Genomic DNA, 71,929 nt, shown 5'->3' with positions numbered 1-71,929 from the left:
CTTGACATAGCAGAGGGCCTTTTCTTTAATTTTATCAAGAGACATAGGCATGACTGGCTGGCCAACATTTTTTGGTCCAACTTTAGAGACTCTCGCGAAGGTGGTAGCGAGCTACTTCTCAAAATGCTGCAGTCTGAGAAGGATTGTAGTATTGGTAGTCACCTGCATATGAGACATGGTCTGTTTTCAGGCTGATGAGACACAGCATGTAATCAGAGAAAAAAAATCTAATGAATTCTTTGATAGCAGTCCAAAATGTTGCTTGAAAAAGTCCTTGGATTGAAAAGCCTCCATCAAATGCAACTAGACACATACCATTTCCAGCCAGAGTAGAGATAATTGCTTATACAAGCTGTGGAGAGGAGTCATCTTAGCCACAAACATTGGGGCCCTATACAACATCCAGTTTGTGCTACTATTCATGAAAACCAGACACTGCAGCAAGATTTATGCCGTAAGGGACAAGATCAGGAAAATATCAAATCTCACCTGACAACTGAAAGTATATGAGATGTAATTATATGTTGTATTCTGTTGGAGAACTCACCCTGATTTTATTGGGAGAAGTTATGTTCCAATTGCTGCTAGTCAGTAGAAATTGCTTTTAAACAAACTTTGCTTGCTCTTGTTTACTGAGTAAATACTGCCAAGTCCTGCCAGCCACCCTGCTTCCAATACATTGACTGATAGTGGTGTCAATAGACAGTTCATAGAATAAAAAAAAAGAAAAGATCACTGCAAACTAGAGTCAAAATCTAGAAAAAAAAACTGACGAGTCTTCTGTGGAAAAATATTTCATCAGGCAGCCTACACAGAAATCAGCAATCTTAAAATTACACAAGAGAAAACTCAATTTGTAAAGAAATAAAGGCATTTCAATATTACTGCAATGGTTCAAATGATTATAAATAAAACGTATACCATAGATAATTGTTGATATTTCCGCTCTGGAATAACAGGCTGTTTCCACAATATATTGCTTCCCATATCAGGAGGAGGGGGTGTCATTGGCGATAAATCTTCCAAGGCGTCATCATAACTGAATGCCCTACGGTGCATCCCAATGGGTAGGGACAGCTTTCCCAGTAAGCTCGAAGGATGCTCGATAGCTGCAAAAGGCATGGTCAGTACATTTAATTTAAATTAGATCACATTCCTCGTGTTAATTGCCACAGCAACATTCAGTCGTCGATAATAACGCCAGGTTCAGGTGCACTTAAAAGTAAAATTTCAAGTTGTGCTGTTATAAACAATTTAGACTATTAAATTCGGCGCACGATATAATTTACATTGACTTAAAAACTCCATCTTAAAACGCAATCAACCCGCCACAGCAAATGGATGAAATTCAGAAAAGGTCTGCTGTGCCTTTAAAAGGGAAGAAAACGCAGCAGGAGAAACGAGTCTAAATTACCAGGAACGTTATGTTCATTCGAAGCCATCAGAGCGGTTTGACCACTGGCCACTCCGGGGGTAACACACAAGCAAGTGTTTGGATCGCTTCACCTGTTAAAACAAAATAAAAGCTTTTGGAAAAGGGATCAGACACCATCCTGCAGCAGTTGACGCCGCAGTGCGCCCCTCTGCCCTGCACTGACTAAGACATGATGCTCACGTCCCCGAGTGATGACACATACACACTCCGCTGTGTGAAAGGGGGGAACACCTACCGCAGTAACAGCAGCGCGGGGCACAGGCCGCCCCAGGCCTTCAGCCTCTTACACTGAAACATCGTGCAGCTTTCAGGTCCAGACCAGTTCACATGAATGGGTGGGGTATTCGGGATGAGAGTGGAAGAGGGTTTGCGTTGCCGGGTGGGTGTGTGTGCGCGCGCCACCACCCAGATTCTTCCCGAACGATTGAAAAACAACTTCCAGCTCGATTATACGGCGCAGCGCCTTTTATACTGTGACGCCATCCTCCCCCCCCCCCCCCGCCTCCAGCATCACCCCGGGCTGTGACGCACCGCTACCTCGAGCGCCAGACCATCCAATCAGAAGGGGAGCTGGGCACCAGCCTCCCGACTACAATGGAAAACACTTGACGTCATTCGGAGCACGCGTCTCCTCATTTGGAGGAAAAACAGAAAATACTGGAAAGGCTCCGAAGGTCTGGTAGCAGCATCTGTGGAGAGTAATGTTTCGGGTCCATCACATGCTTAGAACTGACGGCAGCAGGGAAAAAGATTTTTTTAAGTGGGTGTAAGGAGTGAACGATAGGTGGAGATAGAGAAGAACAGTTTGCAGATGACACCAAAGTTGGAGGTGTAGTGGACAGTGAAGAGGGTTACCTCAGATTACAACAGGATCTGGACCAGATGGGCCAATGGGCTGAGAAGTGGCAGATGGAGTTTAATTCAGATAAATGTGAGGTGCTGCATTTTGGGAAAGCAAATCTTAGCAGGACTTATACACTTAATGGTAAGGCTGAACAAAGAGACCTTGGAGTTCATAGCTCCTTGAAAGTGGAGTCGCAGGTAGATAGGATAATGAAGATGATGTTTGGCATGCTTTCCTTTATTGGTCAGAGTATTGAGTACAGGAGTTGGGAGGTCACGTTGTGGCTGTACAGGACATTGGTTAGGCCACTGTTGGAATATTGCATGCACTTTTGGTCTCCTTCCTATCGGAAGGATGTTGTGAAACTTGAAAGGGTTCAGAAGAGATTTACAAGGATGTTACCAGGGTTACGGGATTTGAGCTATAGGGAGAGGTTGAACAGGCTGGGGCTGTTTCCCCTGGAGCATCAGAGGCTGAGGGGTGATATTATGGAGGTTTATAAAATCATGAGGGGCATGGATAGGATAGATTTACAAAGTCTCTTTCCTGGAGAGAAGATAGGTTTACAGTGAGAGGGGAAAGATATAAAAGAGACTTAAGGGACAAATATTTAATGCAGAGGGTGGTACATGTATGGAATGAGCTGCCAGAGGAAGTGGTGGAGACTAGTACAATTGCAACATTTAAAAGGCATATGAATAGGATGGGTTCGGAGGGATATGGGCCGGATGCTGGTAGGTGGGTCTAGATTGGGTTGGGATATCTGGCCAGCACGGATGAGTTGGATGGAAGGGTCTGTTTCCCTACTGTACATCTCTATGACTCTATCCACTCCTGTGACTGTCCAACTGGTATAATGGTCAGCCTAGGAGAATGAATAACTAATAACAGGAGTATTAGTGGCTAACAATGTGTTATGTGTAATAACAGACCATGTTCTAATACGACCTGGTGTGTGAGGGTTGGGAGAAAGATATGGGAAAAGGTGCCTCAAGCCACAAAATTGTTGAACTCTGTATTGAGCCCAGAAGGCTGTAGAATCCCAAAAGGCAGTAAGTGAGGTGCTGGTCCTCCAGCTTGCGCTGAGCTTCACTGGAACACTGCTATAAGCCGGAGATAGATATGTTGGCTAGCGGACAAGGTGGTGTGTTAAAGTGGCATGCAACTAGAAACTCGGGGTCTATTTTATGGGCAGTATCCAGCGAAGTGGGCACTCAGTCTGCACTTCATTTCCCCAATGTAGAGGAGACCACATTGTGACTTCAGTAGGTTAGATTGAATGAAGTGCAGGTAAAGCACAGCTTCATCTGGAAGGTGTGTTTGGACCCTTGGATACTGAGGAAAGAAGTAAACAGTCAGGTTCTGCAGTTGCTGAAGAAATGCCATGATCTGGGCTGGGTGGGGTAGGGATGGGGGTTTTTGGGAGTGAAGGACAAGTAGACCAGGGTGTCCTGGAGGGAACAGTCCTTGCGGAAGGCTGACAAGGGAGGTGAGGGTGGCCTCTGGTGGTGGCATCCGACTGGAGTGGCAGGAAAGGGTGATCCTCAGACTGGATACTGGTGGGATGGTAAGCAAGGACAAATAGGTCCCTATCACTGCTGGGGGGAGAAGAGAGGGAGTGAGGGCCGAAGTGCGGCAGATGGATCAGACACAGAGGAGGGTCAGATCAACTACATGCTGGGGTAGACATTTTGGAGGCCCCTTTGTTGTAGTTGACATCATCATAGATATGTCCAGCATGGAAAAAGACCCTTCAGTCCAACCCGTCCATGAAGACCAGATATCCTAAATTAATAAAGTCCCATTTGCCAGCATTTGGCCCATATCCCTCTTAAACCCTTCCTATTCATTTACCCATCCAGATGCCTTTGAAATGTTGTAACCGTACCAGTCTCTAACACTTCCTCTGGCAGCTCATTCCATACATGCACCACCTTCTGTGTGAAAAATTGCCCCTAGGTCTCTTAAATCATTTCTCTCTCACCTTAAACCTACACCCTCTAGCTTTGGATTCCCCTGTGCCAGGAAAAAGACTTTGTCTATTTAGTCTATCCATGCCCCTCATGATTGTATAAACTCTATGAGGTCACCGCTCAGCACCAGGGAAAATAGCCCTAACCTATTCAGCCTCTCCGTATACCAAAAACCCTCTAATCCTGGTAACATCCTTGTAAATCTTTTCTGAAACCTTTCAAGTTTCACTACATTCAGGACCAGAATATCTCAGCAAGGGGCCCAGCAATCACTTCACTCGCTTCCTACAAAGTTCTAGGGTACACCCGATTAGGTCATGGAGATTTATCCACCTTTATGCATTTTAAGATATCCAGCAACTCCTCATCTGTAATATAGGCATTTTTCAAGATGTTACTATTTATTTCCCCACATTCTCTATCCTCCATATCCTTCTCCACAATAAACACTAATGCAAAGTACTCAGGAATTTAATCAAAGTACTCATTTGGTATTTCCCCATCTCGTGCAGTTCCACACCTAGGTGGCCTTGCTGATCTTTAAGGGGCCCTATTCTCTCTCTAGTTAGCCTTTGTCCTTAATGTATTTGTAGAATTCCTTTGGATTCTCCTTAACCCTATTTACCAAAGCTATCTCATGTTCCCTTTATGCCCTCTCGAGAATACTCCTAATGTCCTATTATACTCTTCTAGGGATTCACTCAATCTCTGCTGTCTATATCAGATGTATGTTTCCTTTTTCCTTGACCAAACTTCAATTTCTGTAGTCACCTTGCATTTCCTACACCTACCAGCCTTGCCCTTCACCCTAACAGGAACATACTTTCTCTGGACTCTCGTTACCTCATTTTTGAAGGCCTCATATTTCAGACTCTCTTTATCTGCAAACTTCCACCCCCAATCAATTTTTGAACGTTCTTACCTCAGTCCTCCAATTTAGAACTTGCAATTTTAGATCTGGTCCATCCTTTTCAGTCACTATTTTAAAACGAATAGAGCGGATGTGATGGAGATGGAGGAATTATGAGAATGGAATAGAATCTTTACAAAAAACAGGGTGAGAGCTTGTATAGTTAAGGTAACTAGGAGAGTCGGTTGGTTTGTAGTGAATACTGGTGGCTAGCCTATCCCCAGAAATAGAAACAGATGTTGAGGAAGGGAACGGAGGAGTCAGAGATGAACCACGTGAAAGAGAGAGAAAAGGGATGGAAATTGGAAGTAAAATTGATAAACTTTTCTGATTCCAGATGAAAGAAGGAAGGAGCATTGATAGTATCATCGATATACTGGAAACAGAGTTGTGGATGGGGGCCAGAATGGCACTGAAACAAGGAATGTTCTACGTGCCCAACTAAGACAGGCATAACTAGGGCCCAGTGTCGAGAGTGTAGTGTTGGGAAAGCACAGTTGGTCAGGCAGCATCCGAGGAGCAGGCAAATCAACATATCGGGCATAAACCCTTCATCAGGAATGATGCTGATTCTGCCCAACCAGCTGTGCTTTTACAGCACCACACTCTTGACTCTGATCTTCAGCATCTGCAGTCCTCACTTTCTTATAACTGGTGAACAAACTGAGAGAATTTTTTATTTTAAATAAAAGTGTTGTTCAGGGTAAGGATAAGCTCTGTCAGGCAGAGGAGAGTGGTGGTGGATGGGGACGGTTCAGGTCTTTTTACAAGGAAGAGGAGGAGAGCGGAGACTCTCCTGATGAGGATGGACATGTACAGGGTTTGCACATCCGTGGTAAAGAGGTGGCAGCTGGAGCCCACAAAGTGAAAATTCTAAAACTGACAATGCATCTGAAATTCCTCTGATGCAAGTGGGAAAGGATTGTAGAAGGGCAGAAAAAAAAATCAAGGTAGGAACAGATGAGTTCTGTGGTGCAGGAGCAGGCAGAAATAGTGGGTCTGCCCAGGCAGTCCTGTTTGTGGACTTTGGAAAGGAGGTAGAAGCAAGCTGTCCGGGTTGGGAGACCATCAGGCTGGAGGCAGTGCTGTGGTGTGGAGGAAAAACACCAGATGAAATGAGATTAGTGGCCGTAGTCGACACAATGGCCTCACGTTCCGTGGTGGGGTATTGGTCCAGGGAAATAGGTGGAGGTATCTGAGACCTGGCGCTCAGCCATCAGACATCATCAGCACAAGCCTTGTCAGCAGACTTTCTGCTGATTTAGAACTCTGCTGCAGAACTGTCAGAAATTTGAATAGTCCAGTCTCTTTTCTTAACTGTTACTTTAAAAAGAAAAGCCATTGTACTAAACAATAAGAAATGGTGATGGATTCATCAGCCTGTCTCCGAGTTGAATATGGCACTAACCAAAAAAAAAAGAGAAAGCAGAGTTTACATTTTGGATCATGTGACATTTTCTCAAAAAACTGATCCTCTCTCCCAGATAGAGGCACACCACCACACTTGTGGCCCACACCTGCATGTTTGCACTGTTCTCAAAGTGTTAGGGCCTGGATTGACCAATCTCGACCAGGGGATTAACTCTCAATAGCTTCACCATGCTGGAAGACTGGTAGTATTCAGCTGTGGCTTAGAGGTAAGCAGGAGAAGATTGCACAAAATATTTGCATGGGACTGTTCCAGAACATTTATAACAGGGTCCTGATCTTATCCTTATACTTCAGAGAATTGTTAGAACACAGAAGGAGGCCATTCAGCCCATTGTGCTATACTGGTTCTGTTACCGAGTTCCAGTTTCCTGGGTTTTCCCCGTATTCCTGCACATAGTTTCTAAATAATCATCCAATGCCCACTTGAATGCTTTAATTGACCCTGCCTCCACCATATTTCAAGACATGCATTTCATACTTTCAACTCCATTTCAACTAAAGGCCAATTTTTACTTCAAAGATTGCACAGTAGAAATACTGACCTAGACTTTACTTACCAGGGCTAATCATCCCATGCTGCTTCAGACCCCACTTGGTGAGCTTTTGTTTTTCGTGAAATGTGACCCTTGAATGTTTTCAAAACTCATTCGTTTTGTGCAACTTTTTTACTTGATGCTGAAGATCGAGAAAGGGGAAAAGAGCAGCTCCGCACTCTTCTTCACACTGAACTCCTCAAAGCCCTTAAACTATCATACCATACTACTGAGACTCTGGTCACTCTGCTCACCAGTTGCCACATAAAAATCAGGTAGATACTTAGTGGTTGATCTCACCAGTTCGGCAGCAGAGGCCTTGCTTTACTTTAGATTAGATTAGATTACATTAATTACAGTGTGGAAACAGGCCCTTCGGCCCAACAAGTCCACACCGACCCGCCGAAGCGCAACCCACCCATACCCCTACATTTACCCCTTACCTAACACTACGGGCAATTTAGCATGGCCAATTCACCTGACCTGCACATCTTTGGACTGTGGGAGGAAACCCATGCAGACACGGGGAGAACGTGCAAACTCCACACAGTCAGTCACCTGAGGCGGGAATTGAACCCGGGTCTCCGGCGCTGTGAGGCAGCAGTGCTAACCACTGTGCCGCCCACTACTTGCCTAATCCTGCCACCAAGACTAAGAGCTTTCAACTTAAAACAGTAACTGAGTAAAATACTAAATTTCAGGCATCAGTTCTAGATCTTTACACATGATTAACCTTTAACATTTAAAACTCTTATTCTCACTTGCATCAATTTTGTGTTACCACTCTGAACAAGAACACTCCAGGCTGGATGTCACTGTACCCACTGCTCCTGGTGACTTCTCAGTCTCCCTCCCGATGGCCTGAATCACATTTCCTTTCCCTCCAACCTTGACTGTCACAGCCCTCCATCCCAAACGAATGTATTCCTAAAACTCTCCCTTCTCCATCCCATAGATTCACCACCATGGCTCCAGGCCTCAAGCTGAGTGAAAAGCCCCTCACAATGCACTGCTTACTACTGTTTCAATCATTATGTTACTCTCCTGCATTTGGGAAGAGAAATGTCCTCTGATTGAAGGAGTAACTCCTTGTTGAAGCTTGCAGCTATACTGACCTGCATTTTAAACAATGGCTTGGCAAGTCAAATAGGACCCCTTAGGATGGCCATTTTGGAACAATTCCAATACCATCCTAATAAACCTAACATTTCAGAATGTAGGACTGGAGGAGGTTACAAAAATAAAGAAGACAATGGCATAGATAGTTATTAAAAAAATGGAAATGATTATCTTAAAATTGAGGCATCACTGAACTGTGAATAAACAAGGGTCAGTGAGTACACTGAATGGGACATGGTATGAGTCAGAATACAGGCAACTACTTATTTTGTACGAGCATAAATTTTTTAAAAACGGTAAGTTTACCAGTATGTTATTGGAATAGTTCAGTCTAGATGTAGCAAAGGTTTGAGTGAAGTTTTCAGCAGCAGGCAGGTTATAGCAAAGTTAGAGACAGGTGATGTGACAGATGCAATACTGGTACTGAAATGACCTGGAAATTCATCTCAAGGTCAAATTGGATGCCAAAGTTACAAGTGGTGTAGTTCATTCTCAGTTTCCATAGAGAGGAACGGGGTCAGTAGATAGAGAATAAGGTTTACAGTGAAGATATGTACATATGTGGGCCAAGTATGTTTACTATTTCCATGAAAGTCAGTTCATGGAATTACTAGATATGAACTTCTTTTAAAAACTGGAGATCAGTATTAAAAAAAAAAGACAGGTAATATGTAAAGATCATATGTAAAGCCCTGAAATATTTTGGGACTGAATCATAGAGATGTACAACATGGAAACAGACCCATCGACCCAACTCATTCATGCCGACCAGATATCCTAAATGAATCTAGTTCCATTTGCCAGCACTTGGCCCATATCCCTCTAAAGCCTTCCAATTCATGTACCCATCCAGACGCCTTTTAAAATGTTGTAATTGTACCAGCCTCCACCACTTCCTCTGGCAGCTCATTTCATTGAAAAGGTGTACAGTGTGTTGGCTTTTGTTGGTAGAGGGATTGAGTTTCGGAGCCAAGACGTCATGTTGCAGCTGTACAAAACTCTGCTGCGGCCACATTATAGGAAGAATGTGAAAGCACTGGAAGAGGTGCAGAGGAGATTTACCAGGATGTTGCCTGGTTTGGAGGGAAGGTCTTATGAGAAAAGGCTGAGGGACTTGAGGCTGTTTTCATTACAGAGAAGGAGGTTGAGAGTTGACATAATAGAGACATACAAGATCAGAGGATTAGATAGGGTGGACAGTGAGAGCCTTTTCCCTCGGGTGGTGATGCCTCGCAGAAGGGGACGTAGCTTTAAATTGAAGGGTGATAGCTATAGGATAGCTGTCTGATATAGGTTCTTTACTCAGAGTAGAAAGGACGTGGAATGCCCTGCCTGCAACACTAGTAGGCTCGCCAACTTTAAGGGCATTTAAGTGGTCATTGGATAAACATATGGATGATAATGGAATAGTATAGGTTATGTGAGCTTCAGATTGGCTTCACAGGTCAGCGCAACATCGAGGCCGAAGGGCCTGTACTGTGCTATAATGTTCTAAGTTCTTGTCCATTTACCCTATCCATGCCCCTCTATGATTTTATAAACCTCTAATGTTACCCCTCAGCTTCCGACGCTCCAGGGAAAACAGCCCCAGCCTATTCAGCCTCTCCCTGTAGCTCAAACCCTCCAACACTAGCAACATCCTTGTAAGTCTTTTCTGAACCCTTTCAAGTTTCACAACATACTTCTGACATGAAGGAGACAGAATTGCACTCAATATTCCAAAAGTGGCCTAACCAAGTCCTGTACACCTCCCAACTTCTGTACTTAATGTTCTGGCCAATAAAGGAAAGTATACTAAATGCCTTCTTCACTATCCTGTCTACCTGAGGCTCCACTTTCAAAGGAACTAAGAACCTGCACTCCAAGGTCTCTTTGTTTAGCAACACTTCCCAGGACTTTACCATTAATTGTATAAGTTGAAGAATGTGGTGCTGGAGAAGCAAATCTGGTCAGGCAGCATCCGAGGACCAGGAAAGTCGATGTTTCATGCATAAGGTCTTCATCAGGATTTCTGATGAAGTGCTTATGCTCATAACGTCAACTCTCATCCTCCCCAGATGCTAAGAGAAAGTGAGGACTGCAGATGTTGGAGATCAGAGTCGAGAGTGTGTTGCTGGAAAAGCACAGCAGGTCAGGCAGCATCCGAGGAGGAGGAGAATCAATGTTTCAGGCATAAGCTCTTCATCAGGAATGAGGCTTGTGGGACGGAGCTGAGAGATAAATTGGGGGATGGGGAGGTAGCTGAGAAAGCGATAGGTGGATGAAGGCAAGGGAGAAGGTGATAGGTCAGAGGGGGGAGTGATGGACAGGTCTGGATGATGGTGCCGAGTTAGAGGCTTGGGACTGGGATGATGGGGGGGGGAGGAGGAAAATGAGGAAGCTACCGAAATCCACATTTATCCTGTGTGGTTGCGGGGTCCCAAGGCGGAAAATGAGGCGTTCTTCCTCCAGGCGTCAGATGGCAACAGTTTGGTGGTGGAGGAGACCCTGGACCTGCATGTTCTTGACAGAGTAGGAGGGGGAGTCCCAGAGATGCTCTCTGAAACGATCTGCAAGAAGGCGTCCTGTCTCTCTGATGTAGAGGAGACTACATCAGGTGCAACAGACACAGTAGATGACATTGGTAGAGATACAGATACATTTCTGATGGATGTGGAAGGATCCCTTGGGGCCTTGGACAGATGTGAGGGGACTGGTGTGGGCACAGGTTTTACACTTCCTGCAGTGGCAGGGAAATGTACCAGGAGTGGGGCGTGGGCAGGTGGGAGCATGGACCTGACGAGGCAGTTGTGGAGGGAATGGTCTTTCCGGAATGCTGATAAGAGTGGGGAGGGAAATATATCTTTGATGGTGGGGTCCGTTTGGAGGTGGCAGAAGATGATGCAATGTATGCAGAAATTGGTGGGTGGAAGGTGAGGACCAGAGGGGTTCTGTCCTTGTTGTGTTGGGAGGGTGATGTTCAAAGGCCTTGGTGCATGAAGTGGAGGAGATACGCTGAAGGACATTATCAACCACGTGGGAAGGGAAGTTACGATAATGGAGGAAGGAGGCCATTTGGGACTTTGAGGTGGAATTGGTCATCCTGGGACAGGTGTGTTGGAGGCAGAGGAATGGGGAAGAAGGGATGGAGTTTTTAACAGGACATAGTGTGGGAGGTGGTGTAGTCTAGATAGCTGTGGGAGTCGGTGGGCTTGTATTAGATGTCTGTGGTTAGTTAATTGCCAAAAGATGGTGATGGAGAGGTCCAGGAAGGGAAGGGAAGGGAAGGTGTTGGTAAAGTTGATGAACTGTTCAACCTCCTCATGGGAGCACAAGGTTGAGCCAATACTGTCATCAATGTAGCGGAGGAACAGGTGGGGGGGGTAGGACAGGTGTAACTGCAGAAGATGGACTGTTCCACAGATCTGACAAATAGGTAGGCATAGCTGGGTCCCATGCAGGTGCTCACAACTACCCCTTTGGTGTGAAGGAAGTGGGATGATTGGAAAGAAGTTGTTGAGGGCGAGTCCAAGTGAATTTGAGGTTGGGGTGGAAGGTGTTGGTAAAGTTGATGAACTGTTCAATCCAGGTGAATTTGAGGTTGGGTTTTGAACTCCTCAGATGCTGCCTGACTGGCTGTGCTCTTCCAGCACCACACTCTTCAACTCTGATCACTAGCGTCTGCATTCCTCACTTTCTCCCATTAAGTCATACCCTGATTTTCCTTTACAAAATGGAGCACGTCACATTTATCTAAATTAAACTCCATTTGCCATTCTTCAGCCCATCTGATCAAGGTCTTGTTGTACTCTGAACTAACCTTCACTGTTCGGTACACCTCCAATTTTGGAATAATCTGCAGACTTCTAACTATAGCTCCTATGTTCACATCCAAATCATTTAATAAATGACGAAAAGCAGTGAACCCAGCACTGATCCTTGTGGCACACCACTGGACACAGGCCTCCAGTCTGAAAAGCAACCCTCCACTATAAAATAACTGAGGTAGGACCAAAATGAGCAAGAAAGGTTAAGTTCAAAATGTGAAGCAATGGTGTGAAATATTGATAAAAGCAACAGATAAATTGGGACACAGTACAGTTGCTGAAGACAATATTAACATAAGAGGGCTGCAGAGCACCTGATCAAACTCCTATCCCTAGTTAAGCCAAAAATCGCACTACTGATGTGCCCTTCTGAACTGCAGAGTCATCTGCAGAGCTATCAGATTTTGTGATATTGTATGGTACTGGATGGAACTGGAATTGAGGACTGTGACAGCATTTATAGGGCTGTCATTGCAGTGAAATTTTTAATTGAACCCAAGTGTTCTGGAAGACTTTTGTAAAGATCTTGAGCAAACAATATAATTGCTCCTTCAATGCGTGGACTGTCTGGATTGCACGGCTGGATTAGGTGGAAGAGATTGCTAGATCGCATGGGTGGTTATTTTTAGAATTGAGGACATTGCTATTGTTGGGTTGATTAAAATGTGTCAACTCAAAATGTAATAAACATAAAGACAGCACTGAGGCCACATACGATGCTGGTCCAAGCCACTCAATCCTCAATACAAGGACCTGATCTCTTTTCTCCCATGTGTGTAAAACTGCAGCTTCTTGACTGCCAAAGGGACGCCTTTCCTTAGTTAACATAAAAGCTGCATGCCTTATCAGCAGGTTGCTATGGTTCCTCAGACTTCAAGTCCTCTGTCGTTATCATTTAACATCATATCAATTTTGGGCTGGTCATTGGAATGTGAATGATAGTAAATTCTCATGCTGAAAACATCTAGCTTTATTTGTCTGTTTTGTTTCTAGCCCCTGATCAATTGAAAGAGAATAATGTAGAAGTGAATAGCCTGTCAGGATTTAAACATTCATGATAGAACCATATGCATGACCCAGTCTATCTAAATTAAATTTGTCTCTAGTTTTAGTTTCCTAATAAGTGGGGGCATATTCAAAATGTGAAAAAAAAAGTTAGAGAATAGCTATTGAACTGATATCTAGTTTAAGCATCTTTAGATATTGGTGCCAGCTTAGAAAGCTAATACTTTTTACTTTGGAAAAGCAGAACTTGAAGAGATATAGCTTAATGATACAAAATATCAAAGTATGAGTTTCAGTCTGAGTGGATAGACTATCTTAACCAAATAGATTAGGGAGGACCAAGGAAAAAACCTATAAGTTACGAAGAGACAGAACTGTTTTAGCTGCCAGGAGATTTTTATTTCACAGACAGTTGGTGGCATGTGCAGATTCAATTTTAGTGTTCAAAGGAAGCTGGATGAGTTTCCAAGGTACAAATTATCTCTACAGAAAATAGACAATAGGTGCAGAAGTAGGTCATTCTGCCCTTCGAGCCTGCACCACCATTCAATATGATCAATCAGTATCCTGTTCCTGCCTTATCTCCATAACCCTTGATTTCACTATCCTTGAGAGCTCTATCCAACTCTTTCTTAAATGAATCCAGAGACTGGGCCTCCACTGCCCTCTGGGGCAGAGCATTCCACATAGCCACCACTCTCTGAGTGAAGGAGTTTCTCCTCATCTCGGTCCTAAATGGTCTACCCCGTATTTTTAAGCTGTGTCCTCTGCGGAAACAACCTTCAGCGGAAACATGTTTCCTGCCTCCAGAGTGTCCAACCCTTTAATAATATCTTATATGTTTCAATCAGATCCCCTCTGTCTTCTAAAAGACAGGTTAATTTTGGGGAAGTTTGTCAGACAGCTACTTTGGCCTATTGAAAATGCTTGATCATCTTCCAGTGTTAGAGAAGAATAGTCTAGAGCTATTCCTAGCTTTTTCTCCTCTTGCAGGTGATTACATCATTCTGTAGGGTTTGATGTTGACACCATGCCAGGATAGAATAGGCTCAACGAACCAGCTGGCCCTCCTATCATTTTTCACATTTGCATATTATTAAATGAGATACTCACAATCATCAAGAGAATCCATACTACTGACATTTCAGGTACATGTATGTGTCCAGAAGAATTTGCAGTCCAAATTATTAGAATGAAGGATATGAAGGAAGTGTATTTGTGTATGTCTGTGTTATAAAATACACACACACACACACATACATATACGTATACAGCATATAACGTTTGTTATTCACAATTTACACCCAGTCCTTCCCCTACACAGGGACCAGTACAAACATTTCCACTTTACAGAAATCACTGAGAATTAGGAAGCAGCATTTACTAACGCCTTTCTTACCTTCCTTGAAGGCCCAATTAAAAAGAGTTTTACTGAGCAAGATGGTTGGAGTCGAATTCGCTGTTGGTAGCAACAACCATGCTATGACTGGATATTTCTGGATCTTGTCTACCTTATTACAAGATATTAGCATGATACTGAATGCACAACATTTTCTGCAGTAATACAGAAATAGAACTAATCCAAATCAACATCCATTAAAATACTTCTAAAATCCATGTACATATGCAAAATCTGATCTTCAACAATTTCATTTCTCACATGTAGACAGTTTCACATGATATTTCATATGTGTCTAGATCTGTGTTTTATGGATGGTTCAGGAAATCTCATTAGTTGCTTGTGGAACCAAATATATTGCTGAAAGCCCAAGAGCATGACTGGGGAAATAATGTACAAAGATAGAGACACAAAGAGAAAGTGACTTCAAATTAACACAATTATTTTTTAAAAATAAAGTATTACTTTCTCCAACCTTTTTAGTAAACTAATTTAAAGTTGAGATTTCAGATTTATTCAGCATGCATGCATTTAGAAAATACACTCAGTCCTCCTAATCCACAACAGATAGGGGGCATGGACTTTCCACAAACAACAAAATAAAAGATACCATTCAGACTGCGATGTTTACTGAGACAGATCAGATGAAACAATGGGGGCAGAAAAAAAAACAGGAGGTCTCAGACCGAGTTCAGGCAGCTAAAAAGGAGAATCTGTGGGTAGCCTATCAGCAGATAAAGAGGGCTGAGTGTAGTGGAGGGAATTTGCTACTAGGTTTTGAAAAAATCAATTTGAAATAAACATACAAAAGGAATAAAAAGAAAATCATTCATTTTAGACCAACTGGAAGAATACATCTCTTAACAAAATGTGAATATTTTTAAAATCTGAATTAGTTAAAAGGAATGCTTTATCAGACTAAAACAAAACCATAGAATAATGGACTGATAGATTGCAATAATATATCACTGAAGTCAGACCAATTATAAATTGTCTCTAAATATTTTCAAGTATTCACTAAATTTCTTTTTAATATAATGAACTGAAATCCCTCCTCTTTTGTCAGATTTAAGTAAAACTCTCCTTTATAATTTCAAGGCATTGATATTCTTCCTCAGAGTATGATATCCAAAACGGAACCTCAGCTGAAGCCTAACCAATGTTGTAATACTGTTTTAATATAATGCCTTGATTTTCCACTCTCTTCCTCTATTAGTAAACTCAAGGATTCCAGACACTTTTCTCTCCATTGTCTTTAAAATTGTACAGTTTGGTCATATTGCCTCTCTTCATTCTAGCATATGTATAATTTAATAGTTTCCCGTGTTAAATTTCACCATGGGCTTTCCCAATTCACCAGTCTATGCTCATCAGCATCTATTACAATCCTCCTTATTGTTTAGTACATTTCTGAGTTTCACATTATTTGCACATTTTGAAATTATTCACTGTGTATCTGGATGATAAATAAAGCAAGCAGCAGTCATACCAACCCCTGAAGAATACCAACATATTCTTCCCTCCAGAATTACATTAAAAAAGCCACTACTCGACTTTCTATCCTGTAACCAATTTTGTATCTATGACACTACTTTTTCTTTAGTCCTATGACCTTTAATCTTGCTAAGAAATTATACGGTATTTGGGGCAGCATGGTGGCACAGTGATTAGTACTGCTGCCTCATAGCGCCAGGGACCCAGGTTTGATTCCAGCCTTGGGCAACTGGCCATGTGGAGTTTGCACATTCTCCCTTAGTGTCAGTTTGCTCCAGTTTCCTCCTGCAGTCCAAATATGTGTAGATTAGGTGGATTGACCATGATAAATTGTCCACAGTGTGCAAAAGCCCATGTAGAGTTTTGGGGATTGAGTGGGTGTTCAGAGGGTTGGTGCATACTTGATGGGCTAAATGACATCTTTCTGCACTGTAGGGATTCTATAAAATCTACTCTAATTTGCCAAAACTCTTTGAAACTCCATGTATGTAACGACCTCACTGATCGATCCTCAACATTACCTCAAGGACTTAATCAGTTAATAGCCCATGATGTGAGTCCAACGTGATTTGCTTTCAATAAATCTGTGCTATTTTTCCATAGTTCCAGTCAATTTTGTCTGAGATGACATGTTTCCACCACTGCTGTTAGAATGACTGAGTCATAGTTGCCAGGTTTATCCCTGGTCTCTTTTTAAAACTGAAGCACATTTGCAATCCTCTAGTACTTTGGTATCACTTCTACACAAGGGAAGATTTAAAGCGTTTGGCCATGCAAAATCTAGGTAATTTCCATCATCTCAGTAGCCTATATCCATTCCATCTGAACCAAGTATTTTTTCTACTTTGAGGATGGTCAAACTTGAATTTTTTTTTCTCATCCTATTCAATATTGTTAGATACTGCCTTCCTGTGTGCTATTACATTGACAGAATCCTCTCCAGTGAAGGCAGATACAAAAATAACTAATTTAGCAATTCAACTATGTCTCCTATTTCCTTTTTGATGTGTTTGCCCTTTCTATTTACTGCTCTTTAACTATTAATGTTTGTAAAAAGACCTTTAGATTGCGTCATGTTTGCTACTCATCAATATTCTCCTAAACTCTCTTTCCCCCTGCTTAGTTCACTTTCCCTTATATTTTGTATATTCAGTATGCTTTTGTTTTACTGTTAATTATGAATCTTGCGAGTCTCCTTTTCCTGCCTCATTTTAACTTCTGTGTCAGTGTTTCAGTTTTGGATGCTCTTCCTTCACGGGATAATATCTAATATGTAAACTAAAATCTTTCCTCATTGAAAACCTCCCATTGCAAAATGTTTACCTAAAAGTTTTGATTCCACCCTTCTTAACCAAATCATTTTTCATTTCACAAGAAAAGTAGCCCTTCTCCAATTCTGTTTTTCCTAACTGTATCTTTCTCTTTTCATAAAGATTTTAAATCTAATGAATTATCTAATGTTTAATGTCAATCTCAATGATATCATGTTCCAGTTGCTCCAGTTCATTCCCAGAATTAAATCTAGCTTCTTCTTTGGTTGGTTGGAAACATACTAACCAAGAACATTATTATATGCACCCAGGAATTCCCCCTTCTTCTATATGCTTACTATCCCATTTTATATTTAAACATTTGCAGTACAATTGTTCTGTAATCTATTTAGTTCACTGAATAATAGATAAAATACAATTTCTTGATGAGAGTATTTAGTTAAAAGATTCTACCTAATTGCAGGATAGGAACAGAGATACTGGCTGGGCCTCCTCACAAATTTTAACAATACTAATATTGACAAAATATAGTTTTGCTTACTTTACTTTGGACAGTAGGATTTTTTCAAAGCTTGTTCTGCATAGGTAGAGCCTGTGGACAGAAATAAATAATGTTAGTTTTGTTTTAAGATACAAATAACTCTTACTTGATAAGATTGAGCTTCCGAGTTTAAGCTCCTTTACGTAATATATTGGGCTTTTGCAAACTTAATAGACTATAAGCAGGTACAATAATTATCCCTCAGTAATTACAGTTCAATTACAATGAAAAATAATGAATTGCCACACTACAAAAATTTTTTAATCGTCCACCTCGTTGCTGTAATCTGAAGATGTTTCATTTATTCGGGGCCAGCCAAACTATAAGCGGATAAACCGTGATAACAACTTCTGTCTAGTTGTTATCATGCATGTTTATAAACTGAAGTGAAATTGCTTCCACAAGAGAAACAAAGCGCTGCTGGAGCTGGGTGTGAGTTTGCGGCGTGACGTTTAGGCAATTAAGTGCTGACAGGATCCAGAGCGAGGGGACGTTCCTTACCACGGTAACTCAGCGATCAACGTGGGAGCAATGTCACACCTGCGGCATATCGGGGCTGCAATAGGGACTCTAGTTGCAATCTTGGGTAGCATTATGTTCATCTCGTGGAAGTATTTCAGCAGCAGCAGGCGTCATTCTGAGGAAGAGTACAGCTTTCTCCAAGAGGTAAAAAGAGAACTGGTTCGGTTCGTGTACTTATCTCGTGCGTAAGGAGGAAACAGGAACTGGTAGCTGTTGATATCAAATCCTATTAAGATTGAGATTTGTAGCATATATTTTTGCAGATTATGAGAACACTAAATGTTTGTAACAAAGAGTAGCTCAAGGCAGACATTATTCATTGAAGGAGATGGTCAAAGAATTAAACTGAAAGATGCTTTTGGAGTGCCCTATTAAAGAGGTGGGACAGACATTGTTCGCTGAGCGACCTCCTTCTCAACCACTTCTCCGGTGGCATTAGCAGGCTCAGACAGAAACTGAGTTAAAGAATCTCCGGCTGTAATCTACTGAGGAATGATGAACCCCTTTGGAGGTGTAGGCTACATAAATGATCTTGTTTTGGTTTACCGAAATTCAGAATACAATTGTTTAACTGCATTTGTTTTGAATGTATTTAAGTCGTGAGAGACGGCACTGCTGCTTCACAGCGCCAGGGACGCGGGTTAAATCCCACTCTCGAGTGACTGTGTGCAAACTGCACACTGATGTTTTCCCCGATTTCCTCCCACAGTCCATAGATGTGCAGGTTGGGTAGATTTGGTCATGGTAAATTGCCCATAGTGTCCAGGTATATGCAGGGTTAAAGGGTAGGGCGTGGGTCTGGGTGGGATGCTCTTCGGAGGGTCGGTACGGACTCAATGGGCTAAATGATCTGCTACCACACCTATCGGGATTCTATGAAAGTTACAACAAATTAACAATATTGATTAAACAATGTTTGCAAATTAGAGTCAGTTAGGTGAATAAGCCAAAATCTGGCAAGTGAAGTTTAAGTTATCAATTTTGGTTGGAGGAATGGGAAGACTTATTATCTTAAATGTAGTGAAATTTGAGAGCGCTTCAGTTCCCAAGAATCTGGGTGACCTTGTGCATGAGTTGCAGAAAATTAATGTACAGGTAAAGCACTTTAATAAGGAAGACAAATGGAATTTATTGTTAATGAAATAGAGTATAAAAGTGGGATTTGTTTCTGAACTCTATACAAGGTATTAGTGATGCTGTACCTGAAGTATTGTACAATTTTGCTCCCTTCCTTGAGGAGGGATGATGTTGTATTAGGGGCAGTTCAAAGGATGTTCACTGGATTGATTCCAGAGGTGAGGGATTTGTCTTATGAAGACAATGAGTAGTTGAGGCCTATACTCTGGAATACTCTGGAAGAATGAGAGAAGATCTAATTGAGTTACTTACAATGCTAAAGGGGATTGATAAAGTTGACGTAGAAAATATGTTTCTTCATTTGGGGCAATCTAGAATGAGAGTTCATAGTTGTGGGATAAAGAGTAGCAGATTTAAAACAGCTGAGGAGAAATTGTTTCTCTCAAAGGAATCTATGGAATTTGCTACCTCAGAATGGAGTGGATGCTGGCACATTTGAATAATTTTAAGCAGAAGAAAGACTTATTTTTTAGTAATGGGTCCAAGGATTATGGAGAGGGGGACAGGAAATTGAAGTGCAGATTGAGAGGAGATCAGCCATAATTACATTAAATGTTGGAGCAGGCTCGGAGATGAGTTGCCTATTCCTGTTCCTAGTTCTTGTATTCTTATTATGTTTTAGTGTTTGACAACTACAGACTTCATTCAGTTTAGCTGGTTATATATGTTAATCATTTATATTTATTTAATACATATTCATTCCTGAATCAATATTTCTTATTCTGGTAATATTTTGTCTACAGAGGATGATGAAAATGCCAAAGTTAAATTATGAAATGAGTAAACGATCATTCTGTTTAATTTATTTATTTGTCTTGAAAAGAAAGTGTTCTGATAACGTGAGTGCAGTGGGTTGGCATTGTAGAACTAGGGAAGAAATTGCAATCTATAGTTGGAATGATTGGGTACTTAAAGAATATTGGGCTGATTAGAGAAAGCCAATATAGATTCATAAAGGATCTGTTGTGCCTGATTTAATGTTTTGAGGAAATAATTGAAGTAGGCGATGGAGAATTTCAATGAAGATAGTTTAAATGTCTTCTGGAAAGCTATTTTAGGAGAATTATGTGGTTTTATGGCTCGTTAGTCTAGGGGTATGATTCTCGCTTTGGATCTTCTACTATGTCGACTTGCGAGAGCTCGTGGGTTCAAATCCCGATGAGCCCGCGTTTCTTTAAGGGGCGGCATGGTGGCTCAGTGGTTAGCACTGCTGCCTCATAGCGCTAGAGACCTAGATTCGATTCCAGCCTTGGGCGACTGTCTGTGTGGAGTTTGCACATTCTCCTGTGTCTGCGTGGGTTTCCTCCGGGTGCTCCAGCTTCCTCCCACAGTCCAAAGATGTGCAGGTCAGGTGAATTGGCCATGCTAAATTGCCCGTAGTGTTAGGTGCATTAGTCAAAAGGAAATGGGTCTGGATGGGTTACTCTTCGGAGGGTTGGTGTGGATTTGCTGGGCCGAAGGGCCTGTTTCCATACTGTTGGGAAATCTAATCAATTGTCCCACAGGCTAGTCAAGCAGCAGCCTGATACTTTTGTAGGTACAGATCGTATTTTATAGTCAATATCCTATACTACTCCATCACAATTCCTGGGTATATTTCTGATCCCTGTCAGTTTAGACCTATTATAGATAGTGAGCACACAGTAGTTTAAAATCAGGAGGAAGTCTCCCTAGGAATCCTCAACAATGGTGAGGTTACTAGAGAATTGAAGAATTACAAATATTCCATCTTTGTTTTTTTAAAAAAAAGGCTGGTCAATTTAACCTCCATTTTGGGGAAGTTTTTAGAAATAAAAATCTGGGAAAGCTATAGCTTTCTAGTTGACCCCCCCATACCTGCTGGGGATACATTCCAAGACCAACCGCGGATAGGAGCGTATCCTTTCATTTAAATGGGAAATCTACCTTCCTGGCAGCCTGCTGGTCCCTGGTTCTGGAAGGGTCCCTATAGTATGTTCAGGCCACTGGTAACTGAAACCGCGAATGTGAGGGTTGCCCTGCACTTTAGACAGGTCTAGATTAATTAAGGAGGAGAAAGTGAGGTCTGCAGACGCTGGAGATCAAAGCTGAAACTTTATTGCTGGAACAGCACAGCAGGTCAGGCAGCATCTAGGGAAAGATGCTGCCTGACCTGCTGTGCTGTTCCAGCAATAAAGTTTCAGCCTAGATTAATTAAGGCAAACCAACACAAATTTGTTAAAGACCACCTTCCATCTCGTAGTTTGTGACATGGTGATCAACTTTGCATTGAAAGTTAATTGATGAAGTAACAGGATTTACAAGGGTAATTACTTTTCTATGGTGCATATGGTCTTCAAAAAGACACTTAATAGACTTGCCAACAAAGTTAAACCAAGGAAGAAAAGGGAAATTGCTAACAATTATGAAATTGCCTGTCAGCAAATAGGACGGCAATGAATGATTATTTATTGGACTAGAGGAACATACCTATTGGGGCTCTGTACACCATTTATTTTCTTAATTTCAGTCAATTACATAAACTTGAGTGCAAAGGGAACAGGAAAATCGACATTTTGGGTAAAAGCCCTTCATCAGGAATGGCGCTGGAAGCCTCCGGAATGGAGAGATGGTGGGGGGAAGGTAGCTGAGAGTGCGATAGATGGGGGTAAAGGTGATATGTCAGAAAAAAGGCTGGAGCGGATAGGTTGGAAGGAAGATTGTCAGATGGGACAGGTCATGAGGATGGTGCTGAGCTGGAAGGTTGGAACTGAGGTAAGGTGGGGGGAGAGGAAATGAGGAAACTGGTGAAATCTACCTTGATGCCGTGGGGTTGAAGGGTTCCGAGGTGGAAGATGAAATGTTCTTCCTCCAGGTGCCGAGTGGTAAGGGAATGGCAATGGAGGAGGCCCAAGACCTGCTTGTCCTTGGCAGAGAGGGAGTTGAAGTGTTTGGCCACGGGGTGATGGGGTTGATTGGTTCGCGTGTCCCAGAAATGTTCTCTGAAGTGCTCTGCAAGTAGGCATCCTGTCTCCCCAATGTAGAGGAGACCGCATCGGGAACAACGGATACAGTAAATGATGTACAGATGAAACTTTGGATGTGGTAAGCTCCTTTTGGGGCCTTGGATGGAGATGAGGGGGGAGGTGTGGGCGCAGGTTTTGCAATTCCTGCGGGGTCAGGGGAAGGTGCCAGGAGGAGAGGGTGGGTTATTAGGGGGCGTGGGCCTGATAAGGTAGTCACGGAGGGTATGGTCTTTATGGAAAGCAGATAGGGGTGGGGAGGGTCTGTTTCTGTGCTGTACATCGCTATGACTCTATGACAGCGGGGCTCTGTTCTTGTTGCGGTTGAAGGGGTGGGGTTCAATGTTGGAGGTGCGGGACGTGGATGAGATGCACTGGAGGGCATCATCAACCATGTGGGTGGGGATATTGTGGTCTTTAAAGAAGGAGGCCATCTGGTGTGGTCTGTGGTGGATCTGGTCCGTCTGGGAGCAGATGCGATGGATGTGACGTAATTGGGAATAATGGATAGCATTTTTGTGGGAGGAGGTGTAATTCAGGTAGCTGTGGGCGTTGGTGGGTTTGTAGAAAATGCCAGTGTTGAGTCGGTCACTGTTGATGGAGAAGGAGAGGTCCAGGAAAGTGAGAGAAATGTCAAAGGTGGTCCACATGAATTTAAGGTCGGGGTGGAAAGTGTTGGTGAAGTTGATGAACTATTCAACCTCATAGGAGCACAAGGTGGCGCCGATGCAGTCTTCTTCTCCCCCCCCCCCACCCCCCCACCCTCCCAATTTATCTCTCTACACACGAGGCTGCCAGCCTCATTCCTGATGGAGGGCTTTTGCCTGAAACATTGATTTTCCTGCTCCTCAGATGCTGCCTGATGTGCTGTGCTTTTCCAGTACCACTCTAATCTTGATTCTGATCTCCAGCATCTGCTGTACTCACTTTCACCTTGAATGCAAAAGGGTACAATTTCAAAATTTGCGGATGAATCAAAACTTGGAAATATTGTGAACTGTGTGGAGGACAGTGACAAAATTCAAGTGGTTATAGACTGATGGAATGGGTGGACATGTGGCAGTTGAAATTTAATGCGGAGAAGTGTAAAGTGGCATATTTTGTTTGGAAGAATGGGATTATATACAATAAAGAGTCCAATTTTAAAGGGGCTTCAGGAACATGTACACATTGTTAAAGGGGACAGGGCAGATTGATAAAGTGGCTAAAAGGACATGGGAAACTGTTTCAGAAATAGAAGCATAGAGTACAAAAGTAAGGAGAGAAGAGAAGCTTGAGAGGAGATTCAACAGAATAATGCTCAAAGTCATGAAGGATCTAAGCAGAAAAATTGTTCACACTGGCAGGAAGATCAAGAAGCAAATGACATTAATTTTAAGACGATTGGTTATTTTGTCAATGAACACATGAGAGAAAAAGTGTTTCCACAGCATACTGCTTCTGGAATGCAAAGTTTGAGAGAGTAATGGAGGCAGATTTAATCATGGCTTTCAAAAGGCAACTAGATAAGCAGCCAAATGGAAGAAATTCGAAGTTGGTCTAGCTGAATTGTTCTTGTAAAGCTGGAATAGACACAATAGGCTAAATGGGTAAAAATAATGACTGCAGATGCTGGAAACCGGAGTCTATATTAGAATGGTGCTGGAAAAGCACAGCATTTCAGGCAGCATCCAAGGATCGGTAAAATCAATGTTTTGGGCAAAAGCCCTTCATCAGGAATACAGCTTGAAGGGCTTTTGCCCGAAACGTCGATTTTACTGCTCCTTGAATGCTGCCTGAACTGCTGTGCTTTTCCAGCACCATTCTAATCTAGACAATAGGCTAAATGGTCACCTCTGTACTTTCATCATTTTTAATTCTATAAATTGAAAGTAATCGGGGAAAATCTGTGGCCTAGTTCAGCATGAAGGAACACAGTTTTGAAATGAACCACCATAGCAGTTTTCAGAGCTCAAACTCAGTTGTCTGTCTTTGTTTTAAATATTCATGTCTATCTTTCAACTCCACAGCTCCCAGCACATGAACTTGCTTTCAGGAAAATTTTCTTTCAATTGTAATTTCACTTCCTTTCTCACATTTCTTTCTTTCTTTTTTCCTTTTTTTTTGCTTAAATGCAGGTGGAAAATATCCTCAGCAATAAATTGATTATAGAGAAGCTGAGGAGAAAAGTTGAAAGGCTTACAACCTAACTCATTATTTTTAAACCGATTCATTTTTCTTTTCATACTTTGGAACCTAAAGTGCTTTCTCTTTAAAATTTTCAAATTTCTTTATTGTTTTCCTTTTATAAATGGAGGGGTAAGGCATGGATTCAAACACAATATAACTTGTAGTGGGAGAAAAGCAAACAATGGCATTAGGTTTTTTTTTCTTTCTGTGCTGTGCAGGATAGAACTGCAGCACAAATTCTGTGCAATGTTTGCTGTATTTATTGGCTTAATCTGTTGTGTGGCTGAACAGAGACTTTTATACAATCTCTACATTGTTGGATACAAAATAATCCATAACATGTCTCAGCATCTAGTGTTAATTATCTCTAAGGGAATGGTAAGTTTAAGTAATGAAAGTGGGATAAATTTAAAGCATTTCACAGTAGGTATGTTAAGGTTTGCATTTCTAAAGTATATTGATGATGGAAGAACCAATTTCTAAAGCATCATCTCTCCTCTAAGCTTTGTCCCCAAGTTACTTAGCTAGTTTTTATGCACTACATCTTGTGGTTTAATCGATTTGCCTTGTTTTTATTTGATTCCAAAGGCTTTTGTTTTTCAAACAGAGTCAGCCCAGAGAAAAGCAGATTCTGGTTCTTGGTTTAGATGGTGCTGGGAAATCCAGCATTCTCAACTGTTTGGCTACTCACACAGTGAAGCATAGTACATCACCCACCCAAGGCTTTAATGCAGTCTGCATTCATACAGAAGGTTGTAAATTGAACTTCCTTGAGAGTGAGTATAATATTCTTCATTCAGCACTGTAACAGGCTGTATGATCAAGAAGAGTTGTCTTTTATAAAAATAGTTTATTTAGGACATATTTCTTTGTCTAAGCTTTTGTTCACCTGACCTGATGTCTTCTATATAATGTACTGCATGTTATTTTTACTTTGTTTTACAATGCTCCTATGAAGTGTCTTGGAATAATTTATTATTTTAAAGGTGCAATACAAGTACAAATTGTTGTCATCTACTGGAAAAGTTATGGGATTGAAATGGATTGAGTTTTAACAATCGTGCCAGGTGAAATTGATAATAAGCTGCAAAATATAATTGAGGAGTCAAGGTGAAAGGTTACATCACATCATTCAGCGAAGAGCTAAAATACCAGTGATTGGTGAGGCCAAAATTGTTTTTACAAGTCGAAGTTGTAGGAAGGTAAACAGTGTACAACTTTGCTTTTTGTGATAAATGGTACATTTAATTAATTTCAACATTGATGTTAAAGAGCAGGAAAAATTGGCAAAATCCAAACTTTTAGTTTGGAAGGAACAGTTAACCCTGTACACAGTGATATTCATTATTTAAGATAGCCAAATAAATGTTTGACAGAAAGATTAGAGGTTAAAAAAAACTACATTTCAGATGACCAGGTCTTTCCATATGCTTGAGAATTCTGAAAGAGTTTTCCAAGATATTGGAGCATAGTTCAAGCCCTGAACAAAAAAAATACTTGGCACAAAGAAGGAAAAACAGCTTCTTGGAGAAAACTGTGAAGATACGGCAGTGTTTTTGAAATCAAAATTGATTGCAAGGTTACCTCCTCCAGAGGTACGCAATAACGTATCTAAACGGGTTGACTAGAAAATATCCAAGAATGCGACAAATGAAGAGGTAGTGGTGGAACTTCAAAAGTCCTGATGCTAGTAAGACAAGTGAGAGAGGTAAAAAACTAAATTTCTGAAGAGCTGAAGGAGAACTTTCTTCCATTAAGCGGAACAAGACTCCAAATATAGTGATTTCGGTATTGAGGGATAAATGGCTGTTTTACATACACTGAATGTATGGTCAATGAACGAAGCTGCTGAATGCAACATGGAATTCTTCGGAAAAGTGTTGAAGGCATTATCAATTTGTAAAGTTATTAATAATGAAAAGGGATGGGTTCATTGAGAACCATTGAGTTAATGATAAAGAAAATGAAATACCACAATGCATTTGGAAAAAAAAGTGTCAGTGTCAAGAGGAGTTTTGTTTCCGATCTCTAGCATCTGCAGTGCCTTTTTAAAATTTAGAATGTTGTTGGAGATCGTATGGAGATAAGTTATTTTGAGGTGCGCAGAGTCAAACATTGGCAGAGGCTTTGGAGATATCTAAAATTGTAAACAATTATTCACTAGAATATTTGTGAGGGGTATAATTTAGGTAACAATATCATCTGAGATCTTTAGCTTGCTTGATTGATGTAGAAGTTATTGGGTAACTTATTTGCTGTTGATAGGCTGCGTTTGTGGTCAGTGTCACCACCATGTGAAGTCAACCTTGTGCATGTTCAAAATAGATACTATTTTGACTCAATACTTGTTTATTTTTTATTACATTTCTGCAAAGTTTGTTTGAATATTTTCAATGGTAAAGATGGTTTTAAAATTTCTGATACGTGCGCCGTGCATCACTAAGATTCCTAATCTCTCTTGTAAATCTGTTTTTAAAAAAGTGATGAAAAGTAGGGAATTGTGTTCATGTCAGTGATTATTTGTGAATAGTTTTTTGCTGTTTGTGCAAGGCAATTTTCTGATTTGTTATTGTTTAAAGCACCTTTTTTTGTTTTGAATAGATAATCTGCAGATAGACACCTTGTCCTTCTTTCTCACTAAGATTAGCTGAATTCATTGAATCTTCTGAATTTAAAAAAAAACTTACACAGGCAGAAAACAGGAGCTTTTCTCCTAGAAAATAGAACATAATTGCAACTGCACATATATACATGGATTGTGATAGCATATTTGGAATATACACATCTTAATTATCGATGTCAGGCCATGAAGATGCAGGACTCTTACTGATCTGACATCTGGAAGAAATAAATATTAATGTAAATACTGAAAAGACATTGGAGACATAGAATCACAAGTGTAACGACTTTAGCCGCCTTTTAAAAAATGCAAGTATTTGACTGGTATAACATATAGTCATGCAATTATATATTTTTACCATAGCATACAAATTACAGTTAATTCTTCTAAAACATGATGATTGCATTCTTGGGCAACCCTGCATTATAGAAAAATTGCACTTTAGAAACAGCACTTCGTGTTGGTGACGTAATCACATTACAGCCAACACACGTTTTAAAAGTTTGCACTTTAGAAAGTTTCCCCAATTTGTCAATCGCATTACAGTGAATTTGCATGAACGAAACGTTGTATAACAGAACCACCTGTACAGTGTATGTAACCCATCAATAGAGATTTACACATTGTTCAAAGTTTGTTATTGTGTTGATCTTTCTGGTGGCACTATAACTGTCAATTTCCAAAAGCAGATGGGTTTGTGTGCTTTTCTTTCATGCAACTGTTTAGCTATATGGAGGGTACTGTTGCTATCATGTAAATCTTTATGGCTCAATCAAAAAGGTGAGGGTCAGTTTGCCATATAGTACAAATCCACATTTATAGGAGGGATTTATAAGAGGAATGTCACAGCACTGGAGAGGGTGCAGAGAGATTTACAAGGATTGTTGCCTGGGCTGGAGTGTTTCAGTTTGAAGAGAGATTGGACAGACTGAGCTTGTTTCCCTTTTAGAGCAGAGAGAAATTGAGAAGTATAAAATTGAGGGACATAGGGTAGGCAGGAAGAAACTTTTTTTTCCTTTGATGGAGGGATCAATGACTGGGGGCATAGATTTGAGGTAGGGCCAGAAGTTTTAAAGGAGATGTGAGGAAAAACTTTTTCACTCAGGGTGGTGGGAATCTGGAACCCACTGCTTGTAACTGTGGTAGAGGCAGAAACACTTTTTTAATGTTTAAGAAATATTTAGATATGCACCTGTGTTACCAAGGCATACAGGGCTAAAGATCAAATGCTAGAAAATGGGATTAGAATGGCCTTTTTCTATGCTGTAAAATTTGATGACTCTAAGATGTGCTATCAGTATTGAATGAGGATAGAGAGGGCAGCTTTGACATGAATAAAAGATATGGGATTGTTTGAGGAGTGAACAGATAGCTGATCCCCTTCAAGTAAATTGTAGTTAGCTTTGTGTCAAAATAAGAATTTCTGATTTGTAATTTCAATTAACCTACATAGGCAAAATAAACTTTCAGCCTGTATTTTTACACAACTATCCATTGTCTCTTTGGCAGATATTGTCATTGCAAGTAACTGAGCCATCATGTCAATTCGAAGCATCGTTTTGAAAAAAAAATCTCTTGATGCCTTTGCTTATGTTTAGAAATGAACTGTCAAAGTTGATTAATGTGATCCATGTGAAATATTCATGTATTCATAGACCTAAGAAATATCCAAATTTAATCTCTTGGACAGTTTAAACCATTATGGGAAGCATTTGAAAGGAAGACTGTTAACATCTGGCTGTAAGGAGTATGGGTTCTGTTGAATTCTTAAGTTTCTGTTCAAAAGATAGCTGTGATGTAAAACACTTATAATGCAGTAAATCAAAATCTGGATTACCCCTACTCATTTCAATGTAGATAAACATACTTTATAAAATGATCATTCACATCAATTACATTTATGAAAATTTGTTGTATATGGGTTCTGTTGCATTTGAAGGCTTACATTACATATATTGATAAACAACCAGCTTAGCTAGATTTGTCTTGATCATGTTAAACTCTCACTTCAGACCTCAGTATCATCTTTCAAAATTGGCCATTACTGTAGGACCATCCTGAATGACAAACATAGGGGCTCCATTATTCTAGCATTCTCTATTATTCAATAGTGTATTAACCTCCAGTGAGTGCGAGGAGATCATGATTTCTTTGCAACAAAAACTGGGATGAACTATTCAGCTGTCTTTAGGTGAAAGTTCTCCAGTAAATATCGGCAAGATTGATACCCTCAGCAACAATTCCATTATCATCCCGGTCAATATGTCAGGATGAAATGAGCTTTGATCCAGCGTTTTGGATTCGTGCGTTATTGCAGGCTCAGTTATTCCATTGCTCTCCTGGTTAGCTTTTCATCTTGTGGTCTCCATAAATTTCAATTAATCCAAAATTCAACAGGCTATATCTTGGCGCAAACTGATATAGCTTGACTTGTAATGCCCTAACACGCCTGAATGCACTATGATGTAAAGTGTATGATTTATCTATATTTTTAATATAGGATTTGAATTAGTGAATTTTCTATGTATCTGAAGGGGTATAATGATTAGCTTTTAAGCATTTCTGTAGCCAATTGTGATTAACAGTATTTGAGAGAAACTTCATGGAGAGTAATTAGGGGAGAGTTTAACAGCAAACAAACAGATCTCCAACTTTGTAAACTGAACCTCTTACATTAGGTTCAGTTTACAAAGTTGGAGATCTGTTTGTTTGTTCTCTAGGAAAAAAAAACTTTTTCTGTTTCAGTTTGGGCAGATTTGCAAGAGTCTTTGCTAAAGCTGGATTTAAAACATTTGCTCCTGAGAAAGGAATTTAGTTTAAAACTATTGAGAAAAAGGTTACCTCATCGTGAGGAGCTTAGTTTAAAAGTTCCAGACCAGAAGTGTTTGGTTAAAATCCGAAGGGTTTATTTGAAGTTAAGAAAGTCTACATTAAATGCATAAAGACTGCAGAAAGAGCCTATCAGGTTCTCAATATGGGGCATTGAAGTCGCAGTTAAATTAAGCACTATTGATGTGAAAGAGAAGGGAATTCTCTAATGTGTGATTACTATACAGGAGGATTTTAATAATTAATGGGCTTACATTTTACCATATTTGAAAACCTTTAAATTTGAATTCCATAGTTTGGCTTATTATATTTGTTCTTCATTTTCCTTTGCTTAAAAACTTCTGTTTTATTGTTAAATCTAAAACTGCAACATTTAATTCTTGAAGATCCATTTTTATTTTGTAGTTGGTGGTAGCTGCAACTTGCGCTCATACTGGAATCTATATCTGAACAAAGCACACATGTTGATTTATGTGGTGGATTCTGCAGACCAGGAACGTTTACCTCTTGCTGTATGGGAGCTGCATCGGCTGCTCAAAGAAGATCTAATGCTGCCACTAGTGTTATTAGCAAATAAACAGGTAATCTGTGTTTGAGATCTTCTATTGTGTGGGTGGAAGGATAGGGGAAATTAGAATGGACTGTTGAGCAGCATTCTTCCTTGTCTCACTCACTAGAAGTAATTAATCTCAAGGGTCTATTAAATGAAAATGTATGATACACAGCATATTGGCTGAGAATCTCTTCAACTTTCCAAATTTGTGGCTGATACATTCTCATGAGAGAGAGAGCAATGAGAGTGACTGCCTTTTACATCGAGACAGTATTTTAGCAAATACATCAAGGAGCTTTGGTAAAACTGAAGTCACTGGGAATCAAAGGAAACTTTCTATTGATTGAAACTATACTTGCCACAAGGAAGATGGTAGTGGTTATTGAAATCTTAATCCAGACAGTGCAGGATTTCCGCAGGGTAATGCTCAAGGACAAACATCTTCTGCTGTTCATCAATGATGTTCCCTCTATCATGAAGTCTAAAGGGGGAATGTTAACTGATGATTAAAGAATGTGTAGCACTATTTGCAACTTGGATACTGAAGCAGTCCATGTTCAAATGCAGCAAAACATGAACACCATCTAAATTTGGACTGATAATTGGCATTACCACACAAATGCTAGGTAATAACCATCTCCAATAAGAGAAAATATATCAATTTCCTTTAGACAGTAAGTAGCGTCATTGATTCTCTAATGTCAATATTCTGGAGGTTACCATTGATCAGAAATTGAACTGGACTGAACATGTAAACACTCTGGCTTCCAGAACAGGTCTGAGAGTTCTAATGCAAGAATATCTCCTCCTGGCTCCCCGAACCCATCCATCCATGTATGAAGCACAAATCTGGAGTATCATGAAGTACTTTCCATTTTTCTGATGAAGTGCAGCTCCAAAAACATTCAAAGAAAGTTCACACCATCCAGGACAAAGCAACCTGTTCAACCTGCACCCATCTATCAACTTAACCCAAGAACAGTTGTAGGCCACTCAGTCTGTCTTTTAGTTAGATCTTGGCCAGAAGACCATTAGACACACGAGCAGAAATTAGGCCACTTGGCCCATCGAGTCTGCTCTGTCATTCAATCATTCTGATAGATATTTCAGCCCCATTCTCTGCTTTCTCCCTGTAACCTTTGATCCCCTTGACAATCAAGAACTTTTATCTTTGTTTTAAATATATCCAATGATCTGGCAATGAATTCCACAGATTAACCACTCTCTGGCTGAAGAAGCTTATCCTTCCCTACATTCTAAAGGGTCTTCACTTTACTCCAGGGCTGTCCCCTTCGGTCTGCATTTCTTCTGCCTCATTGACTCTGAGTAGATCAATATTCAAAAACCTCCATGTACAACGTATCATCCGCCGTCATTTCCGCCACCTCCAAACAGACCCCATCACCAAGGATATATTTCCCTCCCCTCCCCTAGCAACGTTCCGAAAAGACCACTCCCTCCGTGACTCCCTCGTCAGGTCCACACTCCCCACCAACCCAACCTCCACTCCCGGCACCTTCCCCTGCAACCGCAAGAAATGCAAAACTTGCACCCACACCTCCCCCCCCCCTTACATCCCTCCAAGGCCCCAAGGGACACTTCCATATCCGTCACAAATTCACCTGCACCTCCACACACATCATCTATTGCACCCGATGTGGCCTCCTCTATATTGAGGCGACAGGCCGCCTACTTGCGGAGCGTTTCAGAGAACACCTCTGGGACACCCGGACCAACCAACCCAACCACCCCGTAGCCCAACACTTTAACTCCCCCTCCCACTCCACCAAGGACATGCAGGTCCTTGGACTCCTTCATCGCCAGACCATGGCAACATGATGGTTGGAGGAAGAACGCCTCATCTTCTGCCTGGGAACCCTCTAACCACAAGGGATGAACTCAGATTTCTCCAGTTTCCTCATTTTCCCCCACCCCCCCCTCCTTGCCTCAGTCAAATCCCTCAAACTCAGAACTGCCTTCCTAACCTGAAATCTTCTTCCTGACTCTCTGCCCCCACCCCACTCCGGCCTATCACCCTCACCCCACCCCACTCCGGCCTATCACCCTCACCTTGACTCCCTCCACCTATCGCATTTCCAACACTCCTCCCCCAAGTCCCTCCTCCCTACCTTTTATCTTAGCCTGCTGGATACACTTTCCTCATTCCTGAAGAAGGGCTTCTGCCCGAAATGTCGATTCTCCTGTTTCTTGGAGGCTGCCTGACCTACTGCGCTTTTCCAGCAACACATTTTCAGCTCTGATCTCCAGCATCTGCAGTCCTCACTTTCTCCTCCTCCTTCAATAACACCTTTCAAACCTCAGATCGCTAAGCAGGTAGAAGTACAGGTGCAGCAGAAGCATGGAAACACCACTACCTGTTGTTCCCTTTCAAACTATGTGTCATCCTAACTAGCTTTCCTCCCTTTTACCACAATATGTCCTTGAGATATGCCCTGGAATTTCATCCTTGGTCTTATCCTCTTCCTGATCTACACGTTGCCCCCTGTTACCCCACTTATAGCACAAGGCTCAGTTTCCACTTGTTTACAAATTTTACCCAATTCTCCCATGGCTCTAAATTCTTGTTGTCTCCATGCGATTTAACTGACACCCAATTTTTGAAGAGCCTTCATTTCCTCAATCTAAACATTAGGAAGACTTAGACCTTCTACTTGATCTTCTGGTTCAGGCTCCATTCTGTCATTACTGCATTATATCCCTCGCCCAGTCATTACCACATACAGAACTGGTCAGCTTACAAACTTGATGATCTTTCCAACACTGAAGATAGCTTTCCATCCCAAATCTTCTTCATTACAAAGACTACCTACTTCAAATTCTGTTATTGCTTATGTTCTTCTGCTTTCCACTGAAACTCTCATTTATAATCTTAATACTTCCAAAATCAGTCATTCCAATGCATTCTGGTTAGCTCCTATAAACTATATCTCACCCAAAAATACTTGCCTGTACAAAGTTTGGGTGAAGATTTGTAGCTCGTGTGCTCGTTGTTGTGGTTCTGTTCGCCGAGCTGGAAATTTTTGTTGCAAATGTTTCGTCCCCTGTCTAGGTGACATCCTCAGTGCTTCACAGGAAGCGCCCAAGCACTGAGGATGTCACCTAGACAGGGGACGAAACGTTTGCAACAAAAATTTCCAGCTCGGCGAACAGAACCACAACATACTTGCCTGTATTCTATCCTGCATTATCCCAAATGGTATCTTTGGTAAAACTGTTCATGTAAATTTTTAAACAAGTGGTCTCAGCACCAGTCCTTGAAAAGGATATGTGACGCAGTTACGTGAAAGGTGGGAGGAAACACCATTACCCATAATGTCTCAACTGAAATAACTACATTTTCTCCCTTCTCACTTTTCTTAGCCAATTCATTACTCACCTGACTGTACATATTCTGAATGTAGTCATAACATAGGCTGTTTGGAAATTCCAATGTATTACATTGACAGCATTATCATTATTTATGTTCTATTATTGGAGTTCAAGAAGGTTGGTCCTATATGACCCTTTATGGAATCTTGCTGACTATTCTATTATAACCGGTTTAGTGTTTTTAATTAGCATTTATTACATTTGACTAATTCCACATTTCTACTTAACACTGAAGACTTGCTGTATTCATCAACTACTTCAGTAAAAAGCTTTGTAACCATTATTTCAATCCCTGTACCAATGTTCTTCATAGGACCTTGATGGAGCTCTTTCTATTTCTGATCTTCATAGAAAACTTCTACTCCATGACCTGAATTATGAACAAAACCTTTTCCTCATGGCAACTAATGTCACCGAGGATGGAACACAAGTCCCTAAAAGTATCCACGATGTTAAGGAACTCATCATTCAGTTGATTTCACAGAAAAGCTGAACAAACATCAACTAACACTTCTAAGGGCCGTTGGAAATTTACTTACGAAATAACACCTTAATACTTAATTAATTTATCTTTTCATAATTTATTCCGCTAAATTGGCAGAGAAGAAAGTAATGATTATATTTACCAGATATTAGTATACATATTTAACTTTTTCAGTTCTTAAGTGCGACTACCTTCTGTGGTAACACCTGAGTTTCGTCCTTTTTGAGTGTGAGGTTATATTTTTGACAATTATAATGTAAAGACTTATTTGGTGAAATTAATCTCATTGTTCAACCTACGTTCATTATATTAGATTTATGGAAAATTGAACAGTATGCTGTCCTTAACTTTAAAAATAAAAATCATTGTTAATTGAGGGACTTTATGATAACCTAAAAGTGTTAAAGCCATGGCTTTTAAAAAAAAAAGTTGGAAAATACACATCATTTGATAAAACATTTCATCTTTTTTTAAGCCAGTCTTTCTCCATGTCTTAACCCTGCCATTGATGCCCAATATTTTGTTTTCTAATTTAGGGTCAGAATTCACATTTAGTTCCTCAGTGTTTGTTGTATTATTACCAGACTGTTAAAAGTATTTTATAACAATGCATGTTGCATATCTGATAATCAAATGTTGTGTAGTCAATTTTTGTGGAACTGCCAGGTGACAGTAATTTAAATGAAAAACATGTTTTTATAAACTTGTGAACAAAATTTGCATTATTCATAATAGAAAATGTTTACCATAAATTTACAAATTGTTTACTTTGATAGAATAAAATTTTCCAATTGAGAATGCCACAAGTACAAAAAAAAAGTTTGCTCATAAGTTATTTGTAATTAATGACTTTCTCGGAATTTTGATTTTTAATATACACGTTACATAGAATGGAATGTTATGTATCTGGTTTCTATTTAAATGAACTGACATTGACAATTTCACAAGATGCTGGCAAACTGATTTAGTTCTTACTTTATGGTCAGTATTTTTGTATGTAAGAGGTATCCTTGGAGTAAGTGTCCCAATTAAATTATCCCTACATCAAGTACTTTGAATGTTAACCTTACTTATTGACACAGGATATTTATTCTCATTCATTCATCCCAAGAATAATGTAATGTTTTACTCATTCATTTCACATGAAAAGATTAAGAATTGTTTTTATGACAGATGTGATACCTTAAGTGGTTTAAAGTTTGAGTGAAGTTCTAGTAAAGAGTTCTTGATAAGGTTTCATCTCGTTACAACTCTAAAGTCAATCATCTAATTTCAAGGTTTATTACCTTGGCTACCTGGATGACTTGAAGCTAGTTGAAAGGGTTTTTGTGGAACCCTAGCTATAAAGCAGCTTCTAGCTTGGATAGAGCATTCACTAACAAACAGAAAGATAGATCATCAGGATAAATGGGTCTTTTTTTCCAATTGGCAAGACGTAACTAGATTAGATTAGATTCCCTACAGTGTGGAAACAGGCCCTTCGGCTCAACAAGTCCACACCGACCCTCCGAAGAGCAACCCACCCAGACCCATTCACCCCTGACTACTGCACCTAACACTATGGGCAATTAGCATAGCCAGTTCACCTAACCTGCACATCTTTGGAGTGTGGGAGGAAACCCACGCAGACATGTGGAGAATGTGCAAGCTCCACACAGACAGCTGCCCGAGGTGGGAATTGAACCTGGGTCCCTGGCACTGTGAGGCAGCAGTGCTAACCACTGAGCCACCGTGCTGCAGGTTGCCACAAGTTTTGGTCCTCAGGCCCCAACTATTTACAATCTCTATTAAATGACTTTAAATCCGAGATAGATACCTTGGAGTGCAGGTTCATAGCTCCTTGAAAGTGGAGTCGCAGGTGGATAGGATAGTGAAGAAAGTATTTGGTATGCTTTCCTTTATTGGTCAGAGTATTGAGTACAGGAGTTGGGAGGTCATGTTGTGGCTGTACAGGACATTGGTTAGGCCACTGTTGGAATATTGCATGCAATTCTGGTCTCCTTCCTATCGGAAAGATGTTGTGAAACTTGAAAGGGTTCAGAAAAAATTTACAAGGATGTTGCCAGGGTTGGAGAATCTGAGCTACAGGGAGAGGTTGAACAGGCTGGGGCTATTTTTCCTTGGAGTGTCGGAGGCTGAGGGGTGACCTTATAGAGGTTTACAAATTGAGGGGCATGGCTAGGATAAATAGACAAAGTCTTTTCCCTGGGGCCGGAGAGTCCAGAACTAGAGGGCATAGGTTTAGGGTGAGGGAGGGGGAAAAGATATAAAAGAGACCTAAGGGGCAACGTTTTCATGCAGAGGATGGTACGTGTATGGAATGAGCTGCCAGAGGAACTGGTGGAGGCTAGTACAATTGCACCATTTAAGAGGCATTTGGATGGGTATATGAACAGGAAGGGTTTGGAGGCATATGGGCTGGGTGCTGGCAGGTGGGACTAGATTGGGTTGGGATATCTGTTTGGCATGGACGGGTTGGACCAAAGGGTCTGTTTCCATGCTGTCCATCTGACTCTATAGAAGATACTGCTGCCAAACTTGTAGATGACACTAAAATAGGTGAGAAAGTAAGCTGTATTGAAGAAATAAGAAATTTACAAAATGGATGTGTGAAGGTTAGGTGAAAGGGCTCATAATTTGGCAGATAGAGTTAAATGTGGGTAAGTGTGAGGTTATCCATTTTGGTTGGAAGAATAAAAATACAACTTGGCTAAGTGGAGAGAAATTGCAAAGAGCTTTGGTGTAAAGAGATCTAGGCACCCTCCTATAACTATCACATTGCTAGCATGCATGTGATAAAGGCAAATTGAATTTTGGCACTTATCACTGAAGGAAGAAAAAAAATGAAGTGTTGGTGCAAATATGCAATCATTAGTTTGATCGCACCTGGGGTAATGTGTACAATTTTGGTTCCCTTACTTGAAGAGGGGGTTATGGTTGTATTGGGGGCAGTTCAGAGGATATTCAATGGATTGATTCCAAAGATAAGGGATTTCTTATGAAGCAAGAATGAGCAGTATAGAATCTGCACTGACAAAAACAACAATTTATATCTTTCAGTACTCTGAGGTTTAGAACAAGAGGAGATCTATTTGAGATAGATAAAATGCTAAAGAGATTGACAAAGTATATGTAGAGAGAATGTTTCCTCTTATGGAACAAGTTAGAATAGTTTTAGGATAAAGGATAGCAGATTTAAGACAGATGAAAGAGAAATTACTTCTTGAAGGGTCATGAATCTTTGGAATTCACTACCTCTCAGTGTAGTGCATGCTGGTGTATTGAGTAAATTTGAGGAGAGGCAGAGTTTTAGTTGGTAATGGTTTGAAGGGTTATGGATAGAAGGCAGGAAAGTAAAGTTCTTGCTGTGCTGAGATCTGAATTAATCCTACTGAGTGGTAGCGCAAGCTCGAGTGGCTGAATTGTTTATTCTTGCTCCTGGTCAAGTTCTTAAAGTATGCTTTTTTTTTCCCACAACAGTATTTACAGCACAGGAACAATCCAGAGTATTCAGCAAATCCATGACAACCTCAGCACACATTCATTTCTCTATTTTCCCCCAAAATATTAAAAAAAATCAATTAATTACTTGTTGCTGAGTTCCACATTTTAATCATTGAGGTTTATTCCAAATTCCACATTAGATTTTATGATAAAAATGGCTCCTGTTTATGGCCCTTTCATAGTCTAAGTGGGTTGATAATCCATGGCTATTCTATCTGATCACTCCTCACCTTGTTGGGTGAAAAGAACCTCAGCCTTTTCAATCTCTTCTAGTGGATATAAATTGATCCTCAGTGGATCCTCCTACTAATTGAATTAATTATATTGGATCAAAGCTGATTTGATACTCTAGCTTTACAAAATTGATTGTAGACCATCCCTTAAACATCATCTAGTTTGAAGTTTGCAATTTGAGTGTTAATGGTAGACAAACCATAATGGAAATACATTTCAGCAACCCTTTGCCTGATCTTGACAGTTTACAATAATATTGAAATAAACTACAGATTAGAGGTAGTAGAGGTCACATGTGAAGGTTAAACCTTCTGCTAATGCCATGTAAAACTCAACAATGTTATAAAATATTTTATTATAGTTTTGTATACAATAGTATATCTGCAAATCAAAATACATTTATAAACCTCAAAGAATCAAACTTAAACACATACTTCAGTCCTTGAAGCAATCAATTGTAGATCTGTAATTTTACTGACAACTGATAGGCCACACCACTCACTTCTAGGAATAGAAATTAACAAATAGGTACTGACCCTCTGTTATATGAATAATTCATTTGCAAGTGGAATAGTATGCAAGAGTTGAATTACAGAAGAAATTCCTTTCAAGACGGTATTTGCAGAATACTACAGTCCAAATTTTTAAAAAGATGCCATCTCAAGATGTGTCCATCTTTAGCTGCAAAGAATCAACCAAAGCACTGTATTCATCTGGATACCAACGTTTATAACATTCAATTTTTCTCCTGATTTGCTTTGGTGTGTCCTGGTAATAATTGATCTCATCTCTCGCCATTGCCTAAAAGAGAAAAATGAAAAGCACATGATCAATGGCTTGAATTTTAAAGAAACGATCATTGTAAATCAGTAAAAAGAATACTTAACAATATAGATCAAAGATTAAGTGTCCAAACCATGATCTATTTGAATAGTACAGTACAAAAGGAGGCATTTTAGCACATCAAGTCTACACTGTCAATAACTACCTACATCTTTCAAGCACTTGGCCTATAGCCTGGAATATTGTCACATTTCAACTGCTCAAAGTTATGTGATTTCCTGCCGTAATTACCCCTCACAGGCAGTGTATTCCAGATTCCTGCCATCCTTTTTGTCATTTACATAAATGACTTGGATGCGAGCATAAAAAGGTACAGTTAGTAAGTCTGCAGATGACTCCAAAATTGGAGATGAAGTGGACAGCGAAGAGGGTTACCTCAGATTACAACAGGATCTGGACCAGATGGGCCAATAGGCTGAGAAGTGGCAGATGGAGTTTAGTTCTGATAAATGTGAGGTGCTGCATGTTGGGAAAGCAAATCTTAGCGGGCCTTATACACCCCCCACCCAAACCTCCTCCCACACTCCCTGTTTTTGACATCTCTACTTAGAGGAACAACAACTTTCTTTCCAGCCTGTCCATGCCCCTTATACATTAAATCCCTTTCAGCATCCCCTGCTCTAAAGAAAGTAACAAGCTTAACCAGCCTCTCTTCATAACTTAAAAGTGTTCCATCCCAGGCAACATCCTGGTTAATCTCCTCTGCATCCATCCTCTCCTTACAATAGTATGGTGACCAGAAATGCACTTCAGCTGTGGCCTAATAAAAGTTTTGTACAGCTCTGATATAATGTCCTTGATCTTATAATCTGTCATGACTGATAAAAGGAAAGTGTCCCAAATATCTTAACTATTTCGCTGTCTTCAAGGATCTGTGGACAAGCGCTTCACAATCCCTCTGTTCTTCTGAGCTTTCTAGTGTCCTGCCATTCAATGGAGTATACCCTTGTGTTGTTACTCCTTTCAAAATGCATCATTGTACACTTATCAGGGTTAAATTCCATTTGCCATTAATCTGCCCATCTAACCAATTCATCTTTATCCTCCTGTATCTCAAAGCTTACTTCCTCACTGTCAACTATGCAACTAATTTTCTGTGGTACACCACTGGACACTGGTCTTAAGTTAAACAAATAGACTTTGACTATCACTCTGTCTCTTATCACTAAGATAATTTTGGATCCAACTTGCCAAGTTAGTCTGGATCCCATGTGGTTTTATTTCACTTAGACTTTGATTTTGCTGAAATAAATAAAACTACATCAACTGAACTACCTGGTCACCTCCTTGAAAAATTCAATTATTTTTTTTAAAGGCATGTCATCTCTCTGATAAAAGCCATGCTGACTATCCCTGATCAAACCTCCCATGATAGATGGTATAATTTGAATTCAATAAAGAACAATCTGGAATAAAATGCTAACCTAAGGGTGATCACCACCACTATTGTTTGATGTAAAATCTGCTGTCCTTACCTGACCTGGCCCACATTTGACTCCATACCCACAGCAATTGTTTGATTCTTAACTCCCTGCTGAACAATAAATGCTAGCCTAACCAGCAAACCCAGATCCCATGAATGAATTAAAATTGCTACAAGATCTGATCAAAAGCTAAGAATTCTATGGCAAGTATCTCCCCTCCATAGCACAAGACAGGAATGTGAAGGAATATTCTTCCTTTGCCTGGATAGGCGCAGTCCCACTAACACTGTTAAACGTTTAATAAAAAGCAGCCCACTTGATTGGATTGGAATCCATTTTCAACATTCATGCCCTTCAATACCAATGCATAGCAGCAGCAAAATGTACCATCTACAAGATGCACTGCAGAAACTTAGAGGTCTTTGGACAAGGTCCTCCAAACCTGTGGTCTCTACACAAAGATGGGATGATGCATTGGAACACCAACATCTGCAAGCTCCCCTTCAAGTCACACTTTATTCTGACTTGCAGCTATATGCCTGTTCCTCCACTGTCACTGGATCAAAATCTTGGAACTTCCTTCCTAACAGCATTGTGGGTTACCTACTCCCCAAGGACTGGAGCAGTTCAAGACACCAGCTCACCATCACCTGCTCCAGGGCAATTAGACAATAATTGTTGGCCTAGCCAGTAATGGTCTTTTGCCAAACCAAAACAAAATCATGATGAAAAATAATAAACTTGTGCATGAATAGTAATTAGATTAGATTACATTACAGTGTGGAAACAGGCCCTTCGGCCCAACAAGTCCACACCGACCCGCTGAAGCGCAACCCACCCATACCCCTACATTTACCCCTTACCTAACACTACGGGCAATTTAGCATAGCCAATTCACCTGACCTGCACATCTTTGGATTGTGGGAGGAAACCGGAGCACCCGGAGGAAACCCACGCAGACACGGGGAGAACGTGCAAACTCCACACAGTCAGTCGCCTGAGGCGGGAATTGAACCCGGGTCTCCGGCGCTATGAGGCAGCAGTGCTAACCACTGTGCCACCGTGCCGCCCACAATGGATATTGAAGTTTCAAAAGTTATGGACAACTGCATCAAGGCATTATTTCAACGAGCTACACTACACTGCAGCACCCAAGAACTACAAAATGCGAACAGAAACTGCCGATTCCTCAGAAACAAATCCAAACAACCAGACACAACACAACCAAAAACTACAGCCACATTACCCTACATGAAAAGCATACCAGAAATAACTTCCAAACTACTCAGACCCCTTGGCATCCGAATAGCCCACAAATCTACCAACTCACTTAAACAGCAACTAATGGATCCATTAGATCTACCAGCGCATCTAACGCCATTTACAAGATACCATGCAACAACTGTAAAAACACCACATCGGACAAACAAGTAGGAAACTTGCCACCAAGCTACATGAACACCAACAAGCTACCAAAAGACACGACCCATTATCACTAGTTTCTATACATACAGATAAAGGAGGACACTACTTTGATTGGGACAACACATATTCAAGGACAGGCGAAACAAAGACATGCATTAGAATTCTTAAAGGCATAGCATTCTAACCAGAACTCCATCAATAAACATATCGATTTAGATCCTATCTACTTTCCATCAGGATACAGAACAGGAAATAACATCACCTACCTTAAGAAACCAAGACCTATAAATAGAGAGCGGCGGGACATACCACCAGCACTTCACTGGAGACTCCCACTGATGTTACCTAGTATAGTGACGAAATGTCTGAAAACAAATCTTTTAGCTCAGTGAGCTCACTTGTCAACCTGAGCTACAAATCTTCTCATATTTTTATGAACAACTGTTTAATTTTCTACTTCTAGCATGGATTTTAGTTTTAGACTAATCTATATTTAATTTTTCTATTGAAAAATATCAGCTCCAATTTTAATTTAGTTTGTAAAACATGGGAACCGTTTTCTCTTATATGTGAAACACTGTATCCCACCACTTTGTCCGAGTCAATGAGTTATATTTAATATTTTGTGGTCAGGTTTGTATCCTGCGAACTCCACCTTTTTAAAGTGGAGTGGTGTTAAATTATTTTTATCGATATTTCATACCTTGTAATTGTCCTTGTAGTTCTCAATCATATACCGAGCATAATCAATTAATTCTCTGGAGAGGGTATTATTCTTTACTTCTGGGATGTTTGCTTCTGCTTCAAGCTCTATAATGGGGAAAGGTTTAGAAACTGTTTATATTTTACTTTGCAAAATTTCAAATTCACAAAATTAAGCAAGACCATTTAATATATTGCCATATGTGCATGTTTGAACATCACTTTTGTTGTTACCTAGACTATTTGAATTAATTAAACATTCCATCACTTAAAAATATGTTCTTACATCTTTTAGTTATATCCTCTAGTTTATATTTAAAAGGTTCCTAACCTCTCTGATGAAATGATCAACATTGCTAAAGTAAAGAAATACAGAAAAAAGTGTAGATAGTGTTCTGGGTAATGACCATCTCCAAGATGGCGGACAGGAAAATAAATTGCGGCTGTAAGAGCTGCTTCTTTTTTTGGTTATTTTAGGTGTTGGAGGTGATTTCCTCGAATTCCAGGACCAGCAATTACTGTTTTATATGCTGTTGTATTATTTTGGAACTTTGGGGGAAAAGATCAAAACAATGGCACTTTAAAAAAGGAGGAAGACAGACAGACCACATGGTCAGAGAAATAAACCTATGCAGTGAATTTGCATAGTTACTCCCTTTGCTGTTTTGAGTTCAAGTATCTCTGGACATTGGACTGCGTCTAGGAAAAGTTAACAAACAGTAAAATTCACGACTTGGAGATGCCGGTGTTGGACTGGGGTGTACAAAGTTAAAATCACACAACACCAGGTTATAGTCCAACAGGTTTAATTGGAAGCACTAGCTTTCACCTGATGAAGGAGCAGCGCTCTGAAAGCCAGTGTTTCCAATTAAACCTGTTGGACTATAACCTGATGGTTGTGAGATTTTTAGCTTAGTAAAATTCACAGCTGACCTTGGAGGAATCTGCGTGGGAGAGCACACAGCACAGGAGCTGGTAAGTGTAACCTTGCTGTAAATGTACAAGAGGGAGTAGAGTGGTCCTTTCTTGACTATGTTTTATTAAGATCTGTCTCTTCAGTAAATTTTAGAAATATAAACCATAAGTACTAAGTTAGCCTGGATTACTTTTTTTTCAGAGCATTAAGATGCTGCTATTTTCTGGGTTTGTAGATTGAGAAGGAGGAAAGATGTCCTTTAGTAAAACCAAGTGCTCTTCCTGTTGGATATGCAAGTTTAAGGAGTGTTTTCATGTTACTGATTATTATGTCTGCAGGAAGTGTCTTTAATTATGAATCCAATCAGATCGTATGGATCAATTGGAGTGGAGGTTAGAAGCAATAAGGAATTTATAAGACCTAAGGGGTGCGATGGATTGCAGTTTTAGGAAGAGAAAAGCTGCAGATACAGTCAAGTAGATGGGAGATAATGAGGAATGTTATGAAGTTGAAAGCATGAATTGTACCTATAAGACAGAGAGAATGCTGTTCTGAAGTGAGAGATTATAAACACCTGTGAGATGACTAGAGTTTACTGGAAAATTGAAATTATGTAACATTTGTCTGTGAAAGGGATACCTGAGTTTTGGTTGCTGTTTTGACAATAATTTGACCAATCAAGCTTAAATTATGCCCCAGGGTACTAAAACCCAATTGAATTTTGCCAACATCAAACCATCGTGACGATCTGATATTGAGGTTTTAAAATGCTGACATTTTGAAAATTGGATAGAGAGCAAATGCCATCGAGACAGAAAAGCCTGGAGATCTAATATCTTGCTCTCCAAGAAATTATGAAAACACTCTCTACCAAAGGTACCTTTTCATTTGAAACATACTTGCAGTAAAAAGCACAAAGACAACCCAGGGAGATCTTCAGCTGGAAGAAAGACACAGAAGATGACAGCTGAATAAAGTTGATGTAATTTTACTAAGTGTCTCATTGGAACAGTATATTGTTATACATTTGGAGGTAGATTAGAAGCAGTTAAGAGAAAGGGAGCTTAGAATTGTGAATAGCTGTTTAATGTTAGAGATTACGAGGCGAGGAGAATTTTCTAGGTGTTTGGTTTCACGTAATAGAGGGATTCACCTCCATGTCATAACAGGAAAGAGATTAATCATCGACTGGCACAGTTGGGAAAACGAGCAGGTCATACAGTCAGGGCTATCAGAAACAAAGCAGAGAACAAGGTAGGACTGGCTGTGAAGAGTTTGCACATTCTCCCCTGTCTGCGTGGGTTTCCTCTAGGTGCTCCGGTTTCCTCCCACAGTCCAACGATGTGCAGGTTAGGTGGATTCGCCATGCTAAAAAATGGTTCATAGTGTTCAGGAGTGTGTAGGTTAGGTGCATTTCTCAGCAAAAAATGCAGAGTAGTAGGAGAATAGGTTTGGGTGGGTTACTCTTCAGAGTGTCAGTGTGGACTTGTTGGGCCAAATGGCCTGTTTCCAGACTGTTGTAATTCTTTTAAAATAAGAAACTGCATTTATTTCAATGCCAGAGACCTCACAGGGAAGGCAGATAAACTCAGCGCATGGTTAGGAACATGGGACTGGGATACGATCGCAATTACAGAGACGTGTCTCAACCACGGACGGACAGGACTGGCAGCATTAGGTTCCAGAATAAAAATGCAATAGGAAGAACAGAAAGTGGGAGCGAAAGAGGAGGGGAATGACATTTTTGATAAGGGATAGCATTATGGCTGTATTTAGGGAAGATATTCCTGGGAATATATCCAGGGAAGTTGTTTGGGTGAAACTGAAAAATAAGAAAGGGATGATCACCTTATTGGGATTGTATTATAGACCCCCTAATAGTCAGCAGGAAATTGAGATCTCCTTACAAATTTGTTTCTCAATTATCTGTAAGAATAATCGGATGGCGACGTAAGAGATGTTATCTTTCCAAACATCGACTGGGATTGGTATGGTATTACGGGTTTAGACGGAGGGGAACTTGTTAAGTGTGTGCAAGAAAATTTTCTGATTCATTTTATGGATGTACTTACCAGGGAAAGGTGCAAAACTTGATTTACTCATGGGAAATAAGGCAGGGCAGGTGACGGAGATGTCAGTGGGGGGAGTTACTTAGGGGCCAGCGACTATAATTCTGTTAGTTTTAAAATAGTGATGGAAAAGGATAGACCGGATCTAAAAGTTGAAGTTCCAAATTGGAGGAAGGTCAATTTTGACAGTATTAGGCAAGAACTTTTAAAAGTTGATTGCAGGTAGATGTTTGCAGGCAAAGGGACGGCTGGAAAATGGGAAGCCTTCAAAAATGAGATAACAAAAGTCCAAAGACAATATATTCCCATTAAGGTAATTTGGTTAAGAAAAAGAAGGAAACATATGTCAGATGTAGACAGCAGAGATTGAGTGAATCCTTCGTGTATAAAGGCAACAGGAGTATACTTAAGAGGGAAATCAGGAGGGCAAAAGGGGACAGGAGATAGCTTTCGCAAATAGAGTTAAGGAGAATCCAAATGTTTTTACAAAGGACAAAAGGGTAAACTAGGGAGAGAACAGGGACCCTCAAAGATCAGCAAGGCAGCCTCTGTGTGGAACCAAAGGAGATGGGGGAGATACTAAATGAGTACTTTGCATCAGTGTTTACTGTGGAGAAGGACGTGGAAGACGTAAAATGTGGAGAAATAGATGGTGACATTTTGAAAAATATCCATAATACAGAGGTGGTGGTTCTGGATGTCGTAAATTGCATATAGGTGGTAAACCTCAGGGCCTGATCAGGTGTACCCTAGAATTCTGTGGGAAGCTAGGGCAGTGATTGTTGGCCTTTTGCTGAGATATGTGTATCATCGATAATCACAGATGAGGTGCCAGAAGACTGGAGGTTGTCTAACGTGTTGCCGCAATTTAAGAAAAGTGGTAAGAAAAAGTCAGGGAACTATAAACCGGTGAGCCTGACAATGGTGATGTAAAAGTTGTTGGAGGGAATCCTGAGGGACAGGATTTACGTGTACTTGGAAAGGCAGAGACTGTTTAGGGATAGTCAACATGGCTTTGTGTGTTGGAAATCATGTCTCAAACTTGATTTGAGTTTTTTGAAGAAATAATGAAGAGGATTGATGCTGGCAGAGCAGTGAAAGTGATCTATAGGGACTTCAAAGTTAAAAATTACATAACACCAAGTTATAGTCCAACAGATTTACTTGGAAGCACTAGTTTTCAGAGTGCTGCTCCTTCAGCAGGTGGTTGTCATAGGGACTTCAGTAAGGCATTTGACAAGGTTCCTCATGGTAGACTGGTTAGCAAGGTTAGATTTTATGGAATACAGGGAGAACTAGCTCAAACGTCAAAGACAAAGGGAGGTGGTGGAGGGTTGCTTTTCAGATTGGAACCCTGTGACCAGTGGTGTGCCACAAGGATCGGTGCTGAGTCCACTGCTTTTCATCATTTATGTAAATTATTTGAATGTGAACAAAGGGGCTATAGTTAGTAAGTTTGCAGATGACACCAACTTTGGAGGTGTAGTGGACAGCGAAGAAGATTACCTCAGAGTGGGCCAATGACTGAGGAGCGGCACATGGAATTTAATTTAGATAAGTGTGAGGTGCTGCATTTTGGAGAGGCAAATCAGAGCTAGACTTATATACTTAATGGTAAGGTCCTGGGGAGTATTGCTAAACAAAGAGACCCTAGAGTACAGGTTCATAGTTCCTTGAAAGTGGAGTTGCAGATAGATAGGATAGTGAAGTATGGTGTACTTTCCTTTATTGGTCAGAACATGTTTTGGAGTTAGGAGGTCATGTTGCAGCTGTACAGGACATTGGTTAGGCCACTTTTGGAATATTGTGTGCAATTCTGGTCTCCCTCCATCATCAGAAAAATGTTGTGAAACTTGAAAGGGTTCAGAAAAGACTTACAAGCATGTTGCCAGGGTAGACGGTTTGAGCTATACCGGAGGCTGTTTTCCCTGCAGCGTCAGAGGTTGAGGGGTGACCTTATAAAGATTTTACAAAATCGTGATGGGCATGATCAGGTAAATAGACAAGGTCTTTTCCCTGGGGTGGGGGAGTCTAGAAGTAGAGAGGGTGTTGGTTTTGGGAGAGAGGGAAAAAATTTAAAAGGGACCCAAGGGGCAACGTTTTCCACACAGAGGGTGGTGCATGTATGGAATGAGCTGCCAGAGGGAATGGTGGATGCTGGTAAAATTACAACATTTAAAAGGCATCTGGATGGGAAAATGAATAGGAAGGGTTTACACAGATATGGGCCAATTGCTGGTAAATGGGACTAGTTTAGATTTGGATAGTTGGTCAGCATGGATGAGTTGGACTGAAGGGTATGTTTCACATCTCTGACTCTATATGTTAGTACTAATAAGAATATCTAAAATGAAAAATTAGATACAAACCATTGATAACATATGGCTTAATAACAACTGGCTTCGCATTTATTGAGGCAGTTTCCATTTTATGTTGCTGTAAAACAAATTAAACAGAGGCAACTAAGAATAATTTGTACACTTTGTCATTATAATGCAGATTCACAAACTAGACAAACTAGTACTTGTAAGCACAAGATTTCAAATTATTGGGAACAAGTTAAACAATATTAATATAGGTGAAAGTCACAGCTAATTTGCAGACAAAAATATCCACAAAAAGGAATGACATGAATGACTAGTTACTTGTTTTGGATAATGTTTGCTCATTTAAAACTTTTGGATCAGTCAAAGGAATTCTCAGGTTTCTTGAACAGTCACCTGAACTGGAGGTGGAGGCCTGATTTGAAGTCTTACTGGCAGACCAACATTTCTTACAAACAAGCAATTCCTCGACAACAGGAAAAGCAGACTGAAGTTTTACTTCAGTACTTGCAATCAATCCAGAGGCAGGTGCATTTGCAATTAAACCAAGTCAACATTAACAGTGGATCACATTTAAAAAAATCAAAAAGCAAGTCTGTCTAGCTGCACCTAGAATGACATTTCCTCAGAACTACATTAAAGACAAGATTTTTAATAAGACTTATTGATAAATTTTCAGCACTCATAACATGTACAAGCCCGTTAAAGCCACAGTCCAGTTTCAGACAACCAATGCTCCACACCGATTTGGAGAAAGATCATAAATAAAGGGATTGGCAAAGGAAGAGAACAAATCTTCCATGTGCACGGATATGAACTAGCTTGGGGAATTTTAAAAAAATGTTTAATTATCCACAAATCTGTTTACTTGGGACGGGATATCATTAGAAGCAGTTATTTTTTTAAAAAAATAAAGTGACTCATGAACCAACCAACAATCACTGAAGCCCATGGAAAGTAGTATATTTACATTACCTTTAAGTAGAGCTGGTATAACTGTCCTCATGAAGCGGAGAAACTGGTTAAAGAAAGTGTTCTCATTTTGCAATACATTCAACAATATGGCTGAGTTGTTGGGAGTACAAATGAGAGAAACTAGCTTAATCATCTACCTATCATCTTTTAGGAGAAACCAAAGCTAGACTTTTCCCCTCAAAATGCTGAGAAGATAGCTTCAAAGAAATAAAAACTGAAGATCGGGCCTACCACTGTTTAATGTCTGATCTACATTTCCCTAGCTGCTTTCATACCAACATCATAAATTTATTCAACATAAAATGTTCACAGCAGAAAGGCCTAGATCCCCCGTGAACCTGCTGCCTCTTTACCTGTATTACAGCCATTTCACTGGGTTACCAAGGAAAAATAGTATTTAGTTTGAGGAAAGTGTAATAACTGACCTTAAGTACTTCCATTACATCTTCAACAAACAGCTACCAAAGCCTGGACTAGGCTGATCTTCAACCTTTTACTGACCCTTTAAAACAGGTCTCTCACAATCTCCTCTAGTTTTGCAGCGGTATTCCCATTTTATACCCAGCCTTTATGCAATGGCAATTGTAAATCACCGTTGTCCCAGAGGACCAAAATTGGTTTCTTTAGAGAGAAGATAACTGTTGGTGGGTTTAGCCTCAGTCACCGTGCCTCTGACAAGGGAAGAGGTTGAGTAGGTAAAGCCTCTTCGTGACATCGGACAGAACAAAAATTAATCCTGCATTGTTGGTGTCATTCTGCATTGTGAATTAGCCAATCCCCTACGTGTCAGGCATTCAAAAATTAGCAACATAAGCATGAGACTGAGCTCAGAAGATTTTCTTCATTTTAGGGACAAGTAATAAATCACTATGTAGATTACGCAGTCAGGACATCATGAAGTGATGTCCACATTTTATGATTACTACAAAGATTTCAGGAGTATTTCAGTGAATAACTAAGTCAGAGAAGATAGCAAGAGCTTGTTCACATGTATAAAAAGGTAGAGAGACAGGCCAAAGTAGACACATGCCTCTTACAGAATGAGTCTGAGGAAACAATAATGGGAGAACCAGGAAATGGTAGAAGACTTAAATTAGCATTTTGCATCAATCTTCACAGTAGAAGATGCTAATAGCACTCCAAAATTAATGAAATAATCAAGAGGTAAAAAGGGGGAAGAAAAATAAATACAATAACTATCATCAGAGCAATGGTACAATGAAAACTAAATCAGGCTAAAGGTCAATACGTCCTCCGAGCATTGTCGGATATTCAAAGAAGTAGTTACTGAAATACTGTATCACTGGCAGTAGTCTTCCAAAAACCCTTATATTCTGGAAAAGTCCCAGAGGATTGGAAAACTGCTAATGCAATACCTTTACAGAGTAACCTCAATTATCTGAATATCAGACTATTCGAAGAGGATTTCAAGGTCCCGTAAAAATGTTACATCAAAGAGGTAAGTGTATTTAATTTAACTGTACTTAAGAATATGTGAAAACACTGGCAAAAACAAAGAAACACAAGCAGCTCAAGCATCAGCGACCGAATACCTTTTAAGTAAGGGTTGTTACACGGCCCTTTGCAAAAGTAAGTGTTCCCGGCACTTTACCGGGCCGTTCATTTAAGAGAACGTAAACACATGCACGAGGCAGGGCTTCCGCCTTTCTATCGCAAGACTGAGTTCCTGGAAACTGATACCGTAAATGGTCTTGCCATCGTAGAGGCTGTTCGGGACCTTGTTTAATGCTGGGAATTCATTGTAAGGGTTTAGTTCTTCTCATTTTAACCTGTAATTTGCAGACTGCCAAAATTAGTTTATTTAAATGGCAAACTAGTTTAAATTATAGATTTAAACAAATTCTCTGGTAGAGCACTGCATTAGATCACTATGGCTTCTCCTAAGATAAAATAGATTATCCGAATAATCAATTATCCGAAAAAAATAGTGCCCGCCCATCTCATTCGGATAATCAAGGTTCCTCTGTATTTATAAAGAGAAAGGGTTTAAAAAATTACTTATATCAATTAGCTTTGAGCCCTCACTGATTTTACATTATTTTAATTTTATTCTTTTGTCAATCTGGGTTTGGAGCTGTGAACTGTAAGCTGCCAGATAAAAATGACTGTGTGTAACAACTTGTGTTAAGAGAAAAACAGACCAGAGAAGCTAATTTCAGATTAATTTCTGATCAAAAGGTTCTGCTGATTCTTGGTCACTGGGGAAGAATTTTGATAGTGGATAAGAGTGTTAAAGGCTGGGAATACTTACAATACTCTCAGATAAATTATTCTCTTAGAAGAATTTAGAATTTTGTTACCTTTCATAATCAGAACTCATGTAGAAGACCAAAGAGTAGCAACGACAAGACAAGCAGGTATAATGTCTGGAGATTATGAACTGATTCATGAAATTTTTTTCTGACATCCCCCACAAATTTGATAAGAATAAAAAGTGGGAGAAAGTGAAGGGAAGGCAGGTAGCCAGGATAGAGAATGAACAGAGGGAATACCCAAGATCTCCTTTTCAAATTAAGAAGGAAATTGCTGAGGTGGAGGTGATATTCAGAAGTTTAAATGTTTTTATTGTAATAAGTTGAGCTATGTGTATTCAGAATTTTGGAAATTGTGAAGAGGGACTTAAAGAAGTTAGTAAAATGAGAAGGGTCAAGAGAACACGAAAAGGGAACACCACAGACCAGGCTGTAGCTAGAACTATAAATGAAAAGACCAGAGGTGAATTCAGTTATTCATAAAGAAACGTGTAAGGTAGATAAGAGGTATGCAGGATTTTTGTTGAAAGAAAAGGCGACTCCTTTTTCTTCGGGTGTGGTAGCTAAACCTATAACCATACTAAGAGATATAGGGGGCAACACAATTAATTTTATTAGAGAAAGACAAGGTTTTCCCTTCACATAGTTCAATGGGAACTAAGTTAAAGAGATTGGTGGAAAATATATTCCAGTTCCATTATATAAAATTTCAACTGGAATGTAATTTGTTATCTGAAGAAGCAGTTCTTGGAGTAGTAAAAGAATTCCTTCTGGGTAATGATTTGGCAGCACTCTGGGTAGTAGCTTCATTCATAATTACAGAATATCCAAAGGAGGTACAAGAACCAGAACAACTGCAGGAACAGGTTCCTGATATCTTACTTTCACGTGTAGTAACCAGGGCAATGGTTAAAGAAATTCTGTGAATAAGGGTTGATGTGACACCATAAGCAAGTAAAAGGATAGCTGAAACCTTCCTAAAAAGTGAAGATAAACCAGATGGAGTGTTTGGTATGATGTCTCTAATTACAGCACAAAAAACAGATCCTCAATTATATAATTAACAGTCAGGCTCGACTAAGGTAGAAGGTGAAGAGGTTCCTATCTTAAGGATAAAGTGCTAATGAAGAAGTAGAGCTGCACTCACAGATGAGGAATGGTTGATTGTGCATCAGATAGTGGTATCACCTAGCTATTGTAGAGAAAATAAGAATGTACAGTTGTGTCAAGTACTGAAATGTTGGAGAGGCGGATGTAAAGCAAGATTGTCAGCCAAGGAGAAAAAGGCAATTACAAACTTCCTACTAATAGATTACCAAGTTTGGAAACATTAGAGAATTTAATCACTGTATTTTCATATCTGGAGAAAGACAGAGCGACATAGTGAGGTTGCTCAGAAAATATAACTATGTGTGCTAAAAATATACTTGGATGTACCACATTTACTGAACTTAACATTAATGGAGGTAATTCATACACAATAAAACAAAACCCATATCAGTTAAAGACAGAAAAACCCAAAAAAAGTTAGAGGAAATTAATACATGGTGGAGAATCAATTGATTGAACCAAGCCAGACTAGTTGAAGTTCTCCTGTAACACTGATTTCTAAACCAGAAGGTTCAATGACATTGTATGTAAACTGCAAGAAAGTGAGTGCAGTCACAAAGATGGTTTCATACCCTATTCGCAGACTAGAAGATTGCATTGATAGGGTTTGTATTCCACCATCCTTATGTAAAATTGATTTGTTAAAAGGATAATGGTAAGTACTGTTGGAGACAGCTAATAAAATGACCGCATTTGTCACACCTAGGGATTGCACAATGTCAGATTATGCCATTTGTATTTAAGAATGCCCCAGCCAGATTTCAAAAATTATGGAAGCTTGTTGTGGATGAAGTACTTCATTGTGCAGTTTACTTGGATGACATCATAGTATGTAATACCACATGGAAGGAACATATGGAATGGTTAGAAAACTTGTTTACACAATTACAGTTAGCAGGGACGGTGTTAAATCTCACAAAAAGTGAATTTGTAAAAGCCAAGGTGACATACTTAAGACACGTTGTAGATCAAAGGCAGGTGTCACCCAAAACAGCAAAAATAAAATCTTTAATTGACTTTCCCACCACTAAAATAAAAGTGAAGATTATAAGGTTCTTGGGAATGTGCAGATTTTATCAAAATCCATACTGAATTTTAGTACAATAGCTAAACCTTTGACTAATTTGCTTTAAAAACAAATGTAAGATCTTATGGTCTACAGAACACCAGAAAGTTTTGAAAAGCTAAAACCAATTTAAAGAGTGAACCTGTGTTAACTGTACCTGATTCTGACAAATAATTTAATTTTAGCAGCAGATGCTAGCCATTTAGGAATGAAGCATTTCTCTTCCAGGTTGGAATGGACAAGCCCACAGATTATTTTTCAAAAAAAAAAATTGAACCAATTTTGGAGGTGGCATTCTAACGGAAGCACTGACTGTGATAATAGCTCTTTAAATACTGATGTTTACATTCTACATGGCAACTTCGAAACTGTGGTGTTTATAATTGACTTTTATTGATAAATTTAAAAATTATAAAATGTAAGACTCCAGGATTGTTCAGCTGGAGTTCATATATGCAGCCTTTTAATATACAATCTATATGTATTTCTAGGAAAGAAAATGCAACTGCTGATGCCATATCCTGAATAGAAACTATTGTAAATTTGAGGGTTTGATGAAGGAAGTTGAATAGCAATTAAGATTCTGATGGGAGGAAGACTAAGCGTTGTGTGTTTTGTTTGATATTTAAATGTTATTGACCTTTAGGGTGTAGGTTTGCCAGCTGAGCTGTAGGTTTGATAATCAGACTTTTCATTACCTGGCGAGGTAACATCATCAGTGGTGACCTCCAAGTGAAGCAAAGCTGTTGTCTCCTGCTTTCTACTTATATGTTTGTCCTGGATGGGGTTCCTGGGGTTTGTGGTGATGTCATTTCCTAGATCTAGATCTAGGTGTTTTTTATGGCGTTGTGGTTGGAGTGCCAGGCCTCTAGGAATTCTCTGGCATGTCTTTGCTTAGCCTGTCCCAGGATAGATGTGTTGTCCCAGTCGAAATGGTGTTTTTTTTTCATCCGTGTGTAGTGTTATTGACCTAGTCATGGAATTCCTTTATTTTCCAAAAAACAATGCATGGATTGAGCGTGGAGGTATGTTAGAGCCCTCGTTGATTTTTCATTTATTTTGTTTTATTCTTTTATCAATTTTGGTTTGGAGCTGAGAACTGAGGATTGTTGGTAACAGCTTGTGTTAAAAAGAAAGTAGGCTAAGCAAGCTTTTGTTTGAGAGGCCAGGCTTGCAAATTATTTTCAGATTGATTCCTGATAAAAGATTCTGCAGACACCATCGCCAGGGAACAATATTATGTTTAAATAGATAGCAGAGTGTGGCTCGTAATGAGGTCAGTACATTTGGTTCTAGAAAAGATCTCACTGTGATAGAGATGGTAGATGTTCAATGCAAGGTTTGTTCAATGTTAATGAGGACCTCTTGGAGGAGTCTGTCAGCCTGTCAGGGAGTGGTCAGAGTTTGAATTGGGCTTTGGACTTCTGGGTTTTGTAACTTCAGGGAAAAGAAATCTACAGCAATGAGATTCGATAGCACCCTGCTTAAATTCTCATTAGCAGCTTTTGGAAGCAAAGAGAGTAGAAAATTAAGTTTCAAGTACTGTATTATATTTATTTGAATAAACTGTAAAAGGTGACCCTGATCTACATCTTCAGAAAAATAAACAAGAAACCATCATCAGTACCTATGGAACAATGCATAGCGAAAACCATTTAAGTAATCTTGGCAGTCTTGTTATTTTCTTTTATTTTATCCCGTAACTGTTATTGTTTGACTGTCCATTTTAAGCACCATTCACACAAAAGATAAAAGGTTTTTGGACTTTAGCTTAGACAAATTAGATTACTTTGTTGTTTAATTTTACTAAAGTTACTATATTGTTAATAAATTGCTAAGTCTTTTGTTTAATACAAACCAGTGTCTGGTGTTGTTTATTTGCAAAGTATCAAATAGGTTATTTAAATAAGGCTGATTAGGAATCGGGCGACGTCAATTCTGAGGATATGTGAAAGTTCTAATTTTACCGTGTTACAAATATAGAGGTAGAAAGACTGGTGTGGTTTAGCTGTCTGTCTCCATGTCATAATGAAAAGATGTAATAGCAGAGCAATTAGAAATACGTTGTATTATCAAGCAGTGTCAGAATGCCTTCACAAAAAAGAAATCATGTTTGACGAATTAAAAGTTCTTTGCGATGGTAATAAGCAAGATAGATAAAGGACAGTCACTGAATATAATAAATTTGGATTTCCAGAAGGTATTTGATGAGGTTTCACCTTAGGTTACTTAATTAGATAAGAGCCCATGGTATTAGAGGTAGTATATCAGCATGGATAGAGGACTGTCTAACGAATAACAGACAGAGTTGGCATGAGGGGCATTTTCAGCGGTAATCCTTCTGGCAACTTGTAACTAGCTAAGTGGCCACACTTATTTACAATATATATTAATGACTTGGTTAAAGAAAGTGAACGTGTTATTGCCAAGTTTGCAGATAACACAGAAATAGGCGAGAAGGCAAGTGCCTAGGATGACAAGAGTCTGCAGAGGGATAGATACTATATTCATAAATACACGTAATAATAAATTGCTATATTAGACAGATTAAGCAACTGGGGTAGATATTTAGCAGAGCAGATATGATAACAAAATTTGGCCATTCAGGCTATTATATTTCATGGTCTTATTGTCCTTAGTTTTTAAGCAAAATCACAGTTGTACACACCTTGTTCTTCTTAATGGGAATGGCACGGTTTGGGTCGGATGCTATACCCATGTCAGCCATATTCTGAGCAACTGATCTCTTGTTGTCCCATGCTTTTCTTATCAGTGCACTTAAAAAGAAAACTTGAATTAAACACTTTCTTCAGTTATTAAACAGATACATTTGTATAACTTGTCACAAAAAAATGCTATCTAGGGCATTCCAACAATAATTTTGTGACTATTGCAAATTAACATCACAACAGGGTAACCTACAATATTTCTAAGAGTGAACAATATTTCATTAATCTTGGCAGGAAAGTACAGCACCAGAAAGTACAGACGTTTATATGGCCAGTTACAGGAGCAAATTAACTTCATGCTCAACTATCTAATCATTTCTTTCCTTACAATATCTGCCCCACAACATCTGTCTTTAACTGAGCTATACAAGATGCTAAAGGTGATTGCTGAAAATGTGTTGCTGGAAAAGCGCAGCAGGTCAGGCAGCATCCAGGGAACAGGAGAATCGACGTTTCGGGCAGAAGCCCTTCTTCAGGAATGAGGAAAGTGTGTCCAGCAGGCTAAGATAAAAGGTAGGGAGGAGGGACTTGGGGGAGGGGCGTTAGAAATACGATAGGTGGAAGGAGGTCAAGGTGAGGGTGATAGGCCGGAGTGGGGTGGGGGCAGAGAGGTCAGGAAGAAGATTGCAGGTTAGGAAGGCGGTGCTGAGTTAGAGGGATTTGACTGAGACAAGGTGGGGGGAGGGGAAATGAAGAAACTGGAGAAATCTGAGTTCATCCCTTGTGGTTGGAGGGTTCCTAGGCAGAAGATGAAGCGCTCTTCCTCCAACCGTCGTGTTGCTATGGTCTGGCAATGGAGGAGTCCAAGGACCGGCATGTCCTTGGTGGAGTGGGAGGGGGAGTTAAAGTGTTGGGCTACGGGGTGGTTGGGTTGGTTGGTCCGGGTGTCCCAGAGGTGTTCTCTGAAACGTACCGCAAGTAGGCGGCCTGTCTCCCCATTTTAGAGGAGGCCACATCGGGTGCAGCGGATGCAATAGATGATGTGTGTGGAGGTGCAGGTGAATTTGTGGCGGATATGGAAGTATCCCTTGGGGCCTTGGAGGGAAGCAAGGGGGGAGGTGTGGGCGCAAGTTTTGCATTTCTTGCAGTTGCAGGGGAAGGTGCCGGGAGTGGAGGTTGGGTTGGTGAGGGGGGGGGTGTGGACCTGACGAGGGAGTCACAGAGGGAGTGGTCTTTTCAGAACGCTGATAGGGGAGGGAAATATATCCCTGGTGGTGGGGTCCGTTTGGAGGTGGCGGAAATGACGGCGGATGATACGCTGTACATGGAGGTTGGTGGGGTGGTAGGTGAGGACCAGTGGGGTTCTGTCCTGGTGGCGGTTGGAGGGGTGGGGCTCAAGGGCGGAGGAGCGGGAAGTGGACGAGATGCGGTGGAGGGCATCGTCGACCATGTCTGGGGGGAAATTATGGTCCTTGAAGAAGGAGGCCATCTGGGTTGTACGGATTTGGAACTGGTCCTCCTGGGAGCAGATGTGGCGGAGACGAAGGAATTGGGAATATGGGATGGCGTTTTTACAGGGGGCAGGGTGGGAGGAGGTGTAGTCTAGGTAGCTGTGGGAGTCGGTCGGTTTATAGTAAATGTCCATGTTGATTCGGTCGCCCGAGATAGAAATGGAAAGGTCTAGGAAGAGGAGAGAGGAGTCTGAGATGGTCCAGGTGAATTTGAGGTCAGGGTGAAAGGTGTTGGTAAAGTGGATGAACTGTTCAACCTCCTCGTGGGAGCACGAGGCAGCGCCGATATAGTCATCGATGTAGCGGAGGAAAAGGTGGGGGGTGGTGCCAGTGTAGCTGCGGAAGATGGACTGTTCCACATATCCTACGAAGAGGCAAGCATAGATGGGGCCCATGCGGGTGCCCATGGCTACTCCTTTGGTTTGGAGGAAGTGGGAGGATTGGAAAGAGAAGTTGTTCAGGGTGAGGACCAGTTCAGTCAGTCGAAGGAGGGCGTTAGTGGAAGGGTATTGGTTGGTACGGCGGGAAAGGAAGAAGCGGAGGGCTTTGAGTCCTTCGTGATGGGGGATAGAGGTGTACAGGGACTGGATGTCCATGGTGAAGATAAGGTATTGGGGACCGGGGAAGGGAAAATCATGGAGGAGGTGGGGGGCATGGGTGGTGTCCCGAACGTAGGTGGGGAGTTCTTGGAATAAGGGGGACAGGACCGTGTCGAGGTATGCAGAGGTGAGTTCGGTGGGGCAGGAGCAGGCTGAGACAATGGGTCGGCCGGGGCAGTCAGGTTTGTGGATTTTGGGCAGGAGGTAGAAATGGGCGGTGCGGGGTTGTGGGACTATGAGGTTGGAGGCGGTGGATGGGAGACTTGAAGAAGGAGGCAATCTGGGTTGTACGGATTTGGAACTGGTCCTCCCAGACATGGTCGACGATGCCCTCCACCGCATCTCTTCCACTTCCCGCTCCTCTGTCCTTGAGCCCCACCCCTCCAACCGCCACCAGGACAGAACCCCACTGGTCCTCACCTACCACCCCACCAACCTCCATGTACAGCGTATCATCCGCCGTCATTTCCGCCACCTCCAAACGGACCCCACCACCAGGGATATATTTCCCTCCCCTCCCCTATCAGCATTCCAAAAAGACCACTCCCTCCGTGACTCCCTCGTCAGGTCCACACCCCCCCACCAACCCAACCTCCACTCCCGGCACCTTCTCCTGCAACTGCAACATCTCCCCCCTTACTTCCCTCCAAGGCCCCAAGGGATACTTCCATATCCGCCACAAATTCACCTGCACCTCCACACACATCATCTATTGCATCCGCTGCACCCGATGTGGCCTCCTCAATATTGGGGCGACAGGCCGCCTACTTGCGGTACGTTTCAGAGAACACCTCTGGGACACCCGGACCAACCAACCCAACCACCCCGTGGCTCAACACTTCAACTCCCCCTCCCACTCCACCAAGGACATACAGGTCCTTGGACTCCTCCATCACCAGACCATAGCAACACGACGGTTGGAGGAAGAGCGCCTCATCTTCCGCCTAGGAACCCTCCAACCACAAGGGATTTCTCCAGTTTCCTTATTTCCCCTCCCCCCACGTTGTCTCAGTCAAATCCCTCGAACTCAGCAGCGCCTTCCTAACCTGCAATCTTCTTCCTGACCTCTCCGCCCCCACCCCACTCTGGCCTATCACCCTCACCTTGACCTCCTTCCTAGTTCTAGTTCTAATTCTGGACTCCCCGACCCCAGGGAAAAGACTTTGCCTATTTACCCTATCCATGCCCTTCAATTTTGTAAACCTCTATAAAGATCACCCCTCAGCCTCTGACGCTGCAAGGAAAATAGCCCCAGCCTGTTCAGCCTCTCCTTGTAGCTCAGATCCTCCAACCCTGGCAACATCCTTGTAAATCTTTTCTGAATCCTTTCAAGTTTCACAACATCTTTCCGATAGGAAGACCAGAATTGCACGCAATATTCCAACAGTGGCCTAACCAATGTCCTGTACAGCTGCAACATGACCTCCCAACTCCTGTACTCAATACTCTGACCAATAAAGGATAGCATACCAAACGCCTTCTTCACTATCCTATCTACCTGCGACTCCACTTTCAAGGAGCTATGAACCTGCACTCCAAGATCTCTTTTTTCAGCAACACTCCCTAGGACCTTACCATTAAGTGTATGAGTCCTGATCTTTTTTGCTGCAGGCCCTGCCACAAGTACTGTCTCACCTCTAATTGGTTCACAGTGGTGTAAACATATTGTTCAAAAAAAACGAAACTAATGGTCAGCTAATCTATTTTAGATATCATTTGCAGAACATTTGTTTATGGCTGACATGAACTCATGTAACAGTGTTTACATGTCCTGCATTCCTTTTAGCGCTGAAAATGTGTTGCTGGAAAAGCGCAGCAGGTCAGGCAGCATCCAGGGAACAGGAGAAACGTCGATTCTCCTGTTCCCTGGATGCTGCCTGACCTGCTGCGCTTTTCCAGCAACACATTTTCAGCTCTGATCTCCAGCATCTGCAGACCTCACTTTCTCCTGCATTCCTTTTACCCAACCCCATATAGTGTACATATTCCTTTAATCCTTTTATTAAATGCTCAATGCCTTCTCAATAATGGTTAGGATACGAGAGATTCGCTGGTTCAGGAAAGTCGTTTAGGAATGTAAATTTGTACATAACAAGTCTAGGCTTCTTTTGACTCCAGACCCACAGCACTGTGGATACCTCTTAACTGCACTCTGGGCAATCAGGTACGGACAATAAAGGGTTGTCTAGTCAGCAACGCGTCCAGGCCATGAACAAGTTTAGATCAGGAGCTGTACGAGCAGAAGTAGACCATTCGGCCGATCGTATCTGTTTTGCCCTTCTCTAAGATCATGGCTGATCGGACAGTCCTCAACTCCACTTCCCTGCCTTTACCCCAGAATTCTCGATTATCTTGCTGATTAAAAATCCATCTCTCACTCACTGGAAAATGCCCTACTCTTCTGTACCACCTGATTCAAACATGGCGCCACTAACAACGTGACACCAGTTCACTGAGAGAAACAGGCGGCTACTCAACACACAAAACAAAAAAAAACCAAGCGGTAAAAGCTCAATAAAATGAAACCAACGCCCGGTGATAATTCTTCATAAACTATCACCGTCCATTTTAGAATCAGAGTGATTGAAGGAGCCACTGACAGGGTTTCTGTGGGAGGAGAAGCCTCTCCTACACTCACCACTCGATCCGCGGATTTTCTTTCTTCTGCATCCTCCGTTTGAGTCTTTTCCGATTGATATTATAATTGAACTTCTTCCTTCTGTTTTTCCCTTTTGCGTTCGGCATCTTTGAAAAAACGATCCACACGAACTCAGCAACACGCGTCTACACACCACCTGAACTCTGACCCTTGTCCTCTGACCCTGCCCAGGTCCTGAATACCGCTTTATCAAAATGAGAAATTGTATTTCTGTTAGTAATTTGATCATTACTCTTCGATGCTATTTTTGATAAAATAATTTAGTGATAAGACGGTATGAAGACATAACAAACCTCACCTTTTGGAATGTTTGGGTATCGGTTAGTTTTAACTGTCAATCACAGGCTGAGACCCCGCCCTTTATTGCGGTTGGTGGGTATTACCTGTCAATCACAGGTAGAGGTTCCAACTGCTAACTGCTAATCACGGGCTGAGGCTCCGCCCTTTAATGCGGTTGGTGTACTTTAACTGTCAATCACAGACTGTGATTCCATCTAGGTCGAAGCTCCGCCCTTTAATGCGGTTGGTGTGAACTAACCGTCAATCACAGGCTGAGGCCAGCCCTTTGGAAGGTTCCGTCCGTTAACTGTCAATCACATATGGGGCCAACCTCCGTTTAGAGTGACGATATTGGCGTATGGTCATATGACCTTATTCCCGGCTCTGACAAAAGATCTTGGGATGAAGTCGTTTTCTGCAGCGTCGGTGCTCGATTTAACGAAGCCTCCGGATATTGAGGGTTTTACTCCATTCCCCAAACCCAAGGAGGAAGGTTTTCAAGAAAAGTTCATAAGGAAAACGAAAGAAAACCCGTTCGTTCCAATCGGTGAGTATAGCGTCCGTTAGAGCTTGGGGTCGAGCTGAAAGTGATTGAATCAAGATTCATTTAGACTGGAATTCATCTTGGATTCCTTTTAAACTACACTTGACGGCACATATAAAACTGAAATTGTTTGTTTAAGTACTGTTTATTACGTGTAGTGTCTAAATTTTCTTTGTCCCTAATGCCATTCAATTTGTAAACACAAGTTAACTTTGGAACCTTTTAAAATATGCGAGTCTGTTTTACTGTATACTGATCGCAGAAAATGGGGGAGATACTAAATGAATATTTTGCATCAGTGTTTACTGTGGAAAAGGATATGGAAGATATAGACTGGAGGGAAATAGATGGTAACATCTTGCAAAATGTCCAGATTACAGAGGAGGAAGTGCTGGATGTCTTGAAATGGGTAAAGGTGGATAAATCCCCAGGACCTGATCAGGTGTACCCGAGAACTCTGTGGGAAGTTAGAGAAGTGATTGCTGGGCCTCTTGCTGAGATATTTGTATCGTCATAGTCAAGGTGAGGTGCTGAAAGACTTGAGGTTGGCAAACATGGTGCCACTGTTTAAAAAGGGTGGTAAGGACAAGCCAGGGAACCATATACCAGTGAGCCTGACCTCGGTGATGGGCAAGTTGTTGGAGGGAATCCTGAGGGAGTGGATGTACATGTATTTGGAAAGGTAAGGACTGATTCTCCTGTTTCCTGGATGCTGCCTGACCTGCTGCGCTGTTCCAGCAACACATTTTCAGCCCTGATTAGGGATAGTCAACATGGCTTTGTGCGTGAGAAATCATGTCTCACAAACTTGATCAAGTTTTTTGAAGATGTAACAAAGAGGATTGATGAGGGCAGAGCGGTAGATGTGATCTATATGGACTTCAGTAAGGCATTCAACAAGGTTCCCCATGGGAGACTGATTGATTAGCAAGGTTAGATCTCATGGAATACAGAGAGAACTAGCCATTTGGATACAGAACTGGCTCAAAGGTAGAAGACAGAGGGTGGTGGTGGAGGGTTGTTTTTCAGACTGGAGGCCTGTGACCAGTGGAGTGCCACAAGGATTGGTGCTGGGTCCTCTACTTTTTGTCATCTACATAAATGATTTGGATGTGAGCATAAGAGGTATAGTTAGTAAGTTTGCAGATGACACCAAAATTGGAGGTGTAATGGACAGCAAAGAGGGTTACCTCAGATTACAACAGGATCTGGACCAGATGGGCCAATGGGCTGAGAAGTGACAGATAGAATTTAATTCCGATAAATGTGAGGTGTTACATTTTGGGAAAGCAAATCTTAGCAGGACTTATACACTTAATGGTAAGGTCCTAGGGAGTGTTGCTGACAAAGACGTCTTGGAGTGCAGGTTCATAGCTCCTTGAAAGTGGAATCGCAGATAGATTGGACAATGAAGAAAGTATTTGGTATGCTTTCCTTTATTGGTCAGAGTATTGAGTACAGGAATTGGGAGGTCATATTGCGGCTGTACAGGACATTGGTTAGGCCACTGTTGGAATATTGCGTGCAATTCTGGTCTCCTTCCTATCGGAAAGATGTTGTTAAACTTGAAAGGGTTCAGAAAAAGTTTACAAGGATGTTGCTAGGGTTGGAGGTTTTGAGCTATGGGGAGAGGCTGAACAGGCTGGGGCTGTTTTCCCTGGAACATCGGAGGCTGAGGGGTGACCTTTTCGAGATTTACAAAATTGAGGGGCAAGGATAGGGTAAATAGACAAAGTCTTTTCCCTGGGCCGGGGAGTCCAGAATTAGAGCGCATAGGTTTAGAGTGGGGGGGGGAAAGATATATAAAAGAGACCTAAGGGGCAACTGTTTCACACAGAGGGTGGTACAGGTATGGAATGAGCTGCCAGAGGATGTGATGGAGGCTGTTACAATTGCAACATTTAATAGGCATTTGGATGGGTATATGAATAGGAAGGGTTTGGAGGGATATGGGCCAAGTACTGGCAGGTAGGGCTAGATTGGTTTGGGATATCTGGTCAGCATGGACTGGTTGGACCGAAGGGTCTGTTTCCATGCTGTACGTCTCTATGACTCTATGCTGTAAATCTTTTCATTTTGATAAAAAAATTACAAAGGTCATGAGTGCAGGTACTGCTACAAGGAACAAAATTATTATGTAAATTGAAACAAGATTTTGCAGATGCTAGAGAGCTGTAATAAAAGCAAAAATGTTGTAGAAACTCAGCAAGTTTGGCAACATCTGTAAACATTTGGCAAACATTTAACGTTGAGTTGATATGACTCTTTGGAACTTCTAAATAAGAGTCTTATTGCACTTGAAACATTCTGTTTATCTCATCACATATACTACCAGATTTGCAGAATTTCTCCAGTTTAATAAATCAAAGAATTGCAGTTGCTAAAAATCTGGAACAAAAGCAAATTGCTGTAGAAACTCAGTAGGTCTGACAGCATCTGTGAGAAAGAAGTTTTAGCTATTTGTCTTTTTAGCTATGTGACTGATATTACTGATTTGAGGTTCTGACTTGTATCACATTGGTTAGCTTAATCAGACTGGTCTCGAATACAGTATTGCCACTTATCCAGATACTACTAAAGTTATTTTCTGATGGTTTTCAGATTTGTTGGGCAATAAAGAAAATAGTAACATGTGAACAATACTTGTCGAGGTCAAATTCAGATTTTGGTGTCCTATTGCTGCACAATGCCAATCTTACAAAGCCTCTAGAACCAGGCAGATTCATTACATCTTAAGACAGATTGTTCAGTGTGTTATGTCTAATCTTGGACTCCTTACAACCAATTAGCTAGTTCCACTCCACTACATCCTCCCAGTTTTATTTTCAGATGATAATATTTTCCCCTTGAAATCCATGGTTGAATCTGTCCCAAACAGATTGTCAAGAAGTCATCCGGATCCTAACTACTGTTTTTTATTGTGTGTCACATCTAGTTCTTTTGTCAGTCACCTTAAGTTGGTGTTCTTAATTCCTCTGAAGGTCTCCCTGCTGTAGAAAGGATGTTGTAAATCTTTTCTAAACTCTTCCAAGTTTCACAAGAATGTTGCCAGGGTTGGAGGGTTTGAGCTGTAGGGAGAGGCTGAATAGACTGGGGCTATTGCTTCTGGATTATTGAAGGCTGAGAGATGACCTTTTAGAGGTTTATAAGATCATGAGGGGCATGGATAGGGTGAATGGCCACAGTCTTTTTCTCCAGGGTAGTGGAGTCCAAAACCAGAGGGTGTAGTTTTAAGCTGGGAAGGAAAAGATTTAAAAAGGTCCTAAGGAGCAACCAGAAAGTAGTGCTTGTATGGAATGAGCTGAGGAAGTCAGTCATAGAGGTACAACACGGAAACAGACCCTTTGATCCAACGTGACCATACTGACCAGATATCCTAAATTAATCTAGTCCCATTTGCCAGCACTTGGCCCATATCCTTCTAAACCCTTCCTATTCATATATGCATCCAGATTCGTTTTAAATGTTGTAATTTTACCAGACTCCTCCACTTCCTCTTGCAACTCATTTCCATACAGGCACCACCCTCTGTGTGAAAAAGTTGCCCCTTAGGTCCCTTTTAAATTTTCATCCCTTACGCTAAACCTATGCCCTCTAGATTTGGATTCTCCCACTCCCAGGGGGAAAAAAAATTGTCTTTTACCTTATGCATGCTCCTCATGATTTCGTAAACCTCTATAAGATCACCACTTAGCCTCCGCTCCAGGGATAACAGCCCTAGCCTCTCTCTATAGCTCAAATCCTCCAACCCTGGCAACATCCTATTAAATCTTTTCTGAATCCTTGCAAGTTTCACAACATCCTTCTGATAGGGAGACCAGATTTGCACACACCTATGTTTCAAAAGTGACCTAACCAAAGTGGTGAAGGCTGTTACAATTACAATATTTAAAAGGCATCTGGATGGATATATGAATAGGAAATGTTTAGAAGGATTATGGGCAAAATGCTGGCAAATTGAACTAGATTAATTTTGGATATCTGGTCAGCAGGGATGAATTGGACCAGAGTCTGCTTCCATGCTGTACAGCTCTGACTCTATAAAACAGTTTCTTACTAATCCATAAAAAAATCCAGATAGAGATAAGGTTACATGGGTTGTAATTTTCCAAAATTCTTTGGCTTCTTGAAAAAGTATCAGAATATTGACAGTTTTCCAATGTGATATGCCTATTCAAAAAGGGAGGAGGCAAAAAACGGATAACTATCAGCCATTTCGCCTACCATCATGGTGGCTCAGTGGCTAGCACTGCTGTCTCACTGCGCCAGGGACCCAGGTTCGATTCCTGCCTCGGGCGGACTGTCTGTGTGGAGTTTGCACATTCTCCCTGTGTCTGTGTGGATTTCCTCCAGGTGCTCCGGTTTCCTACCACAATCCGAAGATGTGCAGTTCAAGTGAATTGGCTATGATAAATTATGCATAGTGTTAGTCAGAGGTAAGTATAAGTAAGGGGAATGGGTCAGTGTGGACTTGTTGGGCTGAATGGCCTGTTTGCATACTGTAGGGAATATAATAATTTTGTTGGAAAAATGTTGGAATCAATTAAGTTTTTGCAGCACATTTGGAAAATTATAATCCAAATAAGCAGAGTCAGCGTGGCTTCATGAAAAGGAAATCACATCTGACTAATTTGTCAGTTTGTTTTTTTTTGAAGTCTCAACCAGAGCGGATCGAAGGGAACCAATGAATGTGTTGTACTGAGTTCCAAAAGGCATTTGACAAGGCACCTCCCGAAAGGTCAATTCATAAGAGCCCACAGAGTTGGGCATTGGCACAGATTTGAGAATTAGCTCATGGACAGGAAGCAATGGATGGAGATTGGAGGTTCTTTTTCACGTTGGCAACCTGTAACCAGTGGGGTTCCCAAGGGATCAGTTTTGAGTGCACCTGTTCAGAGATATTGGTGATTGGTTAAGTAAGTGGGCAACAAGTAGACAAGTACCACATAATGTGGGAAAATGTGAAGTTGTTCACTTTGGAAAGGATAACAAAAGAAAAGTATTAAATAAAAATTGCAAAAAGCTGCAACACAAAGGGACTCTGGTACTTTAGCACACAGCTGCAGCAGGTTACATGCACGTTTTCTGAAGGCAAATGGAATTGGCCCCAATTTAGGGGGATTAAAGTAGTGAAGTCTTACTGCACAAATGCTGGTGAGACCACATCTGGAGTACTGAAATTAGTTTTGGTCCCCTTTTAAGGAAAAATATCATTTCATTGGAGGGAGTTCAGAGACTGGGATCATCCTAATGAACGCTGTTATAAAGAGACTGTCTTATGAGCAAAGGGTGAACAGTTGGTACTCGTTATAATTAAGAAGAATGAGAGGTGATCTCATTGAAACTTAGGATTTTTAAGAGACTTGAGAAGGTAGTGCTGAGGAGATGTTTTCCCAGATGGGAGAGTCTAGGACCAGAGGGCGTAGTCTCAGAATGAAGGGGTGCCAGTTTAAGACTGAGGTGAGGAATTTCTTGAGGTTTGAGTGTTTTAGGAACTCCTTCCCACAGAGCTGTGGGGACAGGGTCCTCGTGTATAATCTTAGGTTGAGATAGCTACATTGTTGATAAGCAGATAAATTGAGCATTATAGGGAAAACTAGGGGAAGGGTGGACGCAAGCAATGTCTGACCTATGATCGTATTGAATAGAGGAGCAGACTCATGAAGCTGAATGGCCTACTCCTGTTGCTATTTCTTATGGTCTTATCAACTCACCTGGACTCACTCATTAATTTGAACAATACTATTGAATCTTCCAAATTTCTCCAAGGAAAACGGCGTCAATCTTTTCAATTTATGCATGTCACCTAAATACATCAAATCTTGAAACATTTTCAGAACTTTTCTGCATCCTACGTAGCTTCATATCCTCCAATATGATGCCCAGAACTTCACGCCACTCCATTGGAAGTTGTTATAAGAATGTGCCTTAACTTCTGTGCTTTTACACTGTGCATATGTTTAAAAAATACTTAGCATTCCTTTATGTCTGTCTAACCGCTGCCTCAATCTGCCATCTTCAACTGTGTAAGTATGTACACACATTCTCCCCACTTCCTCAGCATCTTCTAGAATTACAGTACAGTATATCTTTTACAATGCCATATTGTTCCTCCTTCAAAATCCATTTCTTCATATTTCTCTGCAGCACACTTATGAGCTACTCTCCTCATGCATCCATGTCTTATCTAGTACAAATCTCCTCCCAATACAAAGTTTTCAGTCACTTGCAAGTTTTGAAATTGTGCCTGTACACTCAAACCTTAGTGATTAGTATAGACCAACCTTCCTCCCAGGTGGAAAACAATCATTCTAAAAAGTTGTATTGGACTTGAAACACTGTTTCTTTCTCCACGGATGTTTCCAAAACTGTTTCTCTAGGTACTTTTTTCAAAGATTAATTCACCAGTTTTCTGTAATCAGCCAACTTCCTATCCATACTACTAATGCCCCTTTTATTTAATAGTTTGAACTTTGTTGACAAGCCTGTTATATTTTTGATTTAGAGATGCCGGTGTTGGGCTGGGGTGTACAAAGTTAAAAATCACACAACACCGGGTGAGAATCCAACAAAGGGTTTGGACGGATATGGCCGGGTGCTGGCAGGTGGGACTAGATTGGGTTGGGATATCTGGTCAGCATGGATGTGTTGGACCAAAGAGTCTGTTTCCATGCTGTACGTCTCTATGACCTGATGAAAGAGCGGTGCTCTGAAAGCTAGTGCTTCCAATTAAACCTGTTGGACTATAACCTGGTGTTTTGAGAGTTTTTAAGCCTGTTACGTGACAGGAAGACCATGCATAGCATATCAGCTCCATTACTTTATCCAGAGCAAACTGTTGAATTGGTCAGTTATGCTGCAACTTGAACAAAATTTCTGGAAAATGCTTTAGATGGTGTGAAGTAATATCTAGAAATAATGTAAACTATTGCCAAGGTGTCAAAATGGTCACATCAGTCTAAATCAGAGACTAATTTGAAGTTTGCTGGTCATTCATCTTTGTGTTTGATGATCCTGGAGACACATAAAGAATATGTTTTAGTACTGCTGTCTTATTGGTGTACTCAAGTCTTAAAAACAAATCAAGATCTGTCAGTCAAAACTTGAGATTTCTGCAAAATAACAGGAACACAGTTTTAACTTTATAATTCCCAAGGCTTCACATGCATGAAGACAAAGTTTAAAACCCCTGGTCAATAGTTTTAAATGTCTGATTTTTTTTTTTTCTTTTTTAGGAATGTTGGGCACAGCAGGTGCTCTTACCTACGGTTTGATCGCCTTTAAACATGGCAAGACACGACAATCTCAGCTGTTAATGCGAGCACGTATCTTTGCCCAAGGTTTCACTGTTGCTGCTATCTTGGTGGGTGTGGTAGCTACCGCAATGAAGCGCAAGGTCTAAGTAGTTATTCTACTCAATTGGTCTGTGTCCAGGAGTATCTGAAACTAACATTGCGAAATAGGAGGAATTTTCAGTCCTATTTAATAATTGAAATATGCAACTGGAAACTCACTCTAGAAATAATTTCAGCACAAAACATTGATAATTTAAATTTAGGGACTTCTCAGTACCAAACATTTTAATGAGTAATACAAACTATGGTATAACTGAATATTTCTGTTGCAAAGGAGACTCTCAAAGGGGTGGTAAGCAGAATATAAAGCAAGATTTGGAGTCCTAGCCCATAAACAAATAAGGACAGCACTCAGTCTTGTTTTACATTCTTCCCACCACCCTTTTACATGTGTATTTTCTTTCGTCATGCACAATTCACATTTGAGATTTTTTTTTGCTCCTCACCTTTGCTGATCTGTGCTTGTTTGACTTTGATTCATCTTGTGGGGAACTGCCAGGCTCATTTTTACACAACTGGTGTTTGGTTTTGTCTAAAATTATAAACTTCCTGATGTCAACTTGCTGCACTTGCTAAAAATTTCAAAAATGCGTAATGTGTGTAAAGGTTGAAACAAAACAAATTTGTTAAGGAGCAACATGTATTTAATCTATCACTGCTGGCGTATGCCTGTGTACTTTTTAAGACACCATATAATGTATATTTTATTAGATTGAAATGTGCTTCAAAAGTTGTTTTGAAATGGTGTTTTGAGACATGCAATGGAAATAATTAAACATTTGTTTACCATCTAGAATACAGGACACTCTCTTATTTCTTACTGCTGTCAAATTTGTTACGTATGCTCAATCAGTCATTTCAACTGTTTTGGGCATTGAATTTAGGTAACATTCTACATTTTTTTTAAGCAAGACAGTAGATAAAATGAGTTCATTAGAGAGAAAATAGCTGGTTTTGTTACTTGCAACAGCCCGTGTAGAACACGCTGTCTTAATTGCAATGTATGCTGTCAAAATTAGTTGGATTTGTTTCTATTTTAACATTAACTATATTGATGCTAAGATCTAAGTTTATAATTAAACACTTCACAAGACTTGGTTTCATGTGAAGGTTCAAAAATACCTCTTCTGCCAAGACAACATTGCCTGAAACAGTGTCTACAATCACATGACACTTTGAGCCCAGTCTTGTAGTAAATGAGCAGGACCTGCTAATAGGCCGTTAATTCTTTAAAACCAAGGATCATAGTTTAAGAACAAGGGGTAAACTTTTTAGGGTTGAGTGTGTGATGCTAGAAAAGCACAACAGGTTAAATAACCCTGTCCTGCTCCCACCTTTGGTGTAAACTTACACTATTGTATAGCAGTGAGAAGTACAAATGTTATGTGGAAATCAGACAGTTGCTATGACCCTTTGCTGTACTAGCAATACTGTACATCTGTCACCAAATTAAAAGTTTAGTTACTGACCACTGACTAATCAGGTGATAAATTTATCCAGTGGGAAGAGTGGATTTGTACAGATGATGATTCAATAATTATTTGAATCAAATAATTATGGCACAAGAGGCCATTCAGTAGCTGCATTGGAACACCTCAAAACCACATCATTCTGATGTAGAATTAAATAGTTACTTGGTCTCTGGTTTAAAATCCTGGAACTTCCTCCTGAGAGCACTGTGTATCCTACACCATGGGACTGCAGTGGTTCTCAAAGAGGACTGATACTTCTAAGGAGAAACTGGGGAATTGGTATGATATAATGATTCAGCTAATTGTGTCCACATCTTGTGAAATCTTACGAAAGCCACTCAGTTTCTCATCCTCCAGTATTATTGTAATCCTTTAATTTTTTTCCCATTTGTATAATTATCTAAGTCCCATCTCAAAGGCATGATTGGTATCAATTTTCAAGCAATATAGTATCAATTCTAAACACTCACTGCAAAAAAAGCCTGAGGAATGCTGACCAGCTTATTATAACTGGATTGTTCTTTAAGTAGCTGGAGGACTTCACTGGTGTTTCTTGAGCAAGCTGTGTCCAAGTTAAAAATCACAACACCAGGTTGTAGTCCAACAGGTTTATTTGGAAGCACTAGCTTTTGGAGCGCTGCTCCTTCCTTCCGGTAGCTAGTGGAGCAGGATCATAAGACACAATTTATAGCAAGAGATTCGTATCACACAGCTGAAATAAACCTAGATAAGTCTTTTACAATGAGTTGCAGGTTTCAGTTTGTTAATATGTAAATCCCAGAACGACTTTTAAGTCACATTTCAGATAACTTCAGGTTTTTTTTTTAAGAAACCTGAACATCTCAGCTCAGACAATGTTTTAAAGATGTGAGGTTAGAGGCTGTTTGTATCCCAATCTTGAGTCAGACTAGTTCAATTTCCAAAGCAGGAATTTACTGCCTTAAGGATGTGCTTTTTTGATTTGAGCAAAATAGAATGGATCTCCAAATAATTCTGCAAATGCACATTCACCCCATAGACTTGTGTGTGCACATACGTGTGTTTGTATGCTTGGTAAAGTGTGATGGAGTGAGAGTATGGGGGGTGTTTGTGCTTGTCTGACAGTGTAGAGTGTATTGAGGTGACCTGTTGTATGACATGAACCCAAGGTCCCAGCTGAGGCTATCCTCATGGGTACCAAACTTGGTTATCAGCCTCTACTCTGCCACTCCGTTGTTGCATCCCATTGTATCAGGTGATGGGACCCTGTGTGAGAACCGCTCAGGCTATGTCAAGGGCATCTTGAAACCCATTGGACAAGGGACCGCCAGCTTCTATCGCACCACCACAGATTTCTTGCAGAAACTTAGCATCAATGGACAAGTTGAACCCGGAACATTGCTCACAGTTGACATTTTGGCAATCTACACCAGCATCACTCCGTATGATGGCATTGCTACAACAGCCTCCGTACGTAATACTAACAACTGCCAATCTGAACACGACTACAACTCATTCACTTTATCCTCAATCACAATGTTTTCACCTTTG

At 40.7% G+C, this 71,929-nt stretch overlaps 4 protein-coding genes across 4 annotated transcripts in view; 2 read left to right on the top strand and 2 right to left on the bottom strand.

Moving 5' to 3' along the window:
• kiaa1191 (KIAA1191 ortholog) overlaps nucleotides 1-1,892 on the bottom strand; it is an 11,712-nt gene extending 9,820 nt beyond the window's left edge. Inside the window, exons 1-3 of the mRNA XM_087995383.1 lie at nucleotides 1,671-1,892; nucleotides 1,415-1,506; nucleotides 922-1,109 (exon numbers count right to left, since the gene is read on the bottom strand). Of these exons, the coding sequence (XP_087851509.1) occupies nucleotides 922-1,109; nucleotides 1,415-1,442 (216 nt within the window). The 5' untranslated portion in view covers nucleotides 1,443-1,506; nucleotides 1,671-1,892. The remainder of the gene's footprint in view (nucleotides 1-921; nucleotides 1,110-1,414; nucleotides 1,507-1,670) is intronic.
• Nucleotides 1,893-18,262: 16,370 nt separating this feature from the next.
• Nucleotides 18,263-36,590, top strand: arl10 (ARF like GTPase 10). The gene is made up of 4 exons (XM_087995381.1): nucleotides 18,263-18,427; nucleotides 25,178-25,346; nucleotides 30,425-30,600; nucleotides 34,276-36,590. The coding sequence occupies exons 1-4, from the start codon at nucleotides 18,293-18,295 to the stop codon at nucleotides 34,453-34,455; spliced, it is 660 nt and encodes a 219-aa protein (XP_087851507.1). The 5' UTR covers nucleotides 18,263-18,292; the 3' UTR covers nucleotides 34,456-36,590.
• A 1,929-nt stretch (nucleotides 36,591-38,519) lies between these two features.
• nop16 (NOP16 nucleolar protein homolog (yeast)) lies at nucleotides 38,520-60,910 on the bottom strand. The gene is made up of 5 exons (XM_043703753.2): nucleotides 60,729-60,910; nucleotides 55,980-56,088; nucleotides 47,933-47,999; nucleotides 42,580-42,686; nucleotides 38,520-38,985 (listed from the first exon to the last, which is right to left on the bottom strand). The coding sequence occupies exons 1-5, from the start codon at nucleotides 60,833-60,835 to the stop codon at nucleotides 38,845-38,847; spliced, it is 531 nt and encodes a 176-aa protein (XP_043559688.1). The 5' UTR covers nucleotides 60,836-60,910; the 3' UTR covers nucleotides 38,520-38,844.
• Nucleotides 60,911-61,379: 469 nt separating this feature from the next.
• On the top strand, nucleotides 61,380-69,723 carry higd2a (HIG1 hypoxia inducible domain family, member 2A). Its single transcript, XM_043703751.2, has 2 exons — nucleotides 61,380-61,575; nucleotides 68,808-69,723. Exons 1-2 carry the CDS (start codon nucleotides 61,395-61,397, stop codon nucleotides 68,972-68,974), a joined length of 348 nt encoding a protein of 115 aa, XP_043559686.1. The 5' UTR covers nucleotides 61,380-61,394; the 3' UTR covers nucleotides 68,975-69,723.
• Nucleotides 69,724-71,929: the final 2,206 nt, after the last annotated feature.

The sequence above is a fragment of the Chiloscyllium plagiosum genome, unplaced genomic scaffold (assembly GCF_037043375.1).
Source record: "Chiloscyllium plagiosum isolate Xiang-an unplaced genomic scaffold, Cpla_swu_hap1 HiC_scaffold_16, whole genome shotgun sequence".
NCBI lineage: Eukaryota > Metazoa > Chordata > Chondrichthyes > Orectolobiformes > Hemiscylliidae > Chiloscyllium > Chiloscyllium plagiosum.
This window is presented reverse-complemented; position numbering and strand designations above follow the sequence as displayed.

Bases quoted from the DNA above. Each gene is read 5' to 3' on its own strand.
- arl10 (XM_087995381.1), top strand. From the start codon at position 18,293: ATGTCACACCTGCGGCATATCGGGGCTGCAATAGGGACTCTAGTTGCA. The intron at 25,347-30,424 runs GTGAGTATAATA...TTTATTTTGTAG, and splicing joins TAAATTGAACTTCCTTGAGA to TTGGTGGTAGCTGCAACTTG. The intron at 30,601-34,275 runs GTAATCTGTGTT...TGTTCTTCATAG, and splicing joins TGTTATTAGCAAATAAACAG to GACCTTGATGGAGCTCTTTC.
- nop16 (XM_043703753.2), bottom strand. From the start codon at position 60,835: ATGCCGAACGCAAAAGGGAAAAACAGAAGGAAGAAGTTCAATTATAAT. The intron at 56,089-60,728 runs GTGAGTGTAGGA...TTTCTTTTTAAG, and splicing joins GAAAATCCGCGGATCGAGTG to TGCACTGATAAGAAAAGCAT. The intron at 48,000-55,979 runs GTGTGTACAACT...TTTGTTTTACAG, and splicing joins TTCCCATTAAGAAGAACAAG to CAACATAAAATGGAAACTGC.
- higd2a (XM_043703751.2), top strand. From the start codon at position 61,395: ATGACCTTATTCCCGGCTCTGACAAAAGATCTTGGGATGAAGTCGTTT. The intron at 61,576-68,807 runs GTGAGTATAGCG...TTTCTTTTTTAG, and splicing joins AAACCCGTTCGTTCCAATCG to GAATGTTGGGCACAGCAGGT.